Source organism: Pinus tabuliformis, chromosome 9 (genome assembly GCF_031772625.1).
Source record: "Pinus tabuliformis cultivar Carrire ecotype Pingquan chromosome 9, CPIR1, whole genome shotgun sequence".
NCBI lineage: Eukaryota > Viridiplantae > Streptophyta > Pinopsida > Pinales > Pinaceae > Pinus > Pinus tabuliformis.
The window spans coordinates 623,641,694-623,713,782 of record NC_142307.1 but is presented as its reverse complement, the minus strand read 5'-3'; positions in this window follow the sequence as shown (position 1 = coordinate 623,713,782).

Below are 72,089 nucleotides of genomic sequence, written 5' to 3'. Positions count from 1 at the left end.
GCTGTGTTCACTGCATCGCGATTAGTAGGGCGGCCGACACGGCTTCCTATGGATAAAGGATAATTGCCTATAGGGGTCTCCCAATATATACTCGACGGTACGTGGGAGCACAAGTCCGTATTAGTGCCACCGACTCTCAGGAGGAATCACCCACCTTCGTAGAGATCGACAGTCACTATGTTTAACGACGCTGGAACACGTCTCTACCTAGACCTCTAGATGTTTGCGTTATGTTTCAAATGCGTTGTTAGGTTCATTCAGTATATTTTAAGTTGATCTTTTTAAAGTTTGCCTTTCAAGGTTCACCACGAGATGTATATGACAAATTCTTAAATGCAGCCTAAGATGAGAAGCAAGCTTTTTCAAATCTTTTTGACTGATGAAAATCTTAACTACTGAGGGAGAAGAAAAGCAAATTCTTTTCACATAGTTCATACAGCACAAACTAATGCACTTTCTCCTAAATCATCATGCAAACTTTTTCAAATGCAAAATGCACAATGCATGTATTTTCTTTTCCCTTTCTTAATGTGGATGGATACAAAAAGAAAGTGGTTATATAACTTCGATTTCGATTTAAAGCGAAAGTAAACAAGCTTGTCCAAAATCAAAAGACACCTTAAGATTCACTTGCTTAATCACTGGAAATACATGAAATCAAACCAAACTAACGAAAGTAAAATGACTAATCAACTATGGACAGCAAGCAAGCTAACTCTTCAGACCAGCAAAACGCCTAACACAGGTTCAGATCTAAGAGGCCAAAAGCGTGACTAGTTTACTTTTCGTTATGGGAAATTGTAAATGAGCAAGAAATACAAAGAACAAGTACAATTTCGTTATATAACAGAGGCGGAACAATGGCAAGTAATATTGGTTTCAAAACAGGTACAAGACTGACACTTAGTAGCAAAACTAAGTGAAAACAGGCAAGAGAAAAGAGGAAACCCCAAATGCACTAAGCAAATTTGGGTCAACGCAGGCTCTGCACAGTCAAACTGGCTCTCAGCGCAGGTAGTCAGTTCGGGACCTGCGTTGCAAAGCAGGTAGCCTGTGTACTACCTGCTTTGGAAAACGAGAGTTGCGTTTTCACAGTTTCCGGGTCATAATTTTCTCAAAAATGCACGGTTTTTGCTCAAATCAGAAGCATTCAGTCAAGCATACTCAAAGGGATGATTTAGAAGGTGCAAAGCTATCACTAAGAGCTTACAAGGATCTTTGTAGATCAGCTCTTCAAATCATGAATCTGCTCAGAAAATGAGCAAGAGTAGCTGCCCCTCTACTTCGCTTTTGATATAGTCAAAAGCTTTTCGATTTGGTACTCTTTTGTTCAGGAGATGAATAGCAAGGATACTACAAACACAATCAAACGGATACGATCCCCATCGGAGTCGCCAGTTTGTTGTAGGGAAAAGTATCCGACTCGGATGACCCTAACCCACTCTAAGGGTGACAGTTCCTTAGCAACAACTGTAAAACAAACTACTGAAGGTTTACTTCTTTATGAAAGCAAAAGAGAATGGAGAGAGCACTAACCGTTGCCTTGCGCTTAATGTCGAATCCAAACTCTTCTCTTTGGCCGCTTGCTCCTAGCTCTTTGTTCTTCTGCTCGCCCAGCTACAATGAGATCTTGCACAATAACAAAGAAGGAAACTACAAGAGGCATGCAATCATAACTGGTTCATGGATTAGTGTAAACCAAACATGCAATCATCACAATATACAATTGAAACAAAAGCACATAGAAGAACCTCAATAGCTTTTATTAATGAAGAAATAAAGGTTCTGAGAGGATTACAACCATTGCAGGCTCCAACCCAGCAACACCTCCCAGCAGAAAGAATTGCTCTTCTTCACCTCTCTCAAACAATCACCCAATAGCTCAAGAATGAAACCAACAGCATATCATTACTTTGCACCAAATTCCAGCCTCCTGAGCTCATAGGAGAGAGCTCAATATATAGATGAATTGAGAAAGGATGAGTCAGCTTGCAACTGATGTGTAGCTGCCTTGTGTCCATTCTCTCTTCAGTTAATCTTTAGTTGATCTTCAGTTCTTGAGTCCACTTGGTGAACCTTGCTTCCACTTGGAGAAACAAAGCCTCTGACTCATCACAAGGCGAAATACCTGATCCAAGTGTCATTTTTGGAAGATTCCAAAGCTATGACTCACTCTGCCACATGTCCAAACTCGCCCAACGCAGGTGGGCTTTGTTCTGCCTGCTTTGCAACGCAGGTACACCATGGAGCAGTTGTGTTTCAGCGCAGAAACCCAGTGGAGCACCTGCTTTGATTTCAGGATTGCTTGTTTTTGAGTGTTTTCAGGTGGAGAACTGATCTGAGAGCTGTTGGTTTGCTGACCTTGTTCCTCTAGGGGTAGGAACATCATGTTTAGGGAACTTTGGATCCCTTGGATTATTGACAATTCATGCTTGTTGCTGTAAGGCACAAAATTGTCTATAACAAATTGGTTAAGTGGTCAAGTCTCTATAGCATGCAGTCAATCTTTTAGCTTGAGTCTGAGCTCAAGAGTATCCTCTTTCTTGATAATATATCACCCCCCACAACACTCTTTATCTTTGGTTGGCATGGCTAAAGGCCATAAGAAGGAGATATGTGTGGCAGGAGTGAGGAACATAGAAAATGTGGAGAGGCAATGTATCATCCCTAGAAGCATGTGAATATCACTTAGAACCTAAGCTAACCTTAAACCTATAACAATCATATTAACATCACTTTGAACAAGTCATGAATTATAAGTGATAAAAACAATTGAAAAATTACATCATACCTATCTCTGGATGGTCAGGCTCAAGAGGAAGCTCTAGAGGAGGACTATGTCATGATTATGAATTGCACTAGATCAAGGGATGAAGAACCACTTACTAGAATTGAAATTCAACTACCCAAAGAACGAGTGTACCAAGAAGGATGATGCTGACAACACAATGGGATAAGGACACAAAGATGTTTTTTTAGAATTTCCAACCTATTCTTTGGGCCGATTGTTCCATAGAACTTGTTGCAAGGCCATTACACCATGTTGAAAATAAGGTGCCAATTGCATGCTTCAAAAAGTTTAGACTAGAGGATAGCCTAGGGTCTCTGAACTAAAATCTATTAATAAGGGGGAATTTTTTTCCTCTGCTTTAAACGAAAAGTTATATGTAACCCTCCCTCCATGTGCAATCCTAATTAAGTTTCCATTGAATTTTGATCATTAAATGCTACATGAGTGATAGGACTCTATGAAATTCATGAGAGTTGTATTCTCATCTATGAAATCCAACTGAAAATCCACTAAAATCTCTCTGTGTTGTGGTGGCATTCTATCTGGAATGCATGTGTTAATAAGCATTCAAAGGGTGTGTTGCCACGTTTGCTTGGAGTGTGGGATGGTGAGAGGACCATAATACCCTCCCCTCCTTTACTTAAGTGATCACCTCATTCGAGGGTAAATACATTCATTAAAGTAAGTGATCACCTCATTCGAGGGTAAATACATTCATTAAAGTAAAATATAGGAAAAAATAATTATCCCATAAAATTATGAAATATTATTTTAAAAATATAGATTAGTTAAACAAACATTTGAAAAGGAATTGGGGATTTAACAAGAAATTTAAAAGTAAATTAAATTTTTATTTTTTTTAAATATAATCCATTTTAATAATAAAAACCGACTGAAGGTTTAGGTTTTTAATGATTTTATTCTTCTTAATTCTTGGAGAAATTTTAGTGACTAAACTTTATTATTATTTGACATTTTTTTATTATTTATTTTTTGAATTAAAAAATATTTAATTTTTATTTTATAAAATAAAATCATTTAAATATAAAATTTTATAAATTATGTAATTTTTTCGAAAATATATTTAATTTTAATAAAACTATATATTTATATTATGCATTTCACTTCATCTATATTTTTGTTCCTTTTAGTATTGCCTTAGCATTTGTTTGAGTTGATGAAACTTTACATTCTCAATCATAAAAAATTATCCTAATATTTATTAATGTTTTTTTAATTATTATTTAAATATTAAATTTATATTAATATTTTCCTTAATTATTATAAAATTAAATTTTTGTGTCAAAATGTTTTTTTAAGCTCAAATAGAAATGTTATATTTAATATTTTTACTTGATTTAAATAAAAATAATTAAAAAAAACATAAATTAATAATTATAATTATAATTAAAAATAATTTAACCAAATTAGATTCATCTTAATTTTAAATCTACCAAAAACATAAAAAAATATTGAGAAATATTACTAAATCAAACTTTTACAGAATCAAATTATTAATAATTTAAAAATTTAATGATTTCTGTTATAAAAATTCAGAGAATGACATAACACAGATTAACGCTCTTTTATAGGAGATTTACCAGGCATATAGCATGACCACTGAGATAGTAATTGGTATCATACTGTAATAAGAACTGTGTGCTTATGTGATTCCCGATTATGGTTTTTGTAATGCAAGGTCGGACGTGAATTGACAACAATGGAATGGATAGCCAAATTAAGGGAAGTCATTAAATTATGCCAATATTAAGGAAAAAATACTATTTGGTGAAGAAAGAACTCTAGCATTTGGTCAAGCTGCAAGCCAAGGGTACATGGATGCCCTATTTGGAAATGACATGAGATACTTGGTTTGGCAAGGTAGGTGCAGAGGCAAAGACCAAATCCAATGTATATGAAAAATAGATCAAGATGTTGGTCATGATGAAACATCACGAGGATAGATTTGGCTGTGATGAAGGGAAATGATGATAGAGTCTAGTATAAGCAAGTTTGAAGGAGGGAGGATAGTGGCTAAAGTGTTAGGGTGACAAAAATAAAAATAAAAATTTACTTTGGATATGATAAATTTTTTTGTTTAAAGCACATGTAAATGGGCATAAGCCTTGGTAAGGACCTAATTTTGGTTAAGACCTTGGTGATAGGGGAGAGGATAATGCACATCTTTTGAATTTAATCCTAAGAAATTGTCTCCTCATGTTTAAAGTGGATTGTTAGGTAAAATTGATTAGATGAAAGATTCAAGATTGTTAAGTCAATAGTGGTTGTTTTGGAACTTGGTATAGATGGTATGTGGTATTAACCCCATGGTATTATATGTAGTTAAATATTTTAAAATACTTGGGGATTTTTCATTGTCATGTACCACAAAGAGACCAAGGTGTTGGCTTGAATAGTGTAGTTAATAAGAGATCTATTGTTACATGGTTTTTCCCTCATTTAATTTTTAAAAAGTAAACAATATTTTTACAAATTAGTCTACCCGTAGTAGCTAAATATTAATTGAGAGATATAGTAGGAATTAGCTAAGTTTTAATTCCGATGTTTTTAATACAATTGAATGTTAAGTTTTAATTTTGAAATTATTTTTGAAATCTAAAAATTAAGTTTTAATTTTGATATTTTCTTTAAGAAATATAAATGTTACTTCAATGAAATACATCTTATTGGAAATGATAGAGAAATCATTTAGGAAGTGAAAAATCAATGACAATCTAAATTTGACATAAAATATATTGTTCCTCCAAATTTCATTTTGGTCATGAAAATTAAAAGACATCAAGCAAAGAGGAAATTATAGTTAAGTCAAAGAAAGTATTTCAATACAATATTACAAAAGTTTAATATGTAGAAATGTAATTCAATAAAGGTCTCGATTTCTATAGTTGTAAAGTTATCTATATATTAGTGTCCCGAGATAGAGGAAGAGGAAGATGACATGCCCTATGTTCCATATGCCATTGTAGTTGGAATTTTGATGTGTGCAATAGTTTGTACTACAATGAACATTCTACATGCAATGGAAGTATGAGCAAGTATATGTAAAAACTAAGGAAAGGGCATTAGAAAGGAGAAAATAGGGTTTTTAGGTATTTGTGTGGCACTTAGAGTGTTGAACATACATGGCTTTGTTGATTTATAGTGGGTTCAATATTTCAATATATCGATCATAGAAGATATACAAGTGAGTGTGTACTTAACCTATTAGGAGGAGTAATTATTTTGATGAGTAAAATAAAATCTGCAATGTCACCCTCAACTATAGAAATTAATTACATGGTAACCACCCATGTAAGCAAGGACGCAATATGGTTGTAGATGTTTTGTTCAAGTATTAGGCTGGTATAACAACTTGCAAGGAAAGATTGTGATAGTCAGAGTACGATATTTTTAGCAAAGAACCCAACTTATAATTCTAATACAAAGCATATTGATGTTCAATACCACTTTGTGAGAGATATGATTGAACACAAGAGGGTGAGATTGGAAAGGTGGCCATTTTGAAGAATGTTGTAGATTCATTAAAAAGATATGTGAGCACTGAGAAATACCCTTGGTGTAACGAAAGAATGGGTATTAGTGCCTTGGATTATCGACCATGTACACCTTTGATTCCCTGTATAGAATGACGTCAACAAGTGGGAGAATGTTGGGTATGTGTTATATTGTTTGTATGACTAGCCTCATGATGTTGTACTTTTTGTTGTGTACAGTGGGGGGTCACTTAGAGGAAACAACCCCTTTATTCGGGGAGGTTAGAGGTGGGGGGGAAAGCCCCTATAAATGAATGTTTTGAGGGAAACACCCTCAAAAAAATATATATGTGGTTGTTTGCATTCATTTTTGGTGCTTTTTAGCACGTCGTTTTCACATTTAGTGGTTTTTTGTCATGTGTTGGTCTAACCCATGGTTTCATAATTTTAGTTAAGGAATTGCAGTTACATTCTAATATAGGGTAACTCAATTGGTGTATTATGGATGTCGTAGGACACACACACACACACACACACACACATAGTAAACAATGATTAAATTTAGCTATTCATCTGCTCCTAACCTCACACACTAGTGGAAACTATTATCACCCAAAAACCATCCACACAATTCCACAAGTGATAGATGAGAAATGTCATTAATCCATTAAGATAAAGGTTTACTAAAGATATTAGTAATGAATCCAAAAAGCAAAATATTGACTTTATAAAGTGGCCTTTTGTTTAGCCATGTAAATTGAGAGTTCATATTTTACATGGAAATGTGCAATTGTTCTTGTGATAGTTGTGCAAATATGTAGACACAAAAAATATGCATTGAAAAGCATGGTAAATCTCATGAAATTTGGTCAATGGAACTTGTAGGTTGCAAATAGGAAGCTTAAGGGCTCAATAAAAATTATGAAAGGACGTTTAGAACCTCCAAGGCTCCATCATATTCATTCCAAATGTGAAATACAAACCACCTTCATTTAATGAGCCAATCACTATGAGAGCTTCAAAAAATCTACAAATATCAATCTTGGGGGATCAATTCAATATAAATATCTTTGAAATTCAAAGCTTGGTACTATTCGTTTTGCATATTTTAGACTTTCCCCATTGGAATTATCTGCTTCTTCTTGGAGAGAGAGGTCTCTAGTCCCTCCATTAGGGGATTATGGAAGGCTCACACTATTGAACATACCTATTTATGTCTTTGAGAAAACTATTTTATTTTCATTCCATTGGAAATAAAAGAGTCCCTCCTTCCCATAATTTTTTTTGTTTCTTTATCTTTGTTTCTTACTCATGTAATCATACATTAATGAATGAATGTAGTTCATTTAGCTTTTATTCGATTTATTATTGATCAAATAAACTTTTCTGTGGTTATTGTAGGTCACAACAACCTTGAAACTACTTAATGGAATTTTCTCATATGCTTAACAAAATCCATAATACAATATCGTATTTTTAAAAATACAAAACATAATGCATATAGGATGGATTCTCTCATGCATATATGACTTTAAGAATCTAATCCACCTAAATATGATTTTTTGATCATCACTACACAAAAGTGGTTTCCTTATTCCATCTAATCATATTCTTACAGAAGACTAAGTAATATATTTTTGTTGTTTTTTAGCACATGGTTTTCACATTTAGTGGTTTTGTGTCATTTGTTGGTCTAACCCATGGTTTCATAATTTTAGTTAAGGAATTTCAGTTACATTCTAATATAGGGTAAATCGATTGGTGTATTATGGATGTCGTAGGACACACACACACACACACATAGAAAACAATGATTGAATTTAGCTATTCATCTGCTCGTAACCTCACACACTAGGGGAAACTATTATCACCCAAAAAACGTCCACACAATGCCACAAGTGATAGACGAGAAATGTCGTTAATCCATTAAGATAAAGGTTTATTAAAGATATTATTCATGAATCCAAAAATCAAGATATTGACTTTATAAAGGGGATTTTTGTCTAGCCATGTAAACTGAGAGTTCATATTTTACATGGAAATGTGCAATTGTTCCTATGATAGTTGTGCAAATATGTAGACACAAAAGATATGCATTGAAAATCATGGTAAATCTCATGAAATTTGGTCTATGGAACTTGTAGGTTGCAAATAGGAAGCTTAAGGGCTCAATAAAAATTATGAAAGGCCATTTAGAACCTCCAAGGCTCCATCATATTCATTCCCAATGTGAAATACAAACCACCTTCATTTAATGAGCCAATCACCATGAGAGCTTCAAAAAATCTACAAATATCAATCCTGGGGGATCAATGCAAGATAAATCTCTTTGAAATTCAAAGCTTAGTAGTATTTAATTTGCATATTCTGGACTTTCCCCATTGGAATTCTCTGCTTCTTGGAGAGACAAGTCTCTAGTCCCTCCATTAGGGGATTATGGAAGGCTCACACTATTGAACATACCTCTTTGTGTCTTTTAGAAAACTATTTTATCTTCATTCCATTGGAAATAAAAGAGTCCCTCCTTCCCATAATTTTTTTTGTTTCTTTATCTCTATTTCTTACACATGTAATCACACATTAATGAATGAATGTAGTTCATTTAGTTTTTATTCGATTTATTATTGATCAAATAAAGTTTTATGTGGTTATTGTAGGTCACAGCAACCTTGCAACTACTTAATGGAATTTTCTCATATGCTTAACAAAATCCATAATACAATATCATATTTTCAAAAAATACAAAAAATAATGCATATAAGATGGATTCTCTCATGCATATACGATTTTAAGAATCTAATCCATCTGAATATGATTTTTTGATCATCACTCCACAAAAGTGGTTTCCTTATTCCATCTAATCACATTCTTATAAAAGACTAAGTAATATATTTTTGGTGTTTTTTAGCACATGGTTTTCACATTTAGTGGTTTTGTATCATGTGTTGGTCTAACCCATGGTTTTATAATTTTAGTTAAGGAATTGCAGTTACATTCTAATATGGGGTAAATCTATTGGTGTATTATGGATGTCGTAGGACACACACACACACACACACAGAAAACAATGATTCAATTCAGCTATTCATCTGCTCCTAACCTCACACACTAGGGGAAATTATTATCACCCAAGAACCATCCACACAATGCCACAAGTGATAGACGAGAAATGTCATTAATCCATTAAGATATATGTTTATTAAAGATATTAGTCATGAATCCAAAAAGCAAGAGATTGACTTTATAAAGTGGATTTTTGTCTAGCCATGTAAACTGAGAGTTCATATTTTACATGGAAATGTGCAATTGTTCATGTGATAGTTGTGCAAATATGTAGACACAAAAAATATGCATTGAAAAGCATGGGAAATCTCATGAAATTTGGTCTATGAAACTTGTAGGTTGCAAATAGGAAGCTTAAAGGCTCAATAAAAATTATGAAATGGTGTTTAGAGCCTCCAAGGCTCCATCATATTCATTCCAAATGTGAAATACAAACCACCTTCATTTAATGAGCCAATCACCATGAGAGCTTCAAAAAATGTACAAATATCAATCTTGGGGGATCAATTCAATATAAATCTCTTTGAAATTCAAAGCTTGGTAGTATTCGTTTTGCATATTTTGGACTTTCCCCATTGGAATTCTCTGCTTCTTCTTGAAGAGACAGGTCTCTAGTCCCTCCATTAGGGGATTATGGAAGGCTCACACTATTGAACATACCTTTTTATGTCTTTGAGAAAATTATTTTATCTTCATTGCATTGGAAATAAAAGAGTCCCTCCTTCCCATAATTTTTTTTTTGTTTCTTCATCTTTGTTTCTTACTCATGTAATCATACATTAATGAATGAATGTAGTCCATTTAGTTTTTATTCGATTTATTATTGATCAAATAAACTTTTCTGTGGTTATTGTAAGTCACAACAACCTTGCAACTACTTAATGGAATTTTCTCATATGCTTAACAAAATCCATAATACAATATCGTATTTTTAAAAAATACAAAAAATAATGCATATAGGATGGATTCTCTCGTGCATATACGATTTTAAGAATCTAATCCACCTGAATATGATTTTTCGATCATCACTACACAAAAGTGGTTTCCTTATTCCATCTAATCACATTCTTACCAAAGACTAAGTAATATATTCGAAATGAACAAATAAATAAGTAAAATCAAACATGTATGCTACCCTATGGCTACATGTTTATTTAACAAAAAGGGAGATCAACTTATTAGATTGAATTAGTGGATGTATACATCACATTGTGGCTGACAATTTCTAATGTTTATAATTTTTTTATTATTTAAATTAAAATTAGAAAATGTGTATGTAATATGTTGGTTGCACATTTGTTTAAGTAGAATAGAGAACAAAATACATAGATGATAGAGGGAGAACAACATTCTTGGAGGAAAACACTTTTTCTGTGCATTGTTGAAATTTGAACCTAGATTGATTGAAAAATGACAATCTAACTAGACTAGACAACAATAGATATGCATGCTTTTGTTTAGTGAAGAATATAATTATATATTCTAATTTAAAAAATTTGTCTGTGTCTCTTTTTATTATTAGTCCTGGTTGGTGAGATAATAGGAGCATTGAACAAACTCTACCTATTTATATATAAAAAATGTAAATCCAAAACAAATATTAAAAATTAACGAAAAATACACTCTATTATTGCAATAATCAAAATCTCCAAAATTTATTTTTAAAAAGGTGAATGGTAAAAATTATGACAATTTTTTTAAAATTAATGAAATGATGAAATATAATGAGCAACGAAGCCACTCCAACCCTAAGTACAATTGTATTCCACTCTCCTTACACAGAGAATTGTTGAGACCTGACTACCAAAACTCCCTACCCTAGGTTGCTTGTTTGACCACTGAACAAAGGCGTCTGGGATAAACTCCCCTCAAATTGACAACCCAACACTAAATAATGCTTTCCACAAGCCATAACGAACACCACACCCATAACAAAGCCTACAGAGGGGCCAACACCAAACAAAGCATACTAATTACTCAAACCATCAATAGACTGACCAGAAAAAATTACGTGCTGGAAAGTGAGGGGAGTTGGCCCAAGACCCAGGCAGGGGATGAACCCTACTGAGAAAGCCACTTCACACCAAACCTGCACTAATTTATCCCTCGCCACAACAAACAATGCATCTCGAGATCACAAATGGTGCTCTAAGTCACCAACGAAGCCTATGTTGCACCAGAATTCCTGCACATAACACACATTAATTTTCTTTAGGCCAGGAGTGGGGAATGTCATGACTACTAAACCACCCTTCACACTTAGAGAATTTAGTCCCCCTGCAATCCTTTCCCTCATCGCCCAAAACTTGCAAATGAGCTCCATGACCAAGCCAAAACTAGTTATACTCAAGGAAACTCTCCAAAACCTTCACCCATTGAGCGTCAGAAGAAACGTTCCCAACAAATTGTAATATATTAATGCCACATGGTGTGTAAATTAAAGCCCATGTATTAGGCCTCCAATAAACCACTTCCCACCCCATTAGAGACACATAACATGAGCTTTTATTTTATTAATATTGATTTGAATCTTTAGATTAATTAAAATACACACGCTTTTGATTTTCTAAATTAGAATTAATCCATATTTCTAATATTTTAATTTTCTCTTATCTTTAAATATATATATTTTTTTATCGCGCAATATTTTTTTTATAAATTTAAATATAATAATATTTTTAATATTATACTTATTATCCAAAATATATATTATTATTATATTATATAATTAAAAAAAATTGAACTAAACATTTTTCTATTTAAATATACATGGTAATAAATATTCTATAAAATTATAATTATCATATTATAATTTAAATTATAATAGAAATCATTAATATTTAATTATTCAAAACGAAATATTAGTGCTACATGGTAGTTATTTCTTGTCACTGAATTTAAAAATAGTTAAATTGAGGTATAAAAAACTAAAAAATTAAACACTAAATTAATTTTAAATTATAATTAATTGTATTATTAAATTTTGTAAATTAACATTTTGTACATTTTGTTTATACTTATTTGTTATATATTTTAATATATTTATATTTATCTAATTACATAATATTTATTATGAATATAAAGAATTATATTTATAATATTAATCACAAATATAAAAAAAATCAGTTAACAATAATATAGAAAATTGTTTTTTTAATAATTTATATCAATATTATTAATTGTTATTTTTTCTAAAGTATAATAAAATATAAACCACACTTGTTGGTTCGAAAAGCGTCGACAAATGAATGATGATGTGATTTTCATTGAAAAATCTTTCAATAAACTTGATATGGATCACAGAAGCCTAAATTCAACAAGAAAATATGTTGTTATGAAATGAGGAGAGGTGAAAATTAGCTAATTCACTTAAAATATAATAGAAAAATATTGGTTTTTTAATTTTTGAAAAAAATCATAAATCTTCGTTATCAACTAATGATACATCATAAACCCAATTCCTAAAAACAAACAAATAGGATTTTTGAAATTGGAGGATACGTAAGAGTAAGGTGGATAAATTCCAAATTAAATGCTTTGTTCTATACACATTTACCTCATGACTAGTCTATTTTGTGTGGTTGTCATGTAGTTTGTGGCCATAAATAATATTTGGAAAAAACATATCTATAATCACTCTTTGTTCTTTATTGTGTACACATTTACCTCACAACTAGTCAAGTTTGTGTGGTTGTCATGTAGTTCCTGGCCGGAAATAGTGATTGGAAAAACATATCTATAATCACTGTGGTTCATAGCCGTGCAAGAATATGGTTATTATTAAATTTAAAGTGTTATATAATTAGATCAATTTTAAATTATAATTGATTGTATTATTAAATTTTGTAAATTAACATTTCTTCCATTTTGTTTATAAGTATTTGTTATATATTTTGATATATTTATATTTATCTAATTAAATAATATTTATTATGAAAATAAAGAATTAAATTTATAATATTAATCATGGATATGAAAAAAATTCAATTAATAATAATATAGAAAATTGATTTTTTAATAATTTAGATAAATATTATTAATTCGTATATTTTCTAAAGCATAAGGAGATTTTTTAATAAATTGTATAAATATTATTAATTGGTATTTTTTCTAAAGCAGAAAAAAATATGTTATTATGAAGTGAGGAGATGTGAAAAATAGCTAATTCACTTGAAATATAATAGAAAAATATTGGTTTTTTATTTTGCGAAAAAAAACCATAAAACTTCATTATCAAATAATGATACATCCTAAACCCAATTCCAAAAAACAAACACATAATATTTTTGAAATTCGAGGACGTGTAAGAGTAATGTGGATAAATTCCAAATTAAATGCTTTGTTCTGTACACATTTACCTCACTAGTCAAGTTTGTATCGTTGTCATGTAGTTTGTGACCGGAAATAGTGACTGGAAAAAACATATCTATAATATGGTTATTATTAAGTTTAATGCAACTCTCACCATTGTAATAAATTAAGTGAAATATTGTGATAAATTTTAATCAAATCAATAGTTCAAGTGTACTCATACATATATTGTAAATTATATTTGACTTGGTTATAAAGTCAAAGTTTTTAGGTTTACAACTTTCTACTTAGATAAATTTAATTAATAAAGCCAAAATGGTTAGGTTTACAATAAAATATGTAATTTCTAAAAAATTATATTAGTGACTATAATATTTACTACTCGATATTGGATTTAATAAAGTCTACAAAATAAACTTAAAATCCATTTTTAAAATAAGAAGATATTAAATTTATTTTATTGACAATTTAGTTAAATTATAATAAATGATATCAAAATGTTTAAAGTCAATTTTTTCATTGAAATTTTAAAAAGTACATAATTAATTTTATTATTTATTCTTTTAAATATTATTTAATGAGTGGTTGGTCAATTTAAATCTACTAAGTAAGATATCATCAATGATATAGGCAATGACACAATTATATTTATATTAAAATATATAATTAAATTTATTATTTTTTTGTAGTTAGTCAATTTGAAACTACTCACGAAAATATCATTAATGGTGGTGTAAACAACACAGTTCATGGCGCTATATACTTCATATTTTCCTTTGGGAGATCTGGAGATGGAGGAACAACATTATTTTCAATGACTACCCAGCAAAAGAAAAATCTCTCTGTTGAACTACAAGTTGGAATAGTGGCTAAAAAGTCCAAAAAACCAAAACTGGCCGAGAGATCATATACCCTACGGGGTTTTTTGATGGCGCATCACAACGCATCACATGTGGATGCAAATTCATAATCCTCTTCTCATCTAAGCTGACATATCATGTTCATTAGCGGGCCGGTAAAGGCACCAATATAAAGGTCGAGGCTATGGAGTTATGGGGACTTCTCAGGTTCGTTTATTTTCTAGATATTCCATCTGTCCACATCTATGGTGACTCAAAGGTCATCATAGACTATGTCTCAGGAAAGGCCATCATTTGCAAATCCTCTTGAGTTCACTCCAACACTCCTCCATTCAGCATATTAGAAGGGATTTCAATATAGATAAGGCAAAGATTTCAATATAGATGCAAACTGTCTCTCCAAAAAAGGCATCATGGACAGACTGGATGGTCTTCACATAGAGATCAAGATGGGCGAGACTTGGTTGGAGGCCGGGATTTTTCCATTACCACGATAACTTTCTAATCCTGATATACTTTTTTTTTATATCATATAGATCTTTCTCTCGTATTCTATGTTTTTATTAACTAGTTACAACAGTTCAGATGTGCTATACAATGTCTATTATCAGCTATACATGCCATTACTGTTATATTATGATCTATATGAAATCCACAATTAGTATAGATCAGTTTTTTTCTACAAGGACTGGTTATAGGGATACAATTGTATGAATGCATGATCGCAGATATGCACCTATATACTATCTCTAAACTGTTACTGTTTTTGATACTTCACCATGAAGAATATGTAACTATTACATGACTGAATATATAGCTTTTTTCATGAGGAAAAAAAAATTAATGATATGTCTTGGGTAAAGAATTTTTAATTTGCAAAAATACCATTGATAAAAAAAATTGAACCAGAACCATTTGATAGATAATCGATTTCACAGATAAAAACACTTGAAATTTTCATTTTTTCCTCATCTTCCTAAAACACACAACATTATTAATCACACATCAATCACACTTTGAACTTCAATGGCATTTTTTCCTCATCTACTTAAATCACAAAACATTATCAATCACACATTGAACTTAAGTGGAAGATCAATATACTAAATTGTCTCGGTAGAAAATTTCATTTTTTCCTCATCTTCCTAAAATCACAAAACATTATCAATCACACATCAATCACACCTTGAACTTAAGTGGCATTTTTTCCTCATGTTCCTAAATCACAAAACATTATCAATCACACCTTGAACTTAAACTTAAGTGGCAGATCAATACGCTAAATTGTCTTGGTAGAAAAATGATCCACGTTGCATTACAATCTAATCAAACCCCTTTGCAATATTATATTTCAGCATATTGATAAATATCGGCTACCTCTTCATGTTTAAAATTTTAAAATTTCAGTCCAGGGGAATAGTAAAGGGGAATATAGCTTTGGCGGTACCGCAATTTTTGTAAGGGATATTTTGATTTAAGTATGGAGTAGTTTACTGAGCTGAAGGAATTATTTGGATAGTCAAAATTGGTCGTAATTTGGGTTTAAAAACTTCAAAAAATTATTATTGTAGCAGTGCTTGAATCATATTTTTGATGATTGAAATGCGTTCAAAAACTTCTAAGGCACTCAAAATATTGAAATTTAACAGTTATAATTTGGTTTAGAAAAAAAAAATCTGCCAAAATTTTCAAAATATAGCCAAAATTTAAATAATTTTCTGGGAAAAAACAATCTAATTTTGACATCTGCGCAGACTTAACATCATTGAAATTAGAGTGGCAATTAATTTCGTATCCGACAATAAATTTTGCTAGTTGTTCAGTTGGGTGAGAAGTTTTTACGAAATTGTTTGAATAATAACAATTTGTGCTGAGGGCTTCATGAATCACGAGATTATCAGTAATAAAATATTAAACTAGATAGATAATCAGATCAATAAAAAATTAGTTAAATTATTTTTAAAAAAATTAGAAATTTAATGTTCAATTTTAGATTTTTTTTTGTTCAAATCCAAAATAATGGGCCTGGAGTATGTCCTATAACTGATTCTGCTTGGCTAAGAGCTCGTCTTCCTCGGACGTAAGGAAACAGGTTAACGGCCCAAGACCCAGAGGCATCTCGCAGGAGTGAAAGCCTGCTCCCTTACGGACCACCAGCGGGTTATTCCAGGTGGCGTGGTTTTCCTTGATAACAGTAATGCGTCAACCGACATTCGCGGATAGCAGCTAGAGATGGTTGGTTTGACAACTGAGTTTGATAGGTTTTTCCACCTTTTGAAAAAACAAAAAAAAATAATAATAATAATATAGATTTGATCAAAAACTTAATGAGTAGTCATAAAGGCTTCGTGAATCACTAGATTATCAGTGATAACATATTAAACTAGATAACTAATCACAAGAATAAAAAATTAGTTAAATTATTTTAAAAAATAATAAATTTAGAGTTTTAATGTTCAACTTTGGAAATTTTACAATTTTTTTTTTATCAAAACTAAAGTAGTATAGATTTGACAAAAACACAATAGGTAGTCGTGCCAGGCGGCAAGGACAATAAGAAATAAAAAAAAAAAATTCAACTGGGAGTGGGACACGATTTCTTCCCTTGACTAAGGGAAATAAAAATTAATGTTTTCACCTAGGACACGGTGAAAGGTGTGAAAAACAATGAAGTAGGTTCACCGCTCGGTAGATTTTTTAACATAAAATAATTTAACATATGGCCATTGCAATTTATTTCTCATAAGTCTATGTTTATACTTAAGTATTTTTCTCAATTTTTTTTTATTTTATTTTATTATTATTAGATAAATACTCCACTTATACTTTAAACACCCATTTAGGAATCCTATAGGGTCAGCTAATCTTACTACAGCCAAATCTCCTACTCGCTTATTAACAACCCTACTTCGCTCACCCTACAACTTGCCTCTTCACCTCCTTACTGCCCACTTCATGGATGAACTGGTAGTTGACCTACCCACTCTAAGGTTGATCGTTTGAAGGGATAGTTTTAAGGGAATTGAACTTTTCTCTTAACGCTGCTCAATCAAAGACCACTATCAATAGACTTTCATATCCATTAAAAAATTCAAGCTCTTTAAATTCAAAATTTTATGTAAATAGCCAAATATTATAATATGTAATACACATTTGCAGTTTTTTTGTTGTGTGGCTTGGTTGGTCGTTTTTTCTTGTTTCAGAATGGTTTTCAAATTTGGTCCTTATAATGAACTCAAGTTTGGTTTACGTCTTCTTCGAATAATGTGGTTTCTTTTCGTTGATGTCTTTTTGTAACAATATGATTTCTTTTCATTAACAATGTCATTTAATTTTTCTATGATTTCAACATCTCCTTAAAAACCCTTCATAGCAGCAGTTACATGGACACCCACATGCACAACTTATTTCCTAGATGCCGAATGGTGAGAATGAAGTTGGAGACACAATAGTAGTTGTATGGATAGTTATTGGCATTCTATATCTTTTGGGAAAACCAACCGAAAAAAGAAAATTAAGTTGTAGCCCTGTAGGCAGACCAATCTTCGATTTTGTGGTTATTAATAGAGCCCTGGAGTTTCATTTTAACACTTCTCCCCGGTTCAAAACTCTACATAATTTTATGGGAAGCAAACTTATTATTTCTCAAATTCTTTTTTTAGTATTAATTTGTATGTTTTAAAAAATTAGAGAGTTAATAAAGAAAAAGGCTTTTTAAGATGAGAGAAGAAATATGGGGTTTTAAATAAAGTTTGATTTTATAAATGCTAGGCTTAATAGTAAGCTTGATTACAGTAAGTTCAAATGGTAGCAATGCTAAGATTTTGTAAGCATTATGGTTATCAGTGACGGAATCATCTAAAAATAGAGAAGAGATGGTAGTAGTTATTTACATGAATATAAAAAACATTCGAATCACTAAGCATAGTTACCACCATCTAATGGGGTAATCTCATAATTTAGAAATCTTGTGTGAATGGTTGTCAAAACTGAACAATCTTGTCTAGTTGGTTGACAATAAAGAAAGAAAATATTGCAAATTAGGAAATAAAATGAAGATACAACACAAAATGTGGTTATGATGTAAAAATGTCAATATTATCACTTTAATCTATTTTTAAACACGATAAAATTGCATATTTAACTAATTTATTTCATTTATTACTATAAAATGAAAAATTATTCATTTTTTTTCTCCAATGGAAAAATCGTAATTTTATTCATATTGAGCAAAATTACATGTTGTAGATGCTAAATTAGAATATGTTGTAGAAACTTATCCTGATACATAGGATCTAAAAGAACAATCATTTATAAACTATCTATGCTTTCCTACCTTTCTTTTTTTCCACTTTCTGTCAACCTCCTGTGTTGGGAGTGGAAGTTACAATGGACATTTTTTCCTCTGTGGTAGTAGTTGGGGTTTCTTTGTCGGAACTTGAGCTTTCTTTTGAGTGTATTCTCTTACTGCCACCGATTTCTTTCCTTGGAATGAGTTGCTCACTTTTCTGCTGTGAGTCGGTTGTCCTTGGAACTAATGCAGAGCAGTTCTGGTTCTCATCATTTTGTGATTTAAATTGAGTGCTTTGTTCATTGAAAGTTGGGATATTTCCTGGTTGTTCGGCTTCTAGGTGTTCCTCTTCTTGGAATGTGGTGTTTGTGGTAATTTCTGCATTTTCTTCCTCTTCTATATCCTCTACCAGAGTGGCTGAAAACTGCCATCCTTTTGGCTTTGGAGGTTGTCTTCTTTTCCTGTCTTTTTTGTTTTGTGGACAAGTACTTTGTAGATGACCAGTTTGATGACAAATGCGGCATCTGAAGGCAGTGTTTTCATAATCAAGAGGTTGGGACCATTGCTTTTCATTGTGGAATAAGAGGATGCGGTTTGGTAACCCTTGACTGAGATCAACCTCCACGCAGATTTTGGCGAAGGTGTAGATGTCCTTGGTAAGACGCTCACTGTCTACTTTCAAAAACTTCCCCAGAGCATTGTTAATGCCTACTAATACTTTGATGTGCCAAAAATGTAGCGATAGGTTATATAGTTTAACCTACACAGACATTTTGGAGACCACCATGGTATTTGGATCAAATTCTAGAAACCATGATGTCAAGAAAAGTCTAGCGTTACCCCAGAACCATGGTCCCTCATTCAATGCATATTCCTTGTCATTGACTGTGTAGAATTTGACAATGAAAAAACCTTTAGAGCACAAGTGTATATCAAAGTTTTCTGTCTGTATGGAGTAAATCCATTGACTTAGGGCTTCCGGTTTAGGCCAAAACCCATTAAATCTGCATATCACTACTTTTGATAAATAATCATCATGTATTTCATTTACCTCAGGTATAGCGATTGATAGAGCTGGGTTCTGAGTTGTTTGCTCGATGATGTAGGCACCAGGAGCCGTGGCTTGCTCTTTTGATTGTATTTGAGACCCCATTTTCCCCTTTACTACATCTTTAAAAGAAATTGGTCCTTTGGAGCTTGTACCAGAGCACCCACCACGGAGTCTTATGTTGAGGTAGATAGTTAAGTCTCTGCCTATGTCGTATTCTTTTATCTTGTGTTCCTCCTACAATAATTTTCTTGCGTGAATCAAGAGTTGTTTGCAAGCTGGAATGCCCAACCTTTCTTGTATCCTCTGTTTGAGGGTTTTGATCTCCTCCCAGCTCCCTATTTTTATGCATACTATGTTTCCGTTCATAGTTCTAATAAAAAGGGTAATTTGTTTACCTTCCATCATCTCTGTTATCGAGGCTTCAAGATCCAGTGATGAGATGATCACCTCTTCCTGTTGTTCCTGTCCAAGCACCAAAACTTGTTGTGAATCTGGTCCGATTTGTTTGCAAACTCGAAATATTCCCACATGATCCGGTATAACCTGTAGATAATCCAGGACCATCCTCATGTATAGCTTTTCTCTTAATATGGGATGGGGATCAGTTGTTAAAAGCCCAGATGCTTGAAGCAAAAGATCAAGAAGTAAGCTGCCAAATTTTTCATGCAACCCTCTGACTCCATTTATTTTGGAACTAGCAGAATGATATTTGGCATTGTTGATTCAGGTAAATCCTTCTAGATCTTGCCAGATCGAGGGCAGATCTATCTTCTGGTAGTTCAAATCTGATAGGTTGTGTCTCCATCCCTAAATAAAATTCCAATCTGGCTCAAGAGCAATCAATCCTTACCCATGAATGGATCTGTCCATTTTTGAATGATGGTTGTTTCGGATCAGCATTTGTCTGGCGTATTCTGCATGGCTGCATTTGTTTCTATTGTCTGGGAGGTGAAAACCCTGTCCGGATCTACCATATCTTCCCAGTCGCTGAGCAGAGAAGCCACTTCAGTGTAAGAGGGTATTTTGGCTACCCTCGCCCTCAGATCTCTCGCTCCTAGATTACACATCAGTGATGTCATGTCTCTTAGCATTGGGCTTTCCCTGAGCAGCATATGGCTACGCCTCCTAGGCCTAAGTCTGCAGGGAGCATAAAATGAGCTGAGGGGCCTTGACCTAGCATGTGGGCATGAGCATGAATTAGAAGTAGATGAAAGTCTTAGACGTGGGGAGCCTGGCTTCGACCCTGATGGGTTTTTCCTCCGCAGCCTGGCAGATCTCACCATGCCCCTGGTAGATCTCGCCATGCCTCTGCCACTGGTGAAGAAACGTGAGCCCTCAGAGCGCATTCTCAAAACCCTCTTGCTAAAAATTATTAGTGAATAATTATTCATTTATTACTATAAAATGAGAATGTATTCATTTATTACTATAAAATAAAAATTTTAATTAATAAAGAGATTACTCTGTCTATACCGATGTTCACTAAAAAGAAACCCTAAGGAAAGAACCCTATTTGTCTTATTATGCTATCTTTGGCTAAAAAGAAACCCTAAAGAAAGAACCCTATCTCTCATATTATGCTATCTCAATATTTCCATGTCGAACATTAGAGTTTCAAAGTAATGATGTCTTCATGGAAAATGTAAAGAACCCTATCAGCATTTTATACTATCTCAAGATATCTATGTGGAACATCAAAGTAATCTCATGAATATGTCCTCATAAAGGTAGTAATGATGTCTTCATTATGATGCCTTGATGGAAAATGTAAAGAAGCCTATCGGCCTTATTATACTATCTCAAGATATCTATGTGGAACATCAAAGTAATGTCATGAATATGTCCTCATAAAGGTAGGATGGAAGATGTTTTCATAGCAGTGAACCCTAAAGAAAGAACCATATCTGTCTTATTATGCTATCTCAAGGTTTCCATGTCGAACATCAGAGTTTCAAAGTAATGATGTCTTCATAATGATGGCTTCATGGAAAATATAAAGAAACCTATCGGCCTTATTATACTATCTCAAGATATCTATGTGGAACATCAAAGTAATGTCATGAATATGTCCTCATAAAGGTAGGATGGAAGATGTTTTCATAGCAGTAGGATGATCAGTACTCGAATATATTTAGCATCCTCAAAGATGTAATAGATGGTAGTAATTATTTACGAGATGAAAAAAAAAAGTTTGTGAATCAATAAACGTAGTTATCACCATTTAATGGGGTAATCTCATAATTGAACAATCTTGTATTAATGGTGGGTTGATAGGAAAGAATAAAATTTTACAAATTAAGGAAGGAAAATGGAGATACCACAGAAAATGTAGTATGTGGTTATGATGTAAAAATGTCAATACTATCACTTCAATCTATTTTTAACAGTAGGACAAGTATGAAAATTATCGTTTCAAATGCTGAACTACATACCTATTGAAGGCCATTATTTGGGACTGTGAAATCACTTTCCTTTATCGACGCTTCAAAAGCTTCATAACTCCCCTTCCAATCCCCTCAAAAAATGAATATATGAAAAAATATGAAGTGAAATACTTCAATCGGTTGATTTTTCAGAGTTGAGCAGAGCAAGATGTAATTACAAGCAGAAGTAAATATAAGGAGACACAAACCCACATCAAACCTTCCATTTGAATGGAAAGATTAAGAGATTCTTCTTGATACAGAGTGTAACCTTGATGGTTCTCATTCCGCAGAGGAAAAAAGTAGCTATCAACTTTGCTCAAAGACTTAGTCCAAAAAATCTTCATCGATGACATGATGATGGACGATATAAAAAAAATCCAGTCTACACATGACTATATAAAGATCAATCAACCATTCCATACATAATAATTTTAATAGGTTCTGCCTAAATCAATGAACTAAATGAAAGGCCAGGGAAATGAAAGTTGAAAATTAAAACTGAGAGTTAAAAACTAGGTTCTGCCTAAATCAATGAACTGAATGAAAGGCCAGGGAAATGAAAGTTGAAAATTAAAACAGAGAGTTAAAAATACCTTGCGTACTTGTGTTGCACTCAACGTAAGATTGGGATTGGAAAAATCAACGCAGGCAAGATTCACGGGCTCAGAATAATCTACCTCAGTCATCGTTATTATGTCTTTTATCATTTGTTTCTTCTAAATCTCCGATACCTTCAAAATATGCCTTGTTCATGGATACCAATACATAGCTACTTCTCCTCTGCTATCAATGAATGTTAAAAGAAACCTTTGTTATCAAGGAATGCGAACATAAACCTCATATCATGACTACTAACTCTATCAGTGCTGCCATTATGACTGATGGCCTGGGAATGCATGAACAACCGCCACTATGTCCCATTTCACTTTCTTAAGTGTTGCCAGAACCTCCTGCAGACTTTAGAGTGTTACATCAGTTAGAGAACTGGAATTTTTTGAAATGTCCTACGAACAAGCACCCCTTCATAGGGCATTTTATAATATTATTTAAATTTTTAAAGAACCTGTAAAAATTAAAATTAAAATTTCTTTTGACTGGTAAATTTCGCTGAGAACTTTTCTAACGTGCTAGAGGGCTTCAAAAGGGCTGTGACGTGTTCAAATTTGAACACTGATGACCTTACCCATTCATTCAAATAGGTGAGTGAGAAGCCGCTAAATTGGCATTTGCGTGCATTTTATCGCTACTTGACCCCTTTTGTGGGGTGTTTGATCTATATAGAGATACTTAGATATATTAATCTATATATAGAAAGAGATATATTAATCTATATATAGAAATAATATAATCTATATATATATATACAGAACCTTCATTCAATAATTATTTTTGGGACCTGCATCTTTTAGAGGGGTTGACCTTTGAGTTACCTGACGTTCTCTCACTTTATCGATCCCTGCCTCGTGGCATATGAATTCTGGCAGGAGCAACAGTAAAAGAAAGGAAGTCAAACCCTCACCAAACTTTGTTATTGGATGGATAGATGTGCTTGCTTGGGCATTTAGAAAAGAACAACCTTAACAAGAAATTCATTTACTCAGCTGCCTGCTTACCTTTACTGTTACGCTTCACCAACCTATAATAATTACTGCCTGCCTTACTTAGATACACAGATTACAACATTGGATTTGATGGATACAAGGGCTTCACATAGAGCTACACAGACTTTGCAATAATTCTTTTGGAATTCTTCTGGGTACCGATATTAACTATTGTTGTCACCGAGGAGGGAGCCAATATGATATACTTCAAGAAGTTGAACCCACAGGCCAGCTAGAAATAGACCTATAATGCTTCCACCTTCTAGTTAACCACCTAAAGATAAAATTAGACCTACTGCTTATCCCTATACTTGTTCTACCTTTACTACTTGCTCGATTAATCAATTTCTTAGGAGGGAGGTACGTACTGTTATAGAACTTCTCTTATCAGGACCTCAGATCATACAACCTTACTCTTCCTTCTGCCTTTCTCCTAGTCGAGGGAGTCATGCCCTAACCCATTGCTGAAGTCAGCAGCTAGTGAGACTAAAGTACTATGATACCTTTAACCCCCTAACCAATGCAAAAAAGCAAGTCGCTCCGCTAAGCGATGATTTGAGCCAGTTCCCTAAAGAGAAATGCAATTTATCAAACGCGGGGATTCTCCGGGATATTTTAGTATTTCAATTCCAGAGCTTTTATCGGCGAATCCTGCAAAATGGTAGCCCACCAAGGTAGTCACTATCCTTTACAACCTTCTGCTTACCAGACATAAGGCCAGGTTGTGATAGGATAATTTTCCATAAACAAGACTAGGCACATGCTGGTTAAAACGCCACCTTTTATTACTTCAATTTCTCATAAGTCTATGTTTATACTTAAGTATTTTTCTTAATTTTTTTTTTTTTTTGTTAGATAAATTGTTTGAATTTATGATTTATTTTTGTTTTTTTAATTATTTTTATTATGTTTTTATATTTTTCTTTTTCATGTCAACAATTATATTAGTGTTTTTAGAAGTTTAATATGTGCTACTTAAAATTAAATTATTATTTATTTTTTCTTTTAATAAATTAATTTTTATTCATTTTTTTTATATTCAAATTTTTATATCTTATTTTTCATTCCTTGAAATTTAATTAGAATACTACCCTTTTATTTTCTAATGATTTGAAGTTGTTACCAAACATTAGATAATTCAAATTTATATTCTTTAATTATCGGACTCTATAGAATAACTTTGCTTAGATTTTCTTTGCCAAAAAAGTTGAGATATATATAGAATAACTTTGCTTAGATTTTCTTTGCCAAAAAAGTTGAGATATATAAAAAAGTTTAGATATATGGAAAGTAGTCATAGTTTTAACGAATAAAGCTTAACAAGAAAGAAAGTAAGGTAAAAAGTAACGGCTTGGCTTCGGCTTTATGGACAATTTGTAACGGCTATGCCGTAATATTCTGAAATTCTGCTGGCTTCGGCCATATGCTGTAAAAATCTGTTGGCTTCGGCCATATGTTGTAAAAATCTGCTGGCCTCGGCCCTATGTTGATTTCCCTCTGAAAAAGAAAAAAAGAAAAAAAAAAGTAAAAAGTACCTTGAAATATTTGAACCACAAACGTGGAATATTCAACCTCCGAGATATAAATAGTAAAGGCAAAAGATTTTAAGATTTTATCGCAGTGTTTTGTTAAGAAGTTATTGATGTGAAACTGTCTTTATCAAAATCCAATCGCGTGGAATTTGTTGAGAATTTTCAAAGTCGGGTTTGGCACATGCATTGTCATTTCAATGAACAATACACTCATCCGGATGCATTGATTTAAAAGCCTAATTTATGTTAAATTGATATATACTTTATATATATTTAATCTAGTTGTTTTTATGTGTTTTTTTTGAAAAAAAATTATAAATATTTTTGTTTAATTTCTTTAAAATTAGACAAAAAGAAAAATTCAATCACAAATTTAGTGAATACCCCTGCACAATCAAAATATCCTAAAAATATTTCAAATAATATATGAAAAATTAAATAATAACATTAAAAAAATATTAATTAATTAATTAATTATATATAAATAGATATCCCGAACTCCGAAAGGAATATCCTCTTCAATTGATGGAATAGTGCATTCAAATTTCAAACTGGAAGGTTAAATTTCTATTAGTATGAGTTAGCCTTCTTTTAGAATTTATTAAATGGAGACGGAATTAAAGTTATTGCAGATATAAATATTTATATTTTCACTAAAATTAAAATTAAGATATTTTTATTTTCACTAAATTAAGAATTTAGAAAACCAATTTTTATCAAATAAATTATAAAATATTATTTAAAAATTGTAGATTAATATTATTGTTTCTATTAAAGTGTTGAAAACAAACATTACATTTTTTATACATATAAATGCAATAAAATATATACTAAAAAGGAATGGATATACCAAAAAATATAAAGGTAATTGAAATTTTGACAATATAATCATTTTTAATAATAAAACACTTCGACGAAACACTCACTTGATGAAAGGTTTCCGTTTTAGATTAAGTAATTGAAATTTTGACAATATAATCCTTTTTAATAATAAAACACTTTGAGGAAACACTTGATGAAAGGTTTCGTTGTTGTTGTTATAGAAATTTTATTATTATGTGATTATTTTTTCACAATTAATTTTAAATCACTTAAATATAAATAATTTATAATATATATATATATATTATTATTTTTAATTTTTTATATTCTTGATTGTTACTACATTTCTTGAATTTATAAAGTTCTATATTTTCAATACTTAAAAATAAACACGTGTTAATATTTATTACTGTTTTTTTAATTATTGTCAAATTTTATTTCTTAATCTAATAATAAATAAAGAATAGTTATGTTTATGGGTTAAAAGCCTATGTTTTTTAAGACATATGTTCAAATCTAGAGGGGTAGAGTATGTACACAACCATAAATTTTAGTAATTAAATTATTTTGTGGAGATGGATCCATTAGCCCACAAACAAGGGGGTCTTATATTCCAATTTAGTGTCAAGATTGGCCATCACCTTAAAATTAGATTATTATTGTACAACTTTTGTGAGCCTACTGATTAAGAACATGCTTTTCTTTGTAAGATGTCATAAATTCAAATCTAGAAGGGGTAGAGTATGTACACTTCCATAGATTTTAGTAGTGAAATCCTTTTGTTGAAGGGGGTCCCTCTTCCTATAAACAAGGGGGTCTTTATATATCAATTTGTTTTTTGACTTTGTCCCATTGAACTACATCAAACAATGGATGTCTCACACTAGAAAGCTTTTGTTACCACCATTAGGGTTCACCCAAGTTCAAAACTCAATTAACCAACCTAGCATGGCTTGTGGGGAGTTGCATTAAGCCCAATAGTATAAGGGAAATCCCTCTAATTATATCCCTAATTTGTATGATGACATATGGTAGGTCTACATATTCTCGTTCTATCAAAATAAAACTCCCATATATTAGTCCAACATGTTATGGATTCACCATGACCAAAAAAAGTAATTAATGTCTAACTTTGTCATGACCTTAAAATTAAATTATTATTATTATTATTATTATTTATGGAAATGTTTTGTGGGTGTAACCTAATTGGTTGGGAAAATGGTTTGTTTTCCCTTTCTCGTACCATTGATTCCAGTGAGGGACATTTTGGTTAATTTTAATTAACATCGAATAGTAGGTGCCCCTTCTCTACTCTTTCTTTTAAGTCATAAATTATTGACTTATTAAAAGCGTTTGTCACCTTTGTGACACTAAGAGGGTTGAAGATGAAGAGGAGTGGTTCTTATTGCACCATAAATGAAAATGATAGAAATATGTTTATCAAAAGTTATATTTTGTTGCCTTCATGTTTATCCACACATATATACAATATAAAATTTCTTTACCTAATCTTCAATGATTTTACTATAAATTTTTCTAGATCTACTTTATCAACATGATGAGGTCTCAAAGAAACTTACTAAGGTGAATGTGCAACTTGTTACCTCTAGTTTTCATGTTTCTCCTCCTCCATGCTTCTAAAAGTACTACAAATATCACAATTCCATTAGCATTTTCAAAGAAATAGTGTCAAAATGTTAGGTAATTTATCTGGATTATAAGTGAAATCCAAACATTATATGTGTAGATTTAGATTATTTGTAGTAATATTTATCTAGAATGTTTGTTGGTTATCCTACTTTATGAAATCGATTGCATAAAATGAAACACACCACACTTCATCAACCAAAAGAAAGCTTAATTAATCCTATTGGTTTTAATGTACTTAGCTCCTATCATGCTATTAAGTAGCAATATTGTTGTTAGGAGGTTATCTTCATGCATAATTTTCCATTAACTATTATTCTTATTGTTAGAAAGACTTCATAAAAAATAACACAATTGCATAGAAAAAACACATTACACTTCATAAATTCAAAGCTAGCTCAATCACTCTAGGAAATAATTAAGTAATTGAAGGTCGATCATACATGAATTATGCACTATTCATTTTCCACAAATCACAACTCTTCTTGTTGAAATGAAAATACTATTTGCAAAATTAAATAAAAACATATGAAATGAAATACCACCAATGATCTATTTGAAGAAAACTCAATTCTCCTAAGAACAAGGTAACAAAATTAAAAAAAATACTACATCTAAAACTAAAGAATAAAAATCTATGGGAAAGAAAATATTAAGAAGTATTTTCTTCCATCATAAGTTAGACATATGCTCCAATATTCCTCCCTTTGGAATGGAGAAGACACTAGATTACTTATACAAAAAACTTGTTTTGATCAAGAACTACTACTGTCTTCCTAGGATTTATGTTCAATTAGATTGTTTGTAGCACATAAAACAATTCACCAAGATGGATCTAAATTCATATTTATAGTTTATTTGGATGATATTCCAGTTTAGAGTGTTATCTAGGAGAAGCACATATCACACTTGATGCAAGGGTTAGAAACTTTAAAGGAGAACTAACTATAAGAAAACCTCAAAAAATGTAATATTTTGTAGTTGTATTTGGTGTATATGGACTATGTTATTAGTGGAAGGGATCTTACGATACATCCCATGAAGATGGATGCCACCATGAAGTGATTTTTTCTCAGAAATGTCACTAAAGCTATGAGTTTTGTTGCGGTAGCATAGTGCCTATGGATGTTCATAAATTTATTTCTGGTACTAACTACACCACTCAATGCCATAATAGTAAAAAATAAATAAATAATTCGAATGGGTGAAAAATTAGTAAAATCCATTGATGAGATAAAAAGAAAAATTGGTGAAGCACAAATTCTCATATTACCAAACTTGCAAAATCCCCTTGAAGTGGAGAAGGGTGTAAGCAGGTATACCATAGAATCAGGCATTATGCAAAGAGGAAGGCATGTATGAGATTATTTTGTAGTATTTCATGGATATTTTATCCACCACCCTACCCATCAAAAGGAGCTTTGTGCCTTAACAGATGCTACCAAAAGTGTGGAAACATTATCTGATGGTCAATGAGACCATTGTTCACACAGAACACTTGTCATTATAATATATGAAAGGCTAGAGTAAGATATAGTATACCAAACACTACAAAAGGATGGGGATATTATAATAATTTCATCTAGATAGAAAATAAAAGAGGGGTAACACAAATAGGTTAGCATGCATGCTTTCAAGGCCATCTACATAAAAAATTATAGCTTTGGGAACTCTAATGCACATGGAGGCTTTCACCCATGATGAATACAAATATAAATACATAGAATATGAGATTCTCAAGGAGGTGTTTTAGTAGCTACATAGCTAGAGTCTTGTAGAATATGGTAACAACACAACTAAATTTTCAATGTCATCTTCATAATGGGTTACTCTACAAGTTGGGTAAACTTTGTGTTCCTAAAGGTAAGAAACTGCAAATTATTAGAGAAGCTCACACTTTTAAGGTTGAAAGGCATTTTGGTGTTTGGAAAATAGTTGCCAAATTACAAAAGTATGTGTACTCACCAAAATGCAACACATGGATCATTATAGAATGTATACTTTATTGTACTAGAAGGCCTAGTAACAAGAAGCAAGGTCTATACCATCCCTTACTTGTAACCATTCTTCCTTGAGAAAACATTTCCATAGACTTTGCAAGAGGTTTACTAACAACGAGGAAGGGAAATGACTAATCATTTGTGGTAGCTGATAGGTTTAGCAATGTGCGCATTCTCATTCCTTGTAAAAAAACGCATCAATGGAAAAAAAACATCAAATTTTTTCTTTAAATAGGTTTGAACACACTTTGGGATACCGAGGAGCATAATTTTATATAGGAACATTGTATTTAGTAGTGCATTTCAGACTACATTGTGGGATAATTTAGACATAAAGTTGAAGAGGTCAACAACATTCCATCCATAGATTGATGGGAAGAAAAATGTAGTCAAAAAGAGTTTTGTGTAGCTTTTGAGGAGTTACAACCAGAAGACATCAAAATAATTGAGATGAAAATATGATCTATATATAACACTCCTACTATAGAGAAATCAACATTTACACTTGTAACTCACCTTTTGAATATTGCTTTAGATATTTGTGAGATATTTTCCAACTTTACCCCTGGATGTTGTATATCCATAGCAAGGAGGAATAAGGGAGGACATCACAGGAGATGTACGAGTAGAAAAATTTGTTGAGAAGATTAGGAAAATTCATTTTCATTTACAAGAGATGTTGAAGTAACAAGAAAAAATAAGGCCATGCATGATCAACATAGGATGAAGAATTCATTTAGAGTGGGAGGCATATTATGGTTATAGATAAACAAGCAATGAATGCAATATATTGGTAAGAATATCAAGGCTTTGTGATATTATCATTTGAATATATTGGAAAAGGTGGGAGATAACACCCATAGACTCAATATACCCCTATATATGAAAATTTACTTAATAGTGAATGTGGAGACTATATGAGCCTTCACCATTGGATCAGGAGGACGGGCAGGTCCTACCTTCCATAGATAAATTATCTAGATTCTTAAACAAAGTTGGAAGATGCCTCAATTTTTTAGAAGAGGTCTACAAACACACGATAGTGGCATCATGACTTTTGGAAAATTGGGTTGAAAGAGAAACTTCTACGTAAAGCTAAATGGTGCTTCGACAATAAGATAGAGGAAAAATTGTGTCACCTCATTCAGTAACACATTTAAGGAAAAAAATACTCCGTAAATGGAGAGCCATGATCTAGATTATATCACTACATTAATTTTCATTCATCTTGATGATTTCATAATGGAAAATTTTGGAGAACTAAGCTTGCAAGGTCATTTTAATAGTGGGCCCTAGTTTGGAGAATTGGTGTCTAAAACCTTCTAGAGCCATTTTGAGTCATTAAATAACATTCTTCGTGATTTAAAAACTCTTCCTTACATGAGAGACTCTAACATTTTTCTATACTCAATTTTTTTCTAATAGTATAAGAATCATGTCAAATGAAGTTCACATGCAAAAATTATGACTTCCTTATGCTTACCTACCAGGTTTACCACCATGGCATCAGAAGATGCCATGTTAGCTCTCATTACTCTTACATATGACGATAGGCTCGTGTGGAATTTCAAGAAGAATTTATTAGGTCCAAAATCATAGTTCTAATTTAGAGATCAAGAAGTCAAATCTACAGTTAGTTGGTTATCAAGTTGTGCTAAACACTAGGCCACTAGTAGGAGTAGGGGTTCAATTCCATGTTATTTTATTTTGTTCCATGATGAGTTAAGAAATTGGGAGGGAGAATTTAGAGAGAATAAAAAGGGAAGTTGAACTTGTATTGCATCCTTATAGGCCAAAAGTCTGATATAACACCATAGAAAATACCTCTTCTTTTGCACTTGCATATTTTCATACAAGTGAAAAGTGAGTAGAATAAGCTCACCTTCTAGCGGATTTTTTTTCTCGCAAGGTTTTCTCTAAGCAAAAAAAGTTTCTATTGTAAATGGTGTGTATTTTCCTTCTATATTTATTTCTCATATTTCATTTATTTAAGGAGGAAAAAATTATCTATTGAAGAATATGAAATATAAAGGAAAAAATAACCCACACAATAAAGATTTTAGTATTTATCACATCTATTATGATGAATTGTTCTAGTGCATCATTCATAGTATTTTATGGATCATATTGATACCAAAGCAGGTTTCTTTGGGGTAATTTATGGGAGGTTGTAAGGGATCCAAGAATTACTTTAAGGATAAAGTCATAGAATGATTGATGAATCTATTCACGATAACCCTCATGAGTTGACAGAAAAGATGTGTGAGTTTGGAAGTGTGAGTCACTAACTTTAATAAAATATCAACCTCCTTTACATAGCTTTAGCAAGTAAGCTCAAACTTTTGAAAGAAGATAAAATATCTAATGCCAAACTCAATACTTTTGAAAAAAAAATCCATCCTTTACTAAATAGATTTAAATATTATCCATTACATTATAAAAAATAAAAAATAGAAGAACTTTTAATTCTTCAACAAAATTATATATATGAAAAATAATAAAACATATATGATTTAAAAAATTATATTCAATATAATAATAAAAAGTAGGCTTCCAATAATTTGAAAGCATTTCTCCACCATAATCAAATAGGAAATATCTACAAGTTTGATATCATATTGCTTTAAATTACTTATCTAGAGAAATAACGTTTTTAAAGAATGTGATGGTCGATTGTTGAATACATATTCATCTTTTTCCTCGAAGGAGTTATCAGTTTGATTGGTAATAGCATGACATGAGTATTGAGCTTTTTGACTGAGTGTATGTTTTATGGCACTCCTTTATAACTTGTAAATATATATTATAAATGTGTGGTATATAGATTATATAAAGGTATATATTTTATTTATTTAATGTAAAATAGTGATATGCTTTTGATTTATTAATAGGAAATCAGATTATTAGAAAACCGTGAGATATTTCGTTTAAAAAGTAGATATATAGACCATATATTTACGAAAACGAAATAGTAATAAGGTTTATTAGCTTGAGTTTTAATAGCTAAAATAAACTAAGGGTTGGAGTGTAATTAAAATAGTGACATGTTTTTTAGTTTTTTATATGTTTTTGATGTATTCGACAATAAATTTTGCTGGTTGTTCAGTTGGGTGAGAAGTTCTGAATCACGAGATTATCAGTAATAACATATTAAATTAGATAGTTAATCAGAATAATAAAAAAATAGTTAAATTATTTGAAAAAATAATAAATTTAGAATTTTAATGTTTAATTTTAGAAATTTTATGTAATTTTTTTTGTCAAACTCAAAGTAACGTAGATTTTGTCAACTCAAAGTAATGTAGATTTGACAAAAACTCAATGCCAAAGACAATAAGAAATAAAAAATAATGTTTCCAATGGCAAAGACAATAAGAAATAAAAAATAATGTTTTCACCTGACACAGGTTTCTTCCTTTGACCAAGGGAAATAAAAATTAATGTAAATAAAAATTAATGTTTTCACCTCGGACAAGGTTTCTTCAGTTGACTAAGGGTGAAAGGTGCGAGAAACAATGGAGGTTCACTGCACGCTAGATTTTTTAACATAAAATAATTTAATATATGGTCATTACAATTTATTTCGCACACGTCTACTTTTATATGCAAGTATATTTTTGAATTTTTATTTTTTACATAAGTTGTTTGAATTTATGATTTATTTTTGTTTTGTTTTTTTATTATTTTTATTGCGTTTTTATAGTGTTTTTGTGTTAATAATTATATCATTTTTTAGATTTAATATGTGCTATTTAAAATTAAATTATTATTATTTTGTTTAATAAGATACAATTTTTTTTATTGTTAATTGTTTTTTATGTCAATTTTTTTATATTTTATCTCTCATTTTTTTAAATTTAATTTAGAGTATTATATTTTCTAATAATTTGATGCTGTTGCCAAACATTATAAATAATTCAAATTTATATTCTTTAATCATGGGACTCTATAGAATTACTTCGCTTAACTTCTCTTTTCCCGAGAAAGTTTAGATATATGGAAATTTCTCATAGTTTTAACCAATAAAACTTAACCAGAAAGAAAGTAGGTAAAAAGTAACTTGGAATATTTGAACCACAAACTGATTCAACCGCAGAGATATAAATAGTAAAAGCAAAAGATTTTAAAATTTTATCACACTGCTTTGTTACGTGGAATTCGATGAGTGTAACACATCCACATGAAAGAAACAAATACATATTTTTTTTTTTTTTACAATTGCCAAAGTTTTAAACCTTTACTTAGATACAGCACCTATTGGCGATTAAACAACTGGATTGAGTTTATAAGGACACATATTGGCGATTAAACAACTGGATTGAGTTTATAAGGACACAAGGGCTTGGTTAAACTATTGGGAGATCAATGAGAATGATGCTTTGCAAAACATAAATAACATTAAAGATATTGTTACTTCTAAGTTCAAAGAAAAATTGTGGTGTGAGAAAGATTTAGCGTCTAAAAGAAAATTAAGTTATTATAAGAAGGTCATCAACCCCACCCTTGAAGATCAAAAGTATCTGTCTATTCTAACTAGCTCAAAAAAGAAAATTAATATAGCAAAGATTAGAACGAATTCTCATGAGCTCCATAGTGAAACTGGCCGCTGGGTAGTCCCTAAAACGCCATGGATGGAAAGGATCTGCCATATTTGTGAGAATGGGAGCATCGAGGATGAAAACCACTTCCTCTTAGAGTGCCCTGCATACAACCACATTAGATCTCAATTTCACAACCTTTGTTACAATAGTGACCTTCCTAGCCTTTTACAATGCCAAAATTATAGTGAACTCGGGAGGCTTCTCTCCAAACTTTTTGAGCATAGGAATAAAATCTTAAATCAAAATAAATAATTTGTCTTTTTAGGTCCGATAGATCATTATTTGGTCTCAGCAGACGTTAACCATCATCATCATCATCATAATCTTACCTCATGTGGTTTATGTATTCCATACATTTCTCATAATTACAAGGGGTCTCCGCAACTTATTTAATTCATGACAACATATTATTATCATAGTCATTACATTTTGATTGTTATCGCAATCATTCATTTCAATACATGTACTCTTATCATAGTCGTTATGCATTCAATTATTAATACACTGTATAAAAGATGCACACTGGTACCGCCTCTTTATGGTAGACTTTAATGGGTCTGACCACCTTCATAGGGAGAGGCCGCTCTTTCGCGAGTTTTTGTTATGGTATACAATTGGCTTCTAGTTGTGTGGCTGATCGTGCCCCATCAAGGGCTCTCCTTGTTGCTGATCATAAGACGGTGGAGGTTGTGTTGTAAGACTTTATGCTATAGCCAGATCTGGATTCGGGTTTTCTTATTTGCATTTTTGCTGTGAAGGGGTTCGGCTCCAGCTCCTGGCAGAGGGTTTCATGGCAAGTATTGCCCGGCCCCTTCGCATCTGTTAATCGGTTTGTTGATTCTGGGGTGGCCTTGTGGTATCTTACTGCCTCTACTCGTCATCAATTTTTTCCATGGTTGTAAGAGCTGGCCTAGGTACGTCGGAGAAGCTTCTCGACAGATAGGAGGTGTTCAACAACTGCCTGGGTAAGTGACTTCATATAAGTTTATGTATTTCGATGTCTGCCTCCTATTTTGTTTATAATCTCTGAATCGTATTGTGCTACCAGGTTCTGCAGGCTTTGATCCAGGTGGCTTCACTCTGGCTGTCGCTTCTTCAGGTTCATCCTTCGACTTTGAACAGGTATGAGTTACAGTGAAAATAGTTCCAGAGTCTGTGGGCTACATGTTTGTCATAAGTCTGGACCCTGTCTTTTTTGTATATTTGGTCTGCATCGTTTCGTAGAGTTGAATTTCTCCTATAGGCCCGACTCAAGGTTTTTGAATTATGTAATCATTCATTCGATGAGTCTTCGGGTTTCTTTAATCTGTCCGAAGATAGTGCTCAAATTTATTAGGGTTGGGCCTTAGGGTTTCAGGAATCTTCATCCGGTTACAGTTTTTATATATTTTATGACCTAGGGTCTACCGTACCTATTCGATATCTACAAAAATTGGAGGTTTGTCGACCGAGGTTTCGGCTACGCCGAGTAATTCGTATATGTGTCCTATTTTGGAGAAAAACTTCTAATTTATTGTTACTATATTTATTTTAAGTTTAAAGCGAGGAATCCTCACAAAAGTCCAACTGTGCTATTTGATATTCGCAAACGTTGCACTGTGAATATTTACAAGAATTTCCTTGTGCATTTTGTGGAAATGTTTTCTTGTTTATCTACTGTTCCTCTTTAATTTTCCAAGGGTTATTAACTTTCTTCCTTTTGCTAAAGTGTCAATGGGGTTGATTATCTGAAAGTTCTTTATGCATCTTCTAGTAGTTATATTAAATTTTCAAGAGATATAGTTTAACGGTTTTTCTAGTAAGAGTTATTTTCTCGATTTAAAGACAAAGTTATGTTCTTTTTTTTTTATATATAGACAAAGATTTATATTTGTCTGTTAAGGTGATTTGAGAACATCCAGGCATGGCCATTTGTGTGTTTAATGTATTTTGTAATTCTATTCATGATTTATGCTCCTCCGACAGAGGTTTTTACTTGCTACTTAAAGAAATAATATCTAGTTTCCATGTCGTTCTTTTCTAATTTATTCTACTCAGAATTAGTTATTTTATGTTGCATTCAAGTGTAACAGAGTTACCTTCAGATTTTATTTTTCTAGTATATACATGCACAGATATTTAAAGTGTATATATATATATATATATATATTTATAGCCATGTACTTAACCAAATATAAAGCAGTCATAATAATTATAATAACAGTACTTAAATAGCTTCATTATCAGCTAAACAAAATAGTCTTTTCAGATTTGTACTTATCTAGCTATCTAAATCGAATAGAACTTTTAAACTCGACTTGCCTCCCAACCTTGAGACTTGTGCTACAACGCTTCTGTCTCCCCCCCGAGCTCCCTATTTCTGGGTCTTCTTTTCAAGATGTTTCGATCTTGAACTGTAGTGGTTTTCTGGTCCTAATCAGACTTAACTACAATAGTCCCTGTCTATCCTTACATTACAGTTCTTTTCTTTTCTTCCTTAAGTTAATCTCCTCTCTCTCCCTCCCTGATCGCTGATGCCCCCATCCTCTTGATCTTTTTGGGATAAAATATTTCTTAGGAGTAGTTAGAGTTGGGTAACTACCCAACCTAACTATTTTTTAAGAATTACATCCATCATCCTTTGACAGATGTATTCTCATGAAATTATATTAAATCACTTTCTTGCCAAAATTCCAGCACTGCATTTCTTTTAATAATTTAAACAGAATTTCCATTTATTAAAAACTTAAATCAGTTTCAGTTTGTTTTAATATGCAGTGAACAAAAGAAATATTCATATTTACGGGGGATATCACATCTCCCCCCCAAGATTGAACATTGTCCTAATGTTCCTCTATTGGAAATAACTGAGGGTAGACTTCCCTCATGGTCCGCTCATCTTCCTAGGTGGCTTCTTCAGGTCCAAAATGCTACCATTGAATTTTAACTTGGGTGATAACTCGTCTCCGCAGCATTACTTCTCTCCGATCGAGTATACCCATTGGTTCTACCAAGAATTCTCCTTCCGGTTCAACCTGAATAAAAAGGAAACAAAACTTTTGTTAAAGTCTGAAATGAATAAGAAAAGGTTCATTCAACTATAACCACACCTTTTTTTATGTAAATATTCGTATATATATATATATATATATATATATATATATATATATATATATATATATCTGACAGTTTGTTTTCGAGAGTTCGACTATTCCGGCTCACCTGAATGTCCTACCAGTTTATTATATGTTTAGCATCGTAAATGTATTTCTTAAGTAAAGAAACATGAAAGACGTTGTGTACACGTATATGACTGGGTAAGGCGAGCTGGTACACCACTAGCCCAATTCGAGCTAAAATCTAAAAAGGCCCGCAAAATTGGGGTGCTAGTTTAGCACATCTGGTCCACTGCAAGGTACTTTTCTTAGCTCGTACCCGTATGTACACATGTTCCCCCACCTGAAATTCTCGGAAGCTCCTTTTCTGATCAGCGAAATTCTTTTGCCAGTCTTAAGCAACCTTTAAATTATTTCGTACACTTTTCACCATATTCTCCATCTCTTCTAGCATATTTGGTCCCAACATTAGTTTGTCCTCTCGGCCACTCCAACAAAAAGGTGTTCTACACTTATGTCCATATAGTACTTCAAAGGGAATCATTTGTAAAAATGTATTATACCCATTGTTGTATGAAAATTCTACTAAGTGCAGGAAATCCTCCCACTTAGATAGTTGTTGCATCGCATAGCTTTGCAACATGTCTTCGACTACTTGATTGACTCTTTCTATCTACCCATCTATTTGAGGGTGATATTCAATACTGAAATGTAGTTGAGTGCCTAATTCCTCAAACAGGGCCTTCCAAAAGGTTGATGTAAATTTCACATCTTAATCAGAAATGATCATCTTGGGTAGGCCATGCAATTTAAAAATATTTTGCATGAAAATATTAGCAATTTGTACTGCTTTATAAGTCGACTGAACAAGTATAAAATGGGTAGATTTTCTTAACTTATCTACTACCACCATGATAGAGTCGTTAATTTTTTTTGATCTAGGTAAACCAGTGATGAAATCAATAGATATAGTCTCCCACTTCCATTTAGGAATAGGCAGTGGGTGGAGCAACCCTGTTGGGTGCTGGTGCTCTGCTTTTATCTGTTGGGACTCCAAATAGAGTCTTAAATATTCCACTACTTCCTTCTTCATTCCGGGCCAAAAGAACTCCTTCCTAAGGATAGAAATCATTTTTTGATACCCTGGGTGTCCTACATAAGAGCTTTTATGATATTCATCTAAAATTAGATCTTTAAGCAATTTTTAGTTAGGTATATATAGCCTTTTTCTATAAATCAGCAGTTCATTTGGAGTAACCTCGTATCTCATTTGTTGTTCATGGTTGTTTACTACTTTTGCTTGCTGCCACAAATTTTTATATACTAAATCTTGCATAGTTGTTTCACGAATCTGCTCATAGAAAGTAGCGCATGACTCACTAAAAGAAATTTCATATAAGCAATTTATCTTTCAACTTAGGGCATCCGCAACCCGGTTTTCTTTTCCTTTCAAATGTCTGATTTCAAAATCAAATTCGCTTAGGAAATCAGCCCATCGAGATTTCCTAGCATTTAATGTGCGCTGCTTGAAATAGCTTGTTAGGCTGTGATGATCTATTAATAGCAAAAATATCTTGCCCAATAAGTAGTGTCGCCACATTTTCAAGGCGTGAATCACTACTGTTAACTCTAAGTCATATGCAGAATAATTTTGCTCGTATTCTTTGAGCTTTCTTAACTCATAGGCTATAACCCTGCTTTCTTGCGTTAGTATGCCACCTACCCCTCCCTTGCTAGCATTCGTACATACCACATATTCTTTGTTAGGATCAACAACACTGAAAATTGGGGTAGTGGTGAGTAAATGTTTGAGTTGGTCAAAACTCCTTTGGCATTCAAGGGTCCATTTAAAGGCTCTTCCCTTCTTTCGTAGAAAGGTAATAAGGTATGCCACCCTAGAGAAACCTTCCAGAAATAGCCTATAATAACCCGCTAGGTCCATGAATGATCTTATGTCTACTACATCCTTTGGTATCGGCCATTCCATGATGGTTTTTATTTTCTCTGGATCTGCCGCGATTCCCTCCCTGGTGATAATATGTCCCAAGTATTGGATTTTCTCCTTGAAGAAGTCGCACTTGTTGTATTTAACATACAGTTGGTGTTCTCTTAGAACATGAAGAACAATGCGGAGATGCTCCTTATGTTCTTCCATGCTCCAGGAGTAGGTTAATATGTCATTAATAAAGATCAACACAAACTTGTCCAGGTATTGATGGGATATGTTGTTCATGAGACACATGAAAGTTGCGGGTGCATTAGTTAATCCAAAAAGCAGCACTACGAACTCATAATGCCCATAACGAGTTTTGAATGCAGGTTTTGCTATATCATCATGCTTTATTTGGATCTGATGATAGCCTGATCGGAGATCAATCTTGGAGAAGATGGTTTCCCCCTTAACTTGGTCAAATAGTTCGTCTATGCGAGGTAACGGATATTTATTTTTAATGGTCAGTTTGTTTAAGTGATGATAGTCCATTGATCTGAAATCACCCCTAGGTGACCTAAGGAAATTAATGAAGGTATTACAGACTCATGTGCTGGTGTGTGTGTCTATGTTATCTTAGGCAACGGATCGATAATATTGCAAAATAAACAGACACTTGAAACAGTGAGAGATCATAGTAAGCAAAACAAAAACACAACAAAATTTAATAAGGAGTTCACCCAATCCTCCTGGGCTACGTCTCCTGGTCCAACTTTCAGTGGTGGCCTTTTTATTATGTTTTTAAAGCAGATTCTTACAATAAGGAGCTCAATCTGAGTCTCACTTGACAGAGGATGATCAGTAGGATGGCACTTGGAATTCCCAAGTTCTTAGAGTTCATAGACCCTCCTTACTGAATTTCGACCTCAATTGGTCTCTGTTTGCTCGATGCTACCCTTACTCTGATGGTCAGCTCGGCTTCTCTGTTTCTCTGCAATTTTGCCTTTCTTTCTGTGTCTCTCGGCCTTCAACTTCTTCACTTCTTCTCTGCCTCACTGTCTCTCTCTGTCTTGTCTCCGTCAGCTCGTGGCTTTAAAGCTAGTTCGTTTCTTCGACTGTTCGATTTGTCTTCCCGGCTCTTTGAATCACCTACCTCTGTCCACTGGGACTTCTCTGCCCCGCATCATCATTGCTGCATAACGCTTCGCAGAGAGGTGGCCACCTGTCTTCTTGTGAATTGAGTGTCAGTTCTTCCTGAATGGTCATTTTTTTCTGTTATTTCCCAGATGCCTATGAAATAAATCCTTCTGTCGATTCATTGGTCAAATTGGACTTCAAATATTTATGCGCTGTAGCTTATTTCTCCCTCGGGACTGGTCATCCATTAGGTTGAGCCCTCGTCATTTGATCTGGTGCCCCCAGATCCTACGATCTTCGCTTATCTTGCACGGTTGAGTTGCTCGACCGTTAGTCCGCGATGTAAGCGGTTTTTCTCTCTCCCTGCCGGACACACGTCACTCGGTGTATGGAATCGCTTGGTCACTGGCCAAACCCACTTACCGCCTGAAATGCCTTTGATATTCCTCTAGTTTTGAGCACAGGACCCGCCTGTCGGTTTTAGCGCTTTCCCACGGTTTTCTAGTTTTCCCTTGTGATTGAGCACTCGAGGCTTTTCCTTCTCGAGGGGTTTTTCCTAACGATATCAAAAACAACCTCCCTTTCTGGGTTTGAGCTTCCCAACTGCCATTTTTGTGCCATGCACAGTCCCCATTGGCCAACGGTCAGCGCGCTTTGACCGAAGGTCCTCGTTGCTCCATGCTGGCTACAAATTACCATTATTAAGAGGTTATTTCTAATAGCTATAAGATTTCTTGAAGTCTGTCATCCATTCTTAACAATCATGGAATTGTTTGAGGATCCAATTCGAATCATGGCCTTCCCACTGAAAAAGCTTTTAGATCACCAAAAGTTGGTTTTCAAGCATCGACTATGTGAGGATACGAATTTCTCACCTGTTCAATCTCCATCCATTTTTCACTGCTTGGCTTTGAACCCCTGAGCCCAATTATGAGGTACTCAACATCTCCCTCATGCGTCGTCCTCACCTTCCTATCCAGAACTATGTCTTCCTGCAATTCATTAAGATATTCAGGTAACAGATCATCAATAGAAGGCAATTGACTCTATTCTTCAGGATCTTCAATTAACGAAGGTTCCAATAGTCTCAAGCTATCTGCATTGACAACTAAGTAGATGTGCATATAAGCTGGAAAATCAAGGCAAAAAGCATTCTCACCAATTTTCTCAAGGACCCTGAGAGGTCCATACCTTATTGGTTTCAAATTTTTACCTTCACCTTGCATCTTGTCCTTGCTGATAGACAACCAGACTTGATCACCAACTTGGAAACAATGCTCCATCTAATGCTTGTCATGCCTTGCCTTGTATTTGGCCTAGCTCTTTTCCAGCTGTTCCTGTACTACCTAATGGATCTCTTGGATTTGTTCATTGAACCTAGTTGCATTGTCCACATCGTTGTGTCCCTCAACTGTTGTGTCCTTACCAAAGACAAAATCCAAGGGAGACCTTGGTGTGAAACCAAAACAGGTCTCAAAAGGAGATCTCTGTGTGGAAGAATGTTTGGCTCGGTTGTAAGCATGCTACACATAACACAAATGTTCATCCCAAAGCTTAGGATGCTTGCTGCAATATCCCCTGAGCAACTGGATCACTGTCATGTTGACTACTTCTGTCTAGCCATCGGTTTGTGGATGGAAAGTGGTGTTTTTCTTCAGTTTGGTGTCCATCAGTTCCCACAGACTTGACCAAAACTTTCCCACAAATCGAGTGTCTCGATCATATATAATGGAAGTGGGTAATCCAAAATGAACCCATACATGCTGAAAGAACAATTTTGCAGTTTATTCAGCTGTAATCTGTTTATTACAAGGTATCAAAATACACATTTTGTTGAACCTATCCACAACAACATATAGATAATCATGACCTTTCCTAGATTTAGGCAGTCCTCCAACAAAGTCCATGGAAACACTTTCCCAAGGATGAGAAGGAATTGGTAATGGAGTGTACAAGCCTAGTTTCCTATTGCTGGGCTTACTTTTAGCACACATAGTACACCCTCTTACATATCTAGAGACTGTCTCATTCATTTTTGGCCAATAACAAAATCTTCGCAGCTGTGCAACTGTTTTACTTACCCCAAAGTGACCTGATATTAGAGAAGTGTGTGCTTCTCGAATTATCTTTACTCTTTTAGTTTGTGGAATGCATAGCTTCCCACAATGATATAGGAGTCGGTCCTTAATATGATAATCCAATTCTTCTACTCATTTGCCTTAACTTAAAGTTGCATATACATCTTTAAAGTCCTTGAGCATATTGTTCAATGTAGCTCTCATGTAACAAAGAATTATGCTTAAGTATAGTAGATGCATTTATAATGGGTCTAGATAACATATCTGCAACTTTATTGTGTATGCCCTTTTTATATCTGATGACTAAATGAAACTGTTGTAGAAAACCCATCCATATATAGTGTCTTGATTGCTGCAACTTAGTTTGGGAGTGTAGATATTGAAGTAGTTGATGATCAGTATGTATAACTGTTTCTTTGCCCATTAAGTAATGTTTCCACTTTTTCACACTCTGTACTAATGCATACAATTCTTTATCATATGTGGGATAGTTAACTACTGCAGAATTAAATGTCTCAGAATGATAACATATGGGTTTACCGTGCTGTATCAACACTGCTCCCATGGCATAGTCATTGGCATCCATTTGGATCTCAAATGGTATTTGAAGATCAAGCAGTGCTAGTACTGGTGCTGTACTAATCTTTTCTTTCAAGGTGTCGAAGGCTTTCTGCTGTTTGCCTCCCCACTGAAACACCTTGTTCAATCCTGTTAAAGCATGTAAGGGAGCTGCAATTAAGGAAAAGTTAGAAATGAACTTTCTCTAGTATTGTGCTACTCCTAAGAAGCTCATAACTTCTGTAGCAGATTTGGGTTTGGGCCAATTTACAATCACTGCCACCTTAGAGGGATCTATCTTCAATTCACCACCCCCTACTATATGTCCCAAATAATTCAAAGATGTTTTGCCAAATTCACATTTTGAGAGTTTAACATAAATTTTTTCTCTTTTCAAAACATCTAGTGTCTTCTTAACATGCTTTAAATGTTCTTCCCATGTTTTGCTAAATATCAGAATGTCATCCAGATATACAATAACAAAATCATCAAGAAAAGGTCTAAGTACATCATTCATTATTCTCATGAAAGTAGTAGGAGCATTAGTTAAGCCAAAAGGCATAACCAGCCACTCATACAATCCCTGCTTTGTTTTGAAAGCAGTCTTCCATGCATCTTGTTCTGCAACTCTGACATGATGATATCCACTATGCAAGTCTAACTTGGAAAAATAAACAACTTCTTTCAATCGATCTAATAGATCATCTATGCAAGGAAGGGGGTAACGATTTTTTATTGTTATCTTATTCAGTGCTCAGTAATCAATGCACATTCTCCACGAGCCATCTTTCTTTCTCACCAAAACGATTGGTGACTCACATGGTGATGTGCCAGGTCTGATGAACCCCTTCTCGAGCAACTCCTGCACCTGCTTCTTGATTTCTACATTCTCTAAATAGGACAACTTGTACATTCCAATGTTAGGCAATGGAGCATCTTGCTGCAAATTAATATCATGCACTATTTCCTTTTTGGGTGGCAGACCTTTAGGTTCTTGAAACAAGATATCATACTATGAAACAACTTTTTCTAAATCAGCTTGATGTTTAGCATCACAGCCCTCAAATACATTGGTTTTATCAGGTTTCTTTTCCTTTACAACCATTAGTAAAAAATGTTTGCATGAATTTATAATTCGTTTCATCTGCCCTGAGTTTATGAGAGTATAATTATTCTTGAGCTTATGAGCTCTTACAAAGTATCCGATTCCATCTTTAACAAGTGGATACTTGTTCTCATCTCTATAGAAAATAGCTTTTCTGTCATACAAGTAAGGACTTCCTAAAACAATTCCACATATATCCAAAGGAATTATGTCTAACTCAACCTCATCTACAAATGTTGACCCAAAAGAAAACTTAAGTTTGCATTGTCTAGTCACTTGTAGTTGTGATTTATCACTTAACCATCCTAATGGGTATGGTTTCTTATGAGATGTAGTCAGTAATCCCAACTTCTTTACAATTGCTTCAGAAATTAAATTTACTTGTGAGCCACTATCAAACAAAGTATCAATCTTTTGATGTTTGGATATAACTCGAATATGGAAAAGCTCATGTCTTTTTCTCTCATTTTCTTCATCAATAGTAGATTGTGCAGAATTACTAGTAGATGCTTCAGAATTCTTACCTTTTATACCTACGGCTGCAATAGTTGTTTCATCTCCTCAGTCCAACCCCAAATCTTTCTGAATAGTTGCAGTATTCTTCTTCTTCTTGCCCTTGAACTTCTTAGGTCTCAGCTCCAGATGCAGAATCCAACAGTGCTCATCATCATGCCCATTCTTCTTACAGTGAGTGCATGAAGACTTGTTTTTCTGTGCAGTGTTGGCCTTCCTTGCTTTCCATTTATGTTTTCTTTTCTCCTTATTCTTGCTTGCAGTGGGATGGGATGATCCCCCAACTTCTGGGTTCTCATTCTTTCCTCTAGCTTCTACATGCGTAGCTTGAACAAATACCTCATCTATACTAGTGGGATTAAACATGAGGATAGTGTGCCTCATGTAGCTGTGTAGACCACCGATGTACTTCAACAGAGTCTCAGGTGAGTCTAATGAGATTCCTAGAATCAAAGCTCTCTTCCTAAATTCTTGGGTGTAACCTTGTACACTTTTCCCTTTCAATTGACGAAGAGTTTGCTAGCTCATCATGGCTTGTTGCATGTAGGCCAGTGGATAGAACTACTTTTTGATTGCAGAAACAAATTCACTCCAGACAAAAAGAGTCTTACCATGTCTCTTCATGTCAGCTTGGGTCCTGCCTTCCCACCAAACCAAGGTAGTGCCTCTAAGGCGTAGGCTGGCCAGCTGAATCTTGCTCTTGTCTGAATCGATACTCTGCACTCTGCAATAAACATCAATTTGTCTGATCCAATTGTCCAGCTTTTCTGCATTCAACTCTCCATCATATATTGGTAAATCAAATTTAACATCTAGTTTAATCAAAGATGTCTTGTTTTTATGTTCAAGGCTATTAGGAGGTGTGAGAAAGCTTCCTTCTTTCCCTTTACCTTTTGAGTGGTCATGGAAGAGAGACTCTTCTTCTCCTTTATCCTTTTTGGACCCTGATGAATCTTCATCTTTATGTTTTCTAAAGTCCTTATACATTTTCTCTACCATGGACCTTATGGCTAGGAAACTATCTATAAATTGAGGGTTTGGCCCCACAGAACCTTCCTCCGACATTGTCTTCTGAGGATAGACTCTTCCAATTTGAAGATTAGTTTTGACCAACTCTCCTTCTCCTAATTTGAGCTTTGATCTAGTTAGCATTCAATAGCTAAATCCAGCATAAGCTTGTCTAACCTTAACAACCTATAGCTCTGATACCACTTGATCGGAAATCACCCCTAGGTGACCTCAGGAAATTAATGAAGGTATTACTGACTCATGTGCTGGTGTGTGTGTCTATGTTATCTTAGGCAACAGATCGATGAGATTGCAAAATAAACAAACACTTGAAACAGTAAGAGATCACAGTAAGCAAAACAGAAACACAACAAAATTTAATAAGGAGTTCACCCAATCCTCTTGGGCTACATCTCCTGGTCCAGCTTTTAGTGGTGGCCTTTTTATTATGTTTTTAAAGTAGAGTCTTACAATAAGAAGCTCAATCTAAGTCTCACTTGACAGAGGATGATCAGTATGATGGCACTTGGAATTCCCAAGTCCTTAGAGTTCACAGACCCTCCTTACTGAATTTCGACCTCAAATGGTCTCTGTCTGCTCGATGTTGCCCTTACTCTGATGGTTAGCTCGGATTCTCTGTTTCTCTGTAATTTTTCCTTTCTTTCTGTGTCTCTTGGCCTTCGGCTTCTTCACTGCTTCTCTACCTCACTGTCTCTCTCTGTCTTGTCTCTATCAGCTTGTGGCTTTAAAGCCAGTTCGCTTCTTCGACTATTTGCTTTGTCTTCCTGGCTCTCTGAATCGATTGCCTCTATCCACTGGGACTTCTCTAACCCACATCATCATTGCTGCGTAAAGCTTTGCAAAGAGGTGGCCACTTGTCTTCTTGCGAACTGAGAGTCAGTTCTTCCTGAACAGTCATTTTTTTTTCGTTATTTCCCAGATGCCTACAAAAAGGATCCTTCTGTCGACTCATTGTTCAAATCAGACTTCAAATATTTAAGAGCCATAGCTTATTTCTCCCTCGGGTTTGGTCATCCATCGGGTTGAACCCCTGCCGTTTGATCTGCAGCCCCCAGATCCTACAGTCTTCACTTATCTCACGCGGTTGAGTTGCTTGACCATTAGTCCGTGATGTAAGCGGTTTTCTCTCTCCTCGCCGGACACGCATCACTCGGTGTATGGAATCGTTGGGTCTTTGGCCAAACCCACTTACTGCCCAAAATGCCTCCGATATTCCGCCGATTTTGAGCGCGGGACCCGCCTGTTGGTTTTAGCGCTTTCCCACAATTTTCTGGTTTTCCCTTGTGACCGAGCGCTCGGGACTTTTTCTTCTCGAGGGGTTTTGCCTAGCGATACGTGATTACCGCTAATCGCATATCAGAAACAACCTCCGTTTCTGGGTTTGAGCTTCCCAACTGCCATTTTTGCACCATGCACAGTCCCCATGGGCCAACGGTCAGTGCACTTTGACCGACGGTCCTCGTTGCTTCGTGCTGGCTACAAATTACCATTATTCAGAGGTTATTTCTGATAGCTATAAGATTTCTTGAAGTCTGTCATCCATTCTTAACAATCATGGAATTGTTTGAGGATCCAATTCAGATCATCCATACACATTCGCAACATTCCATATTTCTTCTTAACGAACAATACTGGAGCTCCCCAAGGAGACACACTAGGTCTTATATAATTCTTATCTAACAGCTCCTGTAGTTGCATTTTTAATTCTGTTAATTCAGGTATACTCATGCGGTAAGGGGCTCGAGAGACTAGGGTAGCTCCTGGAATTAACTCAATGGTAAAAGATATGTCTCTTTTTGGAGGTAAACCCAGGATTTCTTTAGGGAAGACATCTGGAAATTTTTGTATCACCGATATATTCTCTAAAGCAATAGAATTCTCGTTAGAGTCAACATAACCTAACTATATGGCGAAAATATAGCAACATTTTTTGATGCATTTTTCTAATTGGGAGGCTATTACTGGTCTTATTTGCAGAGGCTTCTGTATGCCTTGCATTTCTTGTCTTTCTCCCTTGTCATTCCAGAAATTAATGGTCTTAATTTTGTAGTTAATAAGGGACCAATGTTTTTCTAATCCATACTAATAAGGACGTCATAAGATCCTAATGGTAATACATTCAAATCTGCCATGATGGACTGATTAGCTAGCTCTAGCGGGCAATTACTAACTTTGACCAAAACTCTTCTTTTGGCTCCTGTGGCTAGTTGTACCAACGATGAATTTTTAAACTTTTCTGCTTATAATTTACATTCATCCACAATCTTAGGGCTAATGTGACTCAAATTAGTCCTGAGATCAATCAAAATAGACACAGCTTGGTCAAGAATTTTACCTTCAAATTCGATCATTGTTGGCTGAAATTCTGCTTGATGATCTTCCAGGGCTGTGTTAATTTTGGGGAGACTCCTTGCTATCTCTCCCACTGTAGAGGCTTCTTGTAACTGGGAGATCTGGTCAACTGCCCTGCGTTGTGGATAGTTCTTGATATAATGTGGGCCTCCACATCCTCAACACTGTACAGGGGGCCTAGTAGCTAATTCCACTCCAGTTCTGCTTGGTTGTTCGTTAGTTCCAGCTTTGCCTGGTACTTTAAATCTGTGCTGCTTTTTAATAAAATTCATGTTGGTTTTTCCTTTAGACACTCCTTTGCTACCGGAACCTTTATTTCCTTTTTGAATGGGGACAAATTTATTTCCTTTCTTATCATTCCATTTATTTCTCATGTCTCCTTTTAGCCTATTTTGCTGATAGCAAATCCGTGCCTTGCGGATCACCTCATCCATGGTCTTTGGGTTATCAAATTCTAGTCGTTCCTTCATGAATAGAGGTAAGTTGTTGATGAATCGTTGTACCTTTGCTTTCTCTTCACATATGTAAGCCACGTATCGAAGTAACGATGTGAACTTTGTTATGAATTCATCCATGGAAATTTTTCCTACCCAGATATCATGAAATTCTTTAGATTTTTCATCATAGAATCTTTCTGTTAGGTATTTTTCTTTAAAAAATCTTTGGAATTTTTCCCAGGTGATACTTTGTTCATCCACTCTCTGAACAGTCTTTACTTCCTCCCACCATAGTGTGGCCTTTCCTTTAGTTGAAAAATAGCCAAGCGAGCCTTCAGATTCTGGTCATATTCGTATAGCTGGAAATATTTATTCATATTTATAAGCCATGCTTCAGCTACTTCTTCCTGCTCTCCATCAAAGAGAGGGGGTTTTATCTTTTGAAACTCCCCCTGTAGTTCCACTTTCTGCCTCTTCTATGTTCTGTGATTGGACACATTATCCGACTCCTCTTCATGATTTTCTTCTCCACCACTAGTTTCCACATCTTCTGTCTGGAATTCTTATTCCCCTTATGCATCTCTATGTTCAGGGTTGGGAACTAGTGGCCGATTAATTTTTCTATCAGATAAACTCTTCATATTTTTTTTCTTGGTCTTGCATTAATATTTCGTTATTCGCCCATAGTCAGGCCATTTCATACTTTAACTCCTGCATTGTCACCATAATATCTGTGTCATTGTTCTGTGGCTTCTCGCCCAACTATACCCACACTTCAGCGTTGCCTTCCTGAAATGACATGGCTCCTATCCCTATTGGAGACCTGAGTGGTCTGTTACTTGTTTTCCTCATACTGGTTATTCCTGCTTCCTACGTGCATATCACATAATTTTTTATTTCCTTCATTCGAGAGGTCTCAGTTTAGCAACCTGAGCTGCTCTGATACCATATGTAACATATCCACATGAAAGAAATAAATACATATTTAATTTTTTTTTTAGAATTACAAAAGTTTTTAACCTTCACTTAAATAAAACATCTATTGGAAATTAAACAACTGGATTGAGTTTATAATCTTACCGCATGCAGTTTATGTATTTGGTACATTTATCATAATTATAAGGGGTCTACGCAACTTATTTAGTTCTGATGATAGCATATTATTATCATAGTCATTACATTTTGATTTTTATCGCAATCATTCATTTCAATACATGTACTCTTACCATAGTTGTTATGCATTCAATTATTAATACACTGTATAAAAGCTGCAAACTAGTACCGCTCCTTTATGGTAGACTTTAATGGGGTCTGGGCACCTGCATAGGGAAGAGAGGTCACTCCTTCACTGTCAGGCGGAAAGAGTCGATAGTGCGGACACAAATCAACCTCCCTAGGAGCCTAAGACTCTCTAGTGACAAACAAGACAAACAAGAGCAATCCTTCTCTAAACATGCATTTACTATATAAGAAATCAAGTGTTTAGATCCTACCTGTAGTCCAACGCTGTTGTAGCAGTCCAGTTCCGCGGATCCGGATGAGCTCCTCCTTCACTTTGAAACCTGCATCCACTAACAATCAAACGATTAAATAGCACTTGATAATCTCATAGAATAAAACATATTTAACACATAGACCAAGGAGTACATGAAACAACTCATAAATAACAAGTTATTGAGAAGAATGGACTCATTTGCATTAATAGGAAACAAAAGGAACAATTACAACCTGAGCCTTGGTGTTGTGCAAGTCCCTCCCAGGGTCCATCAAGAGTTCTCCTTTACTTTGACAAAGCTCACCCACTTCCAAATAGAACAAGTAAAGATGACAATCTCTCCTCACAAGCTTCTAAATGGGAGTCCTAATTCCTGCAGCATCTACCCTTAGAAATGTTTAGCTTTCAACCTCTCCTCCTTCTGGCCCAATGCCTGTATTTATAGTGCTCAAGAGGAAGTTAATCAGGTCCACCATCAATGGGATAATCCCCTCTTTGGATGGGATAGCTCCCTTATTGATGGGATAAGTTCCTCTTTGGTAGGGGTACATGAACCATCTGGAGGCGCTCAATACACGTCGAACAACCTTCTAGAATGCTCTAGAAATGACCACAAGTAACTTTTTAAAGATGAAACTTGCGCATTTTGACCTTTACAGGGGGACGCACCTGCCCCTTTACATACAGAGCGTACAAGTACGCAGCTTTTGTGAACATTGGGTGCGTACCCGCAGGTAAGGTTGAGAGAACCTGCGTACCCAGAGATAAATACATTTATAAAGACTTTCTCTCTTTTTGGAGTTTGACATGGAGAGAAGAGGCATAAGACTTGCCTAAGAGGATAGCATGACTGTTGATAGAGCCATACTAACTGTAAATAGTCATGGTGACATTTTTTAGTGTAACAGATTGCCCCCTAAAGTGCGAAGCCTGTAATAGATTAGGGTTTTGTATTATCTAGGAAGGGTGAAGCGCTTTATCATTTCAAGGATTATCTCGTGGAGAGCCTGGTCAGAACCTGCAATTTTCAACACAAAATACATGTATAAGATTATATCATCACTGAGGTAGGCATTCCCATACTCAGATCAAAACTTTAACTAACTGACTAACTACTCTGATACAGGAATGATCTTGCAGTACATCATAATCATAGACTTTTGTAGACACAGTATGGGCGCAGCCATCTGTTTATGATTAGTCTACTTAGATAACGAATACAAAACTCCTCGCAGCCTGGATGGTGGAAACTAGATCCAGGGTCTTCATTTCCGCTTCCCGAATTGGTACGATTCTAGCCATGCGAATAAATGAGTTGATGTCGAACATGGTAGAAACCACTTGATTACCAGTCGATGATGTAAACTGTTAACAAGTGTGAGAGAGACCACCAGTAATGTCAATGGTTCTCAAAGTACCCAGTACAATCCATGAGATGTGAATGAATGAGTTGATGTCGAACATTCCACGGAATCCTTCGATCGAAAGTCAATGATGTAAACTGACGTCAAAGGCGAGAAACCTGCCATTGATGCATGCAGACTTCAAGGTACTGACGATTTCTAAGTCATCTTTCTAGATAATGTGTTGATGTCGATAGAAAGCGACCCGTTGCAGGCAAGCCCACAACACGAAATCATAGTTCAAGTTGGAGAAAATGTTGCTGTAAGGACTGACTCAAGGATGGTCAAAATGGATGACAAGTATTTTGCAGATGAAAGTTTTGTTTGCAGACCTCTTGAACACATAACGACACAACAGATGGCTTGGTAACGAATGACTCAAAGTTAATCCCCGGAACCCAGCTGAAGACTTTCAAAGTGGTTTGATCAACTTTAAGGCAAAGGATTTCCCAACCCAGGTGAATGAAAAAGTGTCGTGTTCAAGAGCGGTGATAAGGTTTCTTCTGAGACAAAAGATAACAAACAGGTTCATTCTTCTCTCTTTTCCCCCACCATTTCTGGCAAGTACCTCTTTATTTTTAACAAGCTTGAGGAGGATAACATATGCTTGATTATAAGCTCATCCTTCGGATGAGTCCAACCTAGTTTTGATTCGAACCCTAGGAAGGAGTGGTTCGTTCCTGTTTGTAATTGAACAGGTCCTTTACTGTGAAATGTTTAACGAGTCCAGTATAGGAGAAACTCGGCGTTTTTCAATTTTAGAGAGTCTGAAAAACTTAAGAAGACTCCAAGTTGAACTTTTTCGTAGATTTGTGTCCCTCAAGCCCGAAAAAGTATAAAATAATACCTGGGGGAACCGCTTGATCTTGCGACCAAGGAGTACTTTCATAATTAGTGCCACTGACCTGAAAAGTAAAAAGCGATCAAGGACACGTCGTTTTATTTCCAGTATCGAGTTTGAAACGACAAAAACCCGACAATCTTTTCCTGTTTTTACGGTCAGAAAAGGGCTATAAGGGGACCGTCTTTTAATTCCGTTTTAACGAGTGTAAAAGAAACACTCGGCAATCTTTTCATGTTTTAGGAGTCAGAAAAGGGCTTAAAAGAGAACTCCAAGGTTTCACTTTTTCGTAAGTTTTAACGAGTTCGAAAAAGGGATAAAAATGTACTCATGGTTTTCATTTTTTCGTAAGTTTTAATGAGCTCGAAAAAATGATAAAAATGTACTCATACGGCCGACTTTCAATTTAATTTACGAGCAGGAAACGACGGAAAGAACTCGGCATTTTCATTTGTTTTACGAGAATGAAAGATAGCAAAATAATCTCGGGATTTTCATGAGTTTAACGAGTCTTGAAAATAACTGAAATTGACTCGAGATAGGTTTCATTTTTACAAAAGCTTGAAACAGAGAAAAACTATGCTTCAAAGTAGTTTCATTTTTACACAAGCTTGAAACAGAGAAAAACTATGCTTCAAAGTAGTTTCATTTTTACACAAGCTTGAAACAGAGAGGAAACTGTGCTTGATGCCCCCTAAGCATAATTGCTAGAGCGCATGCCCCCTCAGCTTCATTTCATTCAACCAGTTGGATGAAATGAAGGTTCAAGTACGAGATCTTTTGAAAGACCTGACCTAAAATTATGTAAAAAACTGAAACAACTAACCTAAATATACAACTTAACATTTATGAGATCTAGTCAAACTCTCGACTCAAGTAGAGGAGGATTTGTTTCATTTTTTAACGAGCTTGACACAGGAAAAGAACTATGCTCGGATTCAGTTTCATGTTTACACAAGCTTGAAACGAAAAACTATGCTTGTTATAAGTTCACATGCCCCCAGCATAATCACGCAAAACGAGGTACATGCCCCCCAAGCTTCATTGCATTCAATGAGGTGGATGGATTGAAGCTTTACTTTCAAGATCTTGGAAAGACTTGTGGGAGTTGTTTCATTTTTTAATGAGGTTGACACAGGAAAAGAACTATCCTCAAAACCCTTGTTTCATTTTTTAAATGAGCTTGACACAAGATAAGGAACTATGCTTGTAACTACTCTCTACAATCTACTTAACAAAAAACTTTACTCTAAAAACCTTGATTCAATTTTTTAACGAGCTTGACACAAGACAAGGAACTATGCTCGTAAAATCCTTGATTCATTTTTTAATGAGCTTGACACAAGACAAGGAACTATGCTCTAAAATCCTTGATTCATTTTTTAACGAGCTTGACACAAGACAAGGAACTATGCTCTAAAATCCTTGATTCATTTTTTAACGAGCTTGACACAAGACAAGGAACTATGCTCATGACTACGCTCTACAATCTACCTACTTAACCTACCCTTGTTTCATTTTTTAACGAGCTTGACACAAGACAAGGAACTATGCTCAAGAAATTCGCATGCCCCCAGGATAATGATGCAAAGCGAGGTACATGCCCCCCAAGCTTCATTGCATTCAACCGGCTGGATGAAATGAAGGTTTACTTTCAATATTGAACTTGAAAAGGGAGTTGTTTCATTTTTAAGGAGGTTGACACAAGAAAAGAACTATCCTCATACCTGATTCATTTTTTAACGAGGTTGACTCAGTAACAGGAACTTTCCTCGTACACACTGATTCATTTTTTAACGAGGTTGACACAGTAAAAGGAACTTTCCTCACAAAATCCTACGTTCTACAATCTACCTACTTATCCTAAAATCTACCTGATTCATTTTTTAATGAGGTTGACTCAGTAAAAGAACTATCCTCATGCTAGCCTGTTTCATTTTTTAACGAGGTTGATACAGGAAAAAACTATCCTCGTAACATCCAGTTTCATTTTTTAACGAGGTTGAGACGGGAACAAACTATCCTCGCACACACTGATTCATTTTTTAACGAGGTTGACACAGTAAAAGGAACTTTCCTCACAACATCCAATTTCATTTTTTAACGAGGTTGAGACAGGAAAAAACTGTCCTCGCCACTCCTTGTTTCATTTTTTAATGAGCTTGACACAAGACAAGGAACTATGCTCATGACTTCCAGTTTCATTTTTTAATGAGGTTGAGACAACTATCCTCACACACTGATCATGGCTTCCAACTGGAAGAAAGACATGTCAATGGACACACCTTGATCATGGCTTCCAAAAGGTCTTCATCAGAAGGAAGAACACTTCTCTGGAAGGAACACATGTCAAGGGACTCAAAAGGGATAAGAACATCGTGTTCAAATAATCCCATAGAGTTTTCCATGTCAATTACCGGATCTAAATCAACAGTGAGAGGCTCACTTACATCGGTAACTGAAAACATGGGACCAGTTGCCACATAATTAACCCGTGGCAGGGTAGATACCACTTTAGAATCAGGAACATTTAGGGGTGTCATATTATTGGTAGTCGAAACAAGACTAGGGAACGAAAGCTGGTCTACAGTCACAATACTGCCATTGTGAGGGAAAGACATCACGCGAAAGAGTGTCGATACGACAACTTTCATTGCATAAACATAGTCTCGCCCAAGGAGTAAATTGAAATCCAAAGGACCTCGAACTACCATAAGATCAATATAGACAGTTTTACCTTCCAAGGTAATAGAAAACTTAGGAAGGATCCCTAAAGGTTCACTAATGGTTCTGTTAAAAGCTTTCAGATTCTGCGTAATAGGTGCAAGCTGAGGGGAACCCAAAGCTTTCCAAACAGTTGAGGATAAAATACTAACAGAAGCACCTTCATCTACCTGAGTACGATGGATGTCCCTACTACCAGCCTTGACAATGATTTGGAAAGGGATGGAGGAAGGAAGACGAGGTTCTGTTAGTCTATTCCAATCAAAGGAAAAGACCTCAGTACTTGGAGGGGGTTCTGTAGAAACAGGTGAAATGCCCCCCGGCATAGAAGAATCTGATGTAACAAGAAGAACCTGAGCGGTATGAAGTTCACTCTCCAAAGGGAAAGTGTGATCGACCGAATGTGAAATTGAATCGACCACTTGATCAACTAACGGATCATCAACCTGAGTGACATGAGTTTCACTCTCCAATGGAAAAGTGTGATCGACTGTACTTGAATTTAAATCAATCACTCCGTCAGTTGACGGTAGGTTGGGAGAAAGTTTACGGTAACCAGTTGGAAATTCTTGCTGTGGAACAGTAAGGTTTTCCAACAATGTTGAGGCTTCATCCATGTGAGGGCAAATGTGAGTTTGATGACTCCCTTTGCATAACTTACAAGGAAACCTAACTTTACCCTTTTTCCCAGGAACCTGACTATCACTAGTTGATGGATCAATGGAAAGTTGATGAGATTTTTCTGACCATACTTCCAAGACCTTTGGTATACCAGGACAATTGACAAGGAAGTGGTCACCCTTACAAAGCCTGCAAGGGTATTTGGGTTTACGATGCATGTCGGAGTTTTCCTCAACACAACTAACACTTACAGTCGTGGTTGGTTGGTTGACTTCTTTCTTATCTTGCTTCTTCTTCTTCTTCTTCTTCTTCCCTTTCTTCTTCTTCTTAGCCTCCTGGTTACTAGCATCAAGACTTTTACCAGGCGAAGAGGAAGAAATGGAGGAAGAAAAATTAGGCGAAGAAGGTAAAGGGTCAACAGAAGGTTGGTGATGTTGAGATGGTGAACTCTGTTGAGGTGAAGCATCCGGTTGAGGTGGAACAATTGGAGTACTTTGGGCCAACGAAGTTGAAAATAACCATATCGGTAAACCTATTGTAAATCCAGGTAATGACAAAGTAGCCATATAAGGAGGACCAACATTTCCAAAGTAAGGAAAAGTACTAGGATTCTCGTTAGGAGGGGTTCCTAGGTTGATAAATTCCGGAACATTTGCCATTATATTCAACTTCAGTGAATTTTATTAACAATTTAAAACTAAAATAAACAATTCACAATTCACACCTAACAATTAAAATTCACTATTCACACCTATGGTCTCTGAAAGTAAAAACAAACAAATTAACACGCGCTATCAAATCTAGGAGTCAAACCATACACAAACAGTAACCTTCCGGACCGAAAACACTAGTTGGGGATGAAATCCAACATCGTAGAATTCAGTACAAAAGTGGCGGGTGGAACAGTTACCCCGACAACCTGCTTAATGAATAGACTGGACCAAGTTCCTCCACTTTAACCGTCTCGAGTGAAGTGAACCCCCCAGAAAATCCAAGTGAGTCTAGCCGACGTCTGCTCCAGGTACAGTGGGATCTTCCCTCCACCGTCACCTTGGGTAGAACCCTAAAGATAATGGTCACTAAGTTTACCAACAGCAACAAATGCACCTGGGGGAACAGTCTACACTCCGATAGCACACAAGGGCAGAGTATCAAGCTCAATCCCCTTGCCGGCTCCTTGACAATAATCCAAGGTTTACCGACAAGTGACCCCTGGCTCCTCGACAATGGTTAATCCGAGGTTTACCGTTTGTAATACGTGCGTGTCTGGCGTCGTTCCCAACGAGGGAGGATTGATCCCCTCACTGGTTCGGACACGAGCTCGTGCTTCTCCTTTAAGAGGAGCTTTCCCAGAGTACAAATGAAACAATTGGATTTATCCTACCACAAGATGAGCTACTTGTTTGGTTTTACTGTCTTGGAGAGTTAATTACTCTCCTACTCCAAGACACTAGCCTGATCTATATTGGTGTTTCAGAGCCCAAGAAAAGTAAAAATTACTAGAGGAATCTTAATTAAGCGCTGTGTTATTAAGGCTGTTATTACTCAAAGGGGTAAATGGAGATGAAACCAATGGTGTTATGACCCGACTCAACGAAATGCAATCGAATATGATAATGTAATCTTTTCAATTCGATGAATCCTAACTAAAGTAAGGAGAGAGTTTCCATTCACTTCCGACAATGCAAAAAATTGATCACTAAGAGAAAATATAACAAATTCTCTAATGCACTAATTTCATCAAGAAAAACTAATGCAAATCAATTCGAAAATCCTTTTTTATTTTTTATTTTTGTGTAAATTCAAATCAAAGAAAACTGATCTAAATCTACGATTGATTTTTCAGAATGTAAACTATGCAATTGTAATCTATGCACAATTCACTTGAAAAGTATGCAAATGTAATCTATGCACATTTTTCATTAATATTCTGAAAATGAGAATTCTAATTATGCAAATGTGATCTATGCAAGAGAATTCTCAAACACAAGACGATTCTAATGTGATCTAAGAACCAATCAAGTGCAAGTCGAGAAAATTGGGTGAGAGTTCCAAAGATCAAAACATAAAAACACTTAAAGGCGATTAACACTCATACACAATTTAGCCCCGCCCGGCGAATGAGGGGGAAATTTTTTTGCAAAAACAAAAGCAAAAAGATGCAAAATTGTGAAAAGACTGAGACAAACCTCCAAGTAATGACCAAAGGAAATCAAATCAAGAATTTCTCAAGAAAGAGACTCAAAACACCCAATTGATGAAAGCTTAAAGCAGGAATGCTAATGAAACAAGCTTAGGTGAAGATCTTTGACAGGAGACTAATGGATCTGGGCAGTAAAAACTAAGAAAAAGCAAAATCTAAGAGAAAAAATGCAAAAAATGGAATTTTCTTAAATTTTAGCAGGGGACGCAGGTAACCCGTTAAGACAGGTGCGGGCCCGCTCTGTGCACACAGCGACAGTGCGTACAGGGACGCACTGTGCAATACTCAGAGGGTGAGTCCTACTGGAAAATTCAAGAAAAAATAAATTGAATCTAACCCTAAGCCACCCAAAAACAAAGTCACAGAGCCAAAAACTAGAAAATAAATGACTTTTCTCAGATCAAAGTTGCATACAAAGGAAAAGACTTTCACATCAATGGAATCCCCAGTGGAGTCGCCATTTTGTCAGGCGGAAAGAGTCGATAGTGCGGACACAAATCAACCTCCCTAGGAGCCTAAGACTCTCTAGTGACAAACAAGACAAACAAGAGCAATCCTTCTCTAAACATGCATTTACTATATAAGAAATCAAGTGTTTAGATCCTACCTGTAGTCCAACGCTGTTGTAGCAGTCCAGTTCCGCGGATCCGGATGAGCTCCTCCTTCACTTTGAAACCTGCATCCACTAACAATCAAACGATTAAATAGCACTTGATAATCTCATAGAATAAAACATATTTAACACATAGACCAAGGAGTACATGAAACAACTCATAAATAACAAGTTATTGAGAAGAATGGACTCATTTGCATTAATAGGAAACAAAAGGAACAATTACAACCTGAGCCTTGGTGTTGTGCAAGTCCCTCCCAGGGTTCATCAAGAGTTCTCCTTTACTTTGACAAAGCTCACCCACTTCCAAATAGAACAAGTAAAGATGACAATCTCTCCTCACAAGCTTCTAAATGGGAGTCCTAATTCCTGCAGCATCTACCCTTAGAAATGTTTAGCTTTCAACCTCTCCTCCTTCTGGCCCAATGCCTGTATTTATAGTGCTCAAGAGGAAGTTAATCAGGTCCACCATCAATGGGATAATCCCCTCTTTGGATGGGATAGCTCCCTTATTGATGGGATAAGTTCCTCTTTGGTAGGGGTACATGAACCATCTGGAGGCGCTCAATACACGTCGAACAACCTTCTAGAATGCTCTAGAAATGACCACAAGTAACTTTTTAAAGATGAAACTTGCGCATTTTGACCTTTACAGGGGGACGCACCTGCCCCTTTACATACAGAGCGTACAAGTACGCAGCTTTTGTGAACATTGGGTGCGTACCCGCAGGTAAGGTTGAGAGAACCTACGTACCCAGAGATAAATACATTTATAAAGACTTTCTCTCTTTTTGGAGTTTGACATGGAGAGAAGAGGCATAAGACTTGCCTAAGAGGATAGCATGACTGTTGATAGAGCCATACTAACTGTAAATAGTCATGGTGACATTTTTTAGTGTAACATTCATGAGTCTTCGTTATGGTATACTATTGGCCTCTAGTTGCGTGGTTGATTGTTCCCCATAGAGGGCTCTCCTTGCTGCTGATCATCCGATTGTGGAGGTTGTGTCGTAAGACTTTATGCCATAGCCAGGTTCGGATTTGGGTTTTCATGTTTGCATTTTCGCTATGGCGGGGTTCGGCTCAAGCTCTCGGCAGAGGGTTTCATGGTAAATATTTCCCGGTCCCTTCGCATCTATTAATCCCTAAGAGCTTTGTTGATTCTGGTGTGGCCTTACCATATCTTATTGCCTCTACTCGTTATTAGTTTTTGCCATGGCTGTAAGAGTTGGCCTGGGTATGCCAGAGAAGCTTCTTGACAAACAAGAAGAGTTCAACAACTGCCTATGTAAGTGACTTCATATAAGTTTATGTATTTCAGTGTTTTCCTCTTATTTTGTTTATAATCTTTGAATCGTATTGTGCTGCCAGGTTCCGCAGGCTTTGATCTAGGTGGCTTCACTCCAGTTGTCACTTCTTCAAGTTCATCCTTCAACTTTGAATGGGAATGTGTTACAGTGAAAATGGTTCTAGAGTCTATAGGCTACATGTTTGTCATAATTTTGGACCCTATTCTTTTTGTTTATTTGGTCTATGTTGTTTTGTAGAGTTGAATTTCTCCTACAAGCCTGACTCAAGGTTTTTGAATTATGTAATCATTCATTCGATGAGTCTCCAAGTTTCTTTAATTTGTCCGAATATAGTGCTCTAATTTGTTAGGGTTGGGCCTTAGGGTTTCAGGAATCTTTGTTTGGTTACAGTTTTTATATATTCTATGACCTTAGGTCTACTATACTTATTCGATATCTTCAAAAATTGGGGGTTTGTCGACTGAGGTTTCGGCTACACCGAATAATTCGCATATGTGTCCTGTTTTGGAGAAAAACTTCTAATTTATTGTTACTACATTTATTTTAAGTTTAAAGCGACGAATCCTCGCGGAAGTCCAACTGTGCTATTTAATATTCGCAAACGTTGCACTGTGAACATTTACAAGAATTTCCTTATGCATTTGGTGGAAATGTTTTCCTGTTTATCTACTGTGTTCCTCTTTAATTTTCCAAGGGTTATTAACTTTCTTCCCTCTGCTAAAGTGTCAATAGGGTTGATTATCTTAAAGTTCTTTATGCATCTTCTAGCAGATATATTAAATTTTCAAGAGATATAGTTAACGATTTTTCCAGTAAGAGTTATTTTCTCGATTTAAAGATAGAGTTGTGTTCCTTTTTTTATATATATAAATAAAGATTTATATTTATTAGCTAAGGTTCTCTGAGAACATCCGGGCATGGCCATTTATATGTTTAATGTATGTTGTAATTCTATTTTTGATTTATGCTCCTCCGATGGAGGTTTTTACTTGCTACCTAAAGAAATAATATCTAGTTTCCATGTCATTATTTTCAAATTTATCCTACTTAGAATTAGTTATTTTATACTACATTCAAGTGTAACAGAGTTACCTTCAGATTTTCTTTCTCTAGTATATACATGCATAGATATTTAAAGTATATCTATATATATATATATATATATATATATATATATATATATATATATATATAGATAAAGATTTATATTTATCTGCTAAGGTTCTCTGAGAACATCTGGGCATGGCCATTTATATGTTTAATGTATGTTGTAATTCTATTTCTGATTTATGCTCCTCCGACGGAGGTTTTTACTTGCTACCTAAAGAAATAATATCTAGTTTCCATGTCATTCTTTTCAAAGTTATCCTACTTAGAATTAGTTATTTTATACTGCATTCAAGTGTAACAAAGTAACCTTTAGATTTTCTTTCTCTAGTATATACATAAACATATATTTAAAGTATATATATATATTCTTCGTCCGGTTACAGTTTTTATATATTCTATGACCTAGGGTCTATTATACTTATTCGATATCTGCAAAAATTGGGGGTTTGTCGATCGAGGTTTTGGCTACAGTGAGTAATTACCATATGTGTCCTGTTTTGGAGAAAAACTTCTAATTTATTGTTACTGCATTTATTTTAATTTTAAAGCGATGAATCCTCACAAAAGTCAAACTGTGCTATTTGATATTCGCAAATGTTGCACTGTGAACATTTATAAGAATTTCCTTATGCATTTGGTGGAAATGTTTTCTTGTTTATCTACTGTGTTCCTCTTTAATTTTCCAAGGGTTATTAACATTCTGCCCTCTGCTAAAGTGTCAATAGGGTTGATTATCTTAAAGTTCTTTATGCATCTTCTAGCAGATATATTAAATTTTCAGGAGAGATAGTTAATGATTTTTCCAGTAAACATTATTTTCTCAATTTAAAGACAGACCTGTGTTCTTTTTTATATATATATAGATAAAGATTTATATTTATCTGCTAAGGTTCTCTGAGAACATCCGAGCATGGCCTTTTATATGCTTAATATATGTTGTAATTTTATTTCTGATTTATGCTCCTTCGACGGAGGTTTTTACTTGCTACCTAAAGAAATAATATCCAGTTTCCATGTCTTTCTTTTCAAATTTATCCTACTCAGAATTAGTTATTTTATACTGCATTCAAGTGTAACAGAGTTACCTTCAGATTTTCTTTCTCTAGTATATACATGCACAAATATTTAAAGTATATATATATATATATATATATATTCTTCGTCCGGTTACATTTTTTATATATTCTATGACCTAGGGTCTACTGTACTTATTTGATATCTGCAAAAATTGGGGGTTTGTCGTAAGAGTTATTTTCTCGATTTAAAGATAGAGTTGTGTTCTTTATATATATATATATATATATATATATATATATATATATATATATATATATATATATATATATATATATATATATATATATATATATAGATAAAGATTTATATTTATCTGCTAAGGTTATCTAAGAACATCCGGGCATGGCCATTTATATGTTTAATGTCTGTTGTAATTCCATTTCTGATTTATGCTCCTTCGACAGAGGTTTTTACTTGCTACCTAAAGGAGTAATATCTAGTTTCCATGTCGTTCTTTTCAAATTTATCCTACTCAGAATTAGTTATTTTATACTGCATTCAAGTGTAAGAGAGTTACCTTCAGATTTTCTTTCTCTAGTATATACATGCACAGATATTTAAAGTATATATATATATATATATATATATATATTCTTCGTCCAGTTACAATTTTTATATATTTTATGACCTAGGGTCTACTGTACTTATTCGATATCTTCAAAAATTGGGGGGTTTGTCGATCGAGGTTTTGGCTACACAGAGTAATTCGCATATGTGTCCTGTTTTCGAGAAAAACTTCTAATTTACTGTTACTGTATTTATTTTAAGTTTAATGCGAGGAATCCTCACAGAAGTCAAATTGTGCTATTTGATATTCACAAACGTTGCACTGTGAACATTTACAAGAATTTCCTTATGCATTTGGTGGAAATGTTTTCCTGTTTATCTACTGTGTTCCTTTTTAATTTTCCAAGGGTTATTAACTTTCTTCCCATTGCTAAAGTGTCAATAGGGTTGATTATCTTAAAGTTCTTTATGCATCTTCTAGTAGATATATTAAATTTTCAGGAGAGATAGTTAACGATTTTTCCAGTAAAAGTTATTTTCTCGATTTAAAAACAGACTTGTGTTTTGTTTTTTATATATATAGATAAAGATTTATATTTATCTGCTAAGATTCTCTGAGAACATCTGGGCATGGCCATTTATATGTTTAATGTATGTTGTAATTCTATTTCTGATTTATGCTCCTCCGACGGAGGTTTTTACTTTCTACCTAAAGAAATAATTTCAAGTTTCCATGTCATTCTTTTCAAATTTATCCTACTCAAAATTAGTTATTTTATAATGCATTCAAGTGTCACAGAGTTACCTTCAGATTTTCTTTCTCTAGTATATACAAGCACAGATATTTAAAGTACATATATATATATATATATATAACCATGTACTTAACCAGATATAGAGCAGTCATACTAATTTTAACAACAATACTTAAATAGTTTTATTATCAGCTAAACAAAATAGTGCTTCTAGATTTGTACTTATCTAGTTATCTGAACCGAATATAAGTTTTAAACTTGACTTGCCTCCCAATCTTGAGACTTGCACTACAATGCCTCTGTCTCCCCCCGAGCTGCCTGTTTCCTGGTTTTCTTTTAAAGAAGTTTCGATCTTGAACCGCAGTACTAAACAGACATTCTTTTCAAGAAGTTTCAATCTTGAACCGTAGTAGTTTTCTGGTCCTGATGAGACTTAACTACAATAGTCCCTGCGTGTCCTTACAACACAGTTCTTTTCTTTTCTTCCTTAAGCTAATCTCCCCTCGTATTCTTTTCAAGAAGTTTCAATCTTGAACCGTAGTAGTTTTCTAGTCCTGACGAGACTTAACTACAATAGTCCCTGCGTGTCCTTACAACGCAGTTCTTTTCTTTTCTTCCTTAAGTTAATCTCCCCTCTCTCCCTTCCTGATCGTAGATGACCCCACCCTCTTGATCTTTTTGGGATAAAATCTTTCTTAGGAGTAGTTAGGGTTGGGTAACTGCCCAACCTAACTATTTCTGGAGAATTACATCCATCACCCTTTGATAGATGTCTTAAGAAAAATAGAAACACAACAAAATTTAATAAGGAGTTCACCCAATCCTCCTGGGCTACGTCTCCTGGTTTAGCTTTCAGTGGTGGCCTTTTTATTATGTTTTTAAAGCAGTCTTACAATAAGAAGCTCAATCTTAGTCTCACTTGAAAAAGGATGATCAGTAGGATGGCACTTGGAATTCCCAAGTCCTTAGAGTTCACAAGCCCTCCTTACTAAATTTCGACCTCAATTGGTATCTATCTACTCGATGTTGCCCTTACTCTGATGGTCAGGTCGGCTTCTCTGTTTCTCTGCAATTAGCTTTTCTTTCTGTGTCTCTTGGCCTACGACTTCTTCACTACTTCTCTACCTCACTGTCTCTCTATGTCTTGTCTCTGTCAGCTCATGGCTTTAAAGCCAGTTTGTTTCTTCAACTGTTCGCTTTGTCTTCATGGCTCTCTGAATTGCCTGCCTCTGTCCGCTGGGACTTCTCTGACCCACATCATCATTGCTGCATAATGCTTCGCAGAGAGGTGGCCACCTATCTTCTTGTGAACTGAGTGTTAGTTCTTCCTGAATGGTCAATTTTTTTTGTTATTTTCCAAATGCCTGCAAAAGAGATCCTTCTGTCGACTCATCGGTCAAATCGGACTTCAAATCTTTATGCGTCGTAGCTTATTTCTCCCTCGGGTCTAGTCATCGATCGGGTTGAACCACCACTGTTTGATCTGGAGCCCCAATCCTACGGTCTTTTCTTATCTCGCGCGGTTGAGTTGCTCGACTGTTAGTCCATGATGTAAGCGTTTTTTCTCTCTCCTCGCCGAACATGTGCCACTCGATGTATGGAATCGATGGGTTGCTGGCCAAACCCATTTACCACCCAAAATGCCTCCGATATTCCGCCGGTTTTGAGCGTGGGACCCACCTATCGGTTTTAGCACTTTCCCATGGTTTTCTGGTTTTCCCGTGTGACCGATCTCTCAGGGCTTTTTCTTCTCGAGGGGTTTTGCCTAGTGATATGCGATTACCGCTCATCGCGTATCAGAAACAGCCTCAGTTTTTGGGTTTGAGCTTCCCAACTGCCATTTTTGCGCCATGCATAGTCCCCATGGGCCAACGGTCAGCGCGCTTTGACCGAAGGTCCTCGTTGCTCCGTGCTGGCTCCAAATTACCATTATTCAGAGGCTATTTCTGATAGCTATAAGATTTCTTGAAGTTTGTCATCCATTCTTAACAATCATGGAATTGTTTGAGGATCCAATTCGGATCATCCATACACATTCACAACGTTCCATCTTTCTTCTTAACAAACAATACTGGAGCTCCCCAAGGAGACACACTAGGTCTTATATAATTCTTATCTAGCAGCTCCTGTAGTTGTATTTTTAATTCTGTTAATTCAGGTACACTCATGCGGTAAGGGACTCGAGAGACTGGGGTAGCTCTTGGAATTAGCTCAATGGTAAAAGATATGTCTCTTTTTGCAGGTAAACCCAGGATTTCTTCAAGAAAGACATCTAGAAATTTTTGTATCACCGGTATATTCTCTAAAGCAATAGATTTCTCCTTAGAGTCAACATAACCTAACTATATGGCGACAATCTAGTAACATTTTTTGATGCATTTTTCTAATTGGGAGGCTAGTACTGGTCTTATTTGCAGAGGCTTCTGTATGCCTTGCATTTCTTGTCTTTCTCCCTTGTCATTCCAGAAATTAATGGTCTTAGTTTTGCAATTAATAAGGGACCAATGTTTTTCTAACTAGTCCATACTAATAAGGAAATTGTAAGATCCTAATGGCAATACATTCAAATCTGCCATGATGGACTGATTAGCTAGCTCTAGCAGGCAATTACTGACTTTGGCCAAAACTCTTCTTTTGGCTCCTATGGCTAGTTGTACCAACAATGAATTTTTAAACTTTTCTGCTTGTAATTTACATTCTTCCACAATCTTAGGGCTAACGTAACTCAAATTGGCCCTGGGGTCAATTAAAATAGACACAGCTTGGTCAAGAATTTTACCTTCAAATTCGGTCATTGTTGGCTGAAATTCATCTTGATGATCATCCAGGGCTGCGTTAATTTTGGGGAGACTCCTTGCTATCTCTCCCACTGTAGAGGCTTCTTGTAACTGAGAGATCTGGACAACTACCTTGTGTTGTGGACAATTCTTGATATAATGCAGGCCTCCACATCCTCAACACCGTACAAGGGGCCTAGTAGCTAATTCCACTCTAGTTCTGCTTGGTTGTTCGTTAGTTCTGGCTTCGCCTGTTACTTTAAATCTGTGCTTCTTTTTATTAAAATTCATGTTGGTTTGTCCTTTATAGACTCCTTTGCTACTAGAACCTTTATTTCCTTTTCAATTTGGGACAAATTTATTTCCTTTCTTATCATTCCATTTATTTCTCATGTCTCCTTTTGGCCTATTTTGCTGATAGCAAATCCGTGCCTTGCGGATCACCTCACCCATGGTCTTTGGGTTGTCAAATTCTAGTCGTTCCTTCATGAATAGAGGTAATTTGTTGATGAATCATTGTACCTTTGCTTTCTCTTCACGTATGTAAGGCACGTATCGAAGTAACGATGTGAACTTTGTTATGAATTCGTCCATGGACATTTTTCCTAGCAGGAGATCATGAAATTCTTTAGATTTTTCATCATAGAATCTTTTTTTTAGGTATTTTTCTTTAAAATATCGCTGGAATTTTTCCTAGGTGATACTTTGTTCATCCACTCCCCGAACAGTCTTTACTTCCTCCCACCATAGTGTAGCCTTTCCTTCAGCCGCTTCTTCCTGCTCTCCATCGAAGAGAGGGGGTTTTATATTTCGAAACTCCCCCTGTAGTTCCACTTTCTGCCTCTTCTGTGTTCTATGATTGGACACATTATCCGACTCCTCTTCATGATTTTCTTCTCCACCATCAGTTTCCACATCTTCTGTCCGAAATTCTTGTTCCCCTTATGCATCTCTATGTTCAGGGCTAGGAACTAGTGGCCAATTAGTTTGTCTATCAGATAGACACTTCATATCTTTTTTCTTGTTCCTGCATTAATATTTTGTTATTCGCCCATAGTCGGGCCATTTCATCCTTTAACTCCTGCATTGTCACCATAATATCTGTGTCATTGTTCCATGGCTCCTCGCTCAGCTGTATCCACACTTCAGCGTTACCTTCCTGAAATGACATGGCTCTTGTCCCTATTGTAGATCTGAGTGGTGGGTTACCTGTTGTCCTCATACTGGTTGTTCCTGCTTCCTATGTGCATATCACAAAATTTTTTAATTCCTTGATTCGAGAGGTCTCAGTTTAGCAACCTGAGCCACTCTGATACCATATGTAACATATCCACATGAAAAGAATAAATACATATATATATATATATATATATATATATATATATATATATATATATATATATATATTTTACAATTACGAAAGTTTTTAACCTTTACTTAGATACAACATTTATTGGAAATTAAACAACTAAATTGAGTTTATAATCTTACCGCTTGCAGTTTATGTATTTGGTACATTTATCATAATTATAAAGTGTCTACGCAACTTATTTATCTCTGATGACAGCATATTATTATCATAGTCATTACATTTTGATTGTTATCACAATCATTCATTTCAATACATGTACTCTTACCATAGTTGTTATGCATTCAATTATTAATACACTATATAAAAGCTGCAAACTGGTACCACCCCTTTATGGTAGACTTTAATGGGGTCTGGCCACCTACATAGGGAAGAGAGGTCGCTCCTTCATGAGTCTTCGTTATGGTATACTATTGGCCTCTAGTTGCGTGGTTGATTGTTCCCCATAGAAGGCTCTCCTTGCTGCTGATCATCCGACTGTGGAGGTTGTGTCATAAGACTTTATGCCATAGCCAGGTCCAGATTGGGGTTTTCCTGTTTGCATTTTCACTGTGGCAGGGTTCGGCTTGAGCTCCCGGCAGAGGGTTTCATGGTAAGTATTGCTCGGCCCCTTCACATCTGTTAATCCCTGAGAGCTTTGTTGATTCTGGTGTGGCCTTGCCATATCTTACTACCTCTGCTCGTCATCAGTTTTTTCCATGGCTATAAGAGTTGGCTTAGGTATGCCAGAGAAGCTTCTCGATAGACAGGAGGAGTTCAACAACTGCCTAGGTAAGTGACTTCATATAAGTTTATGTATTTCAGTGTTTGCCTCTTATTTTTCTTATAATCTTTGAATCATATTGTGCTGCCAGGTTCCACAGCCTTTGATCCAGGTGGCTTCACTCTGGTTGTCACTTCTTCGGGTTCATCCTTCAACTTTGAATGGGTATGCATTACAGTGAAAATGGTTCCAGAGTCTGTGGGCTACATGTTTGTCATAAGTCTGGACCCTGTTTTTTTTGTTTATTTGGTCTACGTCGTTTTGTAGAGTTGAATTTCTCCTACAGGCCCGAATCAGGGTTTTTGAATTATGTAATCATTCATTTGATGAGTCTCTTGGTTTCATTAATCTGTTCGAAGATAGTGCTCTAATTTGTTAGGGTTGGGCCTTAGGGTTTCAGGAATCTTCGTCCGGTTACAGTTTTTATATGTTCTATGACCTCGGGTCTACTGTACTTATTCGATATCTGCAAAAATTGGGGATTTGTCGACCAAGGTTTCGGTTACACAAAGTAATTCGCATATGTGTCCTATTTTGGAGAAAAACTTCTAATTTACTGTTATTGCATTTATTTTAAGTTTAAAGCGAGGAATCCTTGCGGAAGTCAAACTGTGCTATTTGATATTCGCAAACATTGCACTGTGAACATTTACAAGAATTTCGTTATGCATTTGGTGGAAATGTTTTCCTGTTTATCTACTGTGTTCCTCTTTAATTTTCCAAGGGTTATTAACTTTCTTCCCTCAGCTAAAGTGTCAATAGCGTTGATTATCTTAAAGTTATTTATGCATCTTCTAACAGATATATTAAATTTTCAGGAGAGATAGTTAATGATTTTTCCAGTAAGAGTTATTTTCTCGATTTAAAGACAGAGTTGTGTTCTTTATATATATATAAAGATTTATATTTATCTGCTAAGGTTCTCTGAGAACATTTGGGCATGGCCATTTATATGTTTAATGTATGTTGTAATTCTATTTCTAATTTATGCTCCTCCGACGGAGGTTTTTACTTACTACCTAAAGAAATAATATCTAGTTTCCATGTCAATCTTTTCAAATTTATCCTACTCAGAATTAGTTATTTTATACTGCATTCAAGTGTAATAGAGTTACCTTCAGATTTTCTTTCTCTAGTATATACATGCACAGATATTTAAAGTATATATATATATATATATATATATATATATATTCTTCGTTCGGTTACAGTTTTTATATATTCTATGACCTAGGGTCTACTGTACTTATTCGATATCTGCAAAAATTGGGGGTTTGTCGACCGAGGTTTCGGCTACACTGAGTAATTTGCATATGTGTCCTGTTTTGGAGAAAAACTTCTAATTTAGAGTTACTGTATTAATTTTAAGTTTAACGCGAGGAATCCTCACGGAAGTCCAACTATGCTATTTGATATTCGCAAACGTTGCATTGTGAACATTTACAAGAATTTCCTTATGCATTTGGTGGAAATTCTTTCTTGTTTATCTACTGTGTTCCTCTTTAATTTTCCAAGGGTTATTAACTTTCTTCCCTCTGCTAAAGTGTCAATAGGGTTGATTATCTTAAAGTTCTTTATGCATCTTCTAGCAGATATATTAAATTTTCATGAGAGATAGTTAATGATTTTTCTAGTAAGAGTTATTTTCTTGACATAAAGATAGAGTTGTGTTCTTTATATATATATATAGATATAGATAAAGATTTATATTTATCTGCTAATGTTCTCTAAGTTCATCCAGGCATGGCCATTTATATGTTTAATGTAATGTTGTAATTCTATTTCTGATTTATGTTCCTCCGACGGCGGTTTTTACTTGCTACCTAAAGAAATAATATCTAGTTTCCATGTCGTTCTTTTCAAATTTATCCTACTCAGTCCTACTTATTTTATACTGCATTCAAGTGTAACAGAGTTACCTTTAGATTTTCTTTCTCTAGCATATAAAAGCACAAATATTTAAAGTGTATATATATATATATATATATATATATATATATATATATATATATATATATATATTCTTCATCCGGTTACAGTTTTTATATATTCTATGACCTAGGGTCCACTGTACTTATTCGATATCTGCAAAAATTGGGGGTTTTTCGTAACAATTATTTTCTCGATTTAAAGACAAAGTTGTGTTCTTTATATATATATATATATATATATATATATATATATATATATATATATAAAGATTTATATTTATCTGCTAAGGTTCTCTGAGAACATTCGGGCATGGCCATTTATATGTTTAATGTATGTTGTAATTCTATTTTTGATTTATGCTCTTCTGACAGAGGTTTTTATTTGCTACCTAAAGAAATAATACCTACTTTCCATTTCATTCTTTTCAAATTTATCCTACTCAGAATTAGTTATTTTATACTGCCTTCAAGTGTAAGAGAGTTACCTTCAGATTTTTTTTTTCTCTAGTATATACATTCATAGATATTTAAAGTGTATATATATATATATATATATATATATATATATATACCATGTACTTAACCAGATATAGAGCAGTCATACTAATTCTAACAACAGTACTTAAATAGTTTCATTATCAGCTAAACAAAATAGTCTTTCCAGATTTGTACTTATCTGGCTATCTGAACTGAATATAAGTTTTAAACTTGATTTGCCTCCCAACCTTGAGACTTGAGTTACAATGCCTCTGTCTCCCCCCGAGCTGCCTGTTTCCTGGTTTTCTTTTCAAGAAGTTTCGATCTTGAACCGCAGTAGTAAATAGGCATTCTTTTCAAGAAGTTTCAATCTTGAACCATAGTAGTTTTCTGGTCCTGACAAGACTTAATTACAATAGTCTCTGCTTGTCCTTACAATCCAATTCTTTTCTTTTCTTCCTTAAGGATATCTCCCCCCGCATTCTTTTCAAGAAGTTTCAATCTTGAACCGTAGTAGTTTTCTCGTCCTGACGAGACTTAACTACAATAGTCCTTGCGTGTCCTTACAACGCAGTTCTTTTTTTTTCTTCCTTAAGTTAATCTCCCCTATCTCCATCCCTGATCGCAGATGACCCCACCCTCTTGATCTTTTTGGGATAAAATCTTTCTTAGGAGTAGTTAGGGTTGGGTAACTGCCCAACCTAACTATTTCTGGAGAATTACATCCATCACCCTTTGACAAATGTCTTAAGAAAAATAGAAACACAACAAAATTTAATAAGGAGTTCACCCAATCCTCCTGGGCTATGTCTCCCAGTCCAGCTTTCAGTGGTGGCCTTTTTATTATGTTTTTAAAGCGGAGTCTTACAATAAGAAGCTCAATCTAAATCTCACTTGACAGAGGGTGATCAGTAGGATGGCACTTGGAATTCCCAAGTCCTTAGAGTTCACAGACCCTCCTTACTGAATTTCGACCTCAATTGGTCTCTGTCTACTCAATGCTGCCCTTACTCTGATGGTCAGCTCAGCTTCTCTGTTTCTCTACAATTTTTCCTTTCTTTCTATGTCTCTCGGCCTTCAGCTTCTTCACTACTTCTCTGCCTCACTGTCTCTCTCTGTCTTGTCTCTGTTAGCTCGTGGCTTTAAAGCCAGTTCGTTTCTTTGACTGTTCGCTTCGTCTTCCTGGCTCTCTGAATCGCTTGCCTCTGTCCACTGGGACTTCTCTGACCCACATCATCATTGCTGCGTAATGCTTCACAGAGAGGTGGCCACCTGTCTTCTTGCGAACCGAGTGTCAGTTCTTCTTGAATGGTCATTTTTTTTTTTCCGTTATTTCACAGAGGCTTGTGAAACGGATCCTTATGTCGACTCATTGGTCAAATCGAACTT